General features: G+C 29.8%; 3 protein-coding genes across 4 annotated transcripts; 1 reads left to right on the top strand and 2 right to left on the bottom strand.

Moving 5' to 3' along the window:
* The first annotated feature begins 3,678 nt into the window (after nucleotides 1-3,678).
* Nucleotides 3,679-16,648, top strand: LOC129968504 (uncharacterized protein DDB_G0271670-like). Of its 2 annotated transcripts, none has more exons than XM_056082450.1 (2): nucleotides 3,679-4,188; nucleotides 11,461-16,648. In XM_056082450.1, exons 1-2 carry the CDS (start codon nucleotides 3,978-3,980, stop codon nucleotides 12,660-12,662), a joined length of 1,413 nt encoding a protein of 470 aa, XP_055938425.1. In that variant the 5' UTR covers nucleotides 3,679-3,977; the 3' UTR covers nucleotides 12,663-16,648. The 2 variants fall into 2 exon arrangements, with proteins under 2 accessions (XP_055938425.1, XP_055938426.1); XM_056082451.1 differs by lacking the exon at nucleotides 3,679-4,188 and adding an exon at nucleotides 5,897-6,248.
* A 25,672-nt stretch (nucleotides 16,649-42,320) lies between these two features.
* On the bottom strand, nucleotides 42,321-54,370 carry LOC129969350 (uncharacterized). The gene is made up of 2 exons (XM_056083890.1): nucleotides 54,314-54,370; nucleotides 42,321-47,109 (listed from the first exon to the last, which is right to left on the bottom strand). Exon 2 carries the CDS (start codon nucleotides 46,816-46,818, stop codon nucleotides 45,952-45,954), a length of 867 nt encoding a protein of 288 aa, XP_055939865.1. The 5' UTR covers nucleotides 46,819-47,109; nucleotides 54,314-54,370; the 3' UTR covers nucleotides 42,321-45,951.
* A 4,686-nt stretch (nucleotides 54,371-59,056) lies between these two features.
* Nucleotides 59,057-70,195, bottom strand: LOC129969615 (uncharacterized). Its single transcript, XM_056084261.1, has 2 exons — nucleotides 70,090-70,195; nucleotides 59,057-63,056 (listed from the first exon to the last, which is right to left on the bottom strand). The coding sequence occupies exon 2, from the start codon at nucleotides 63,052-63,054 to the stop codon at nucleotides 62,407-62,409; it is 648 nt and encodes a 215-aa protein (XP_055940236.1). The 5' UTR covers nucleotides 63,055-63,056; nucleotides 70,090-70,195; the 3' UTR covers nucleotides 59,057-62,406.
* Between the last annotated feature and the right edge of the window lie 1,894 nt (nucleotides 70,196-72,089).

Raw genomic sequence — 72,089 nt, 5'->3', positions numbered from 1 at the left:
AAAAAAAAACACTTTTGGCTTTTTACTGATAAATTTTTATTTTCTCATATACATAATATAGATTGAACGCGTGATTTTGACGAATCACCACGTTTTAGAGCTCCTTGAGTTCGTAAAATACATTTTTGGAAAATGTCCGCCTGTCTGCCTGTGACAGATAACTTAGTAACGCGAACTAGACTGTTGAAATTTGGTATTCGGTCTTTATACCAAATTTCTATCAAATTTCGAATAAAATTTGTTCAGAAGTCTGTCTGCCCGGCTGTTCGAGTATAAGTTAATACGATAATTACAAAACGAAGAGAGCTAGATGGATAAAATTCGGTACATAAATTTAATATCTATAGCGTATACACCTATCAAATTTTAAGTGAAATCTAACAAGAAATTAACCGTCTGTCGGTCAGTACTTTCAAAAACATGTAAACAAGATAATTCAATGATTTAAATATATTAGATTTGGTATGGAATTTTGTATCTTTAAGTGAAAATCTGTGTCAAATTTTTGTTTCAATCGATTTTGAAAGACGATTCTAAAAATCAAGTTCGACTTTTGGATACTATTGACCGTTTGCCTGGGATTAATCGCCAAATAACTTGTCAAGGAAGACACTATCAATTCAGTAAAAATGCTAAATTCACGCCGAAAGTTAATATTTCGTACCTATTGTACGCGAATGCCATGCAAGGCGTTGCCTGGGATTAATCGCCAAATAACTCGCCAAGGAAGACACTATCAATTCAGTAAGAATGCTAAATTCACGCCGAAAGTTAATATTTCGTACCTATTGTACGCGAATGCCATGCAAGGCGTTGCCTGGGATTAATCGCCAAATAACTCGCCAAGGAAGACACTATCAATTCAGTAAAAATGCTAAATTCACGCCGAAAGTTAATATTTCGTACCTATTGTACGCGAATGCCATGCAAGGCGTTGCCACAAGTATATTAGAGAATATATTAGAAAGTTTTAGGGAGACCACTCAGATTGGTTGTTATATATGTCTTTTTAATCCATTTTAAGTAAAAACAAATAAATGTACCAATATATGTGTTCCCTAACAATTTTCAAAAAATTCATTCCAAACGTGTATACATATATTTTGCTCTGAACATTTGATGAACAAATATCTACCTTTACTACAAATTTTTATTGATTACTTTTAAATAAAGAGACAATAAGATGTTTGCATGAATTTCGTTGTGATAAATTTCTTACAACTAATTGTTTCTCTTTGTATTAGCAAACTTTCTAGAAATACTGACTAACTGATATTTCATTAGAAGTTTTGTTCTCCACTTTTTTTTATCTATTTATGAATTAAACCATAGTTGTTCATTGATTTGTATTCTCGAATTAGTATTTGTTGTTCCTGCAGCTTTTTTTTAACTAGCATTATAAATCATTTGCCTTTCGAGGGATGATTTGAGTTAGTTTAATACGTTCGCCTATTTTTTTTCTGTCTGTTAATTTGTTTGGGACAAATTTTGTAATTGATTTTAAACTAACTTCTAACTGTGCTAGAAATCGGGGGCTTTAAATATAATTTAGAATTGGATGACAATGCAATATTAATTAGCATTTTTTTCCTGTTTGGAAAAAAAATGCTTATACGGAAATTAGTTGCGGAATTTTACATTCACGCGACTAAAAAGCAGAAAATAATTATTTAAATAAAAAAAATAATATGCTACGTTTTTAAAGCGGATATATAATAAAAATGTATATATTTTCTCCAACCTTATATAGACCTATAATTTCATACACATTCTTAATCTCATGCAAGTTGTCCTGAAAATTTGAGATTGTGAATTTTTTAGATGTTTGAATTAATAACTTGAAATGATGAGTATTATAACAGTTTTTCAAAACATTATTGAAGAAATGTTAAAAAAAATGCATTAAATAGTTATTTATTTATGTAAGCTATAACATATTTTAAAAAATTAGCTCTCGTTGTGTCAAGGTTTAGAAATAATTTTTGAGGAACGAATTTTTAATTCATCTGCATGCATTATTTGCTTGTTTCATATCAGACGTGCTAATTTTTTATTTTTATGAACTAAACGAAATAAATTTTCCGAATTCGAATAATCTATATGCTCTATGGTCTGTTATATTTATTTATATTATTATTATTATTTTATATTTGTTTAAAGTTTCATTCCGTGTTTTCTTTTTCTTTTCTTAAAACATATCAGTAATTTGAATTAATACGCGGCATCATTGCTCAGCTCTTGCTTTGTTGTATTTTATTTTGTAGTCACAATTTGTGCTATATAAACAACTCTCTTTCTAATGCTTTACTTTTAGCATATCGAATCTGATCTGCTATTCTGAACATTGCATTGTTGTTTTTTTTTGTTCCTCTTTTTTTTAGATGTTGGTTATGTGAGTTACGTTGTATCAAAAATTTTCTAATTAATTTATAGGTATTAAACCGTTTAAATAATTATTTTCTTCAACTTCATCAGCACTAAATGTATCATTTTACTCATATGCGTGTTGTTTTGCATTTTAGTACTTTTCTGAATGCAATGATATAACAGTATTCTCTTTTTTTAAATCATAAAATACTGAAGATTTTATATAAGTAGGGAAGGATTAAATCCTGTAGTGGCATATAAAGGAAGTAAACTACGTCTCCCCTTCCCCATCAACAAAAGTATTTTTTTAAAAAATATTAATTTGATTTTTCTGTAAACAGAATTTAAGTAACATTGTTATGACCCTCTGAATTTATGATCTCAGGATTTAATTTTGGATCGTCTTTAATAAAGTCGGTTTCAATATGTCGAGCATTAAAATTCCAGCTTCATTTCTTAACAAAATGGGAGAGAATTACAAAACTTTTTAACACCTTAACATCCTAATACAAATTTTGAAAGGGCTATAGTCCAGTCGATCAGTTGCAAAATATATTGGACTACAGTAACCAGTAAACGAAATCGAAAATATGAAAAAAAAATTATAATTATATAAACACAAAAATTATATTATCGTAAAAACAATGCAAAACATTCTCGATTCTCCCCCCACCCCCCACACAAAGTTTCAACACCTAGCCAACTGCCTACTTAATAGTCCGTCCTTAGGAACAGGTAAAAATAATATTCATTTTCGAATTCCCTTCCCCATTTCAAATCCCTTTAGCAAATACTGGCATCTTTGTATCCGATTTCCATGAAAACTGTGAAACATGTCCATTATTTCCAGATACAATCATATAACAACATGATAATAACTGCATTTAAGAAGCGATTTCGAATACACCATGCCATTCTCTTTCCCTGTTCATCGCGATTTGAAATTGCCATGAAGAGTACGAAAATGTGACAGCAATGATTTCCTTTCCTGGTGCAAAGCCAACAGTGGCAATAAAGTATCCGGTGAAAAAAAAATACCCTTTTGAAATTGCTTTGATATATTTGTTCAAAATCAGCGATCGAACTGATAGAAAAAGAAAAAAAGCCGCGAAAACCGACAGCAACATATTTTTATAAACAAAACCTAGTTCGCTAATACGCATTGCAAATCCAAATAAATATTCTTAAGGACTTCCCATAATTATCCACACAATTCCAGCAACCTGTAGTATCGTGACTTGTCCGCTGGAGGGCGCTACTTCCAGTAGCTTGCGCACGCTCCTACGCAAGTAATTGTAGTCGACCAGCTGCTAGTGCGACTGCGGGGAAACCAGCAGTCGTCAGTTTGGTCGGTGACGTAGCTGCGATCGGTTTGGTTGTCGCAAGTGTGCGTGCAGTTCGAGAAGAAAGCTGTTTTTTCCGTTTCCTGTTTTCGGGCTGTGCGCATTGGATTAATCTCCAGATTCCCGTGCAGGAAATCAGTGCATTGTGTACAGTGTGGATTTAATATTTATTTTCTAGTTCCGGACCTTTGGATTTTATTAAAGTGTTAAGTGTATTTTTTTTGCAATTTATCTTGCAAATGTTGATGCATTGTTGGCTGCTCGAAGATGACCCTAGTATTGCCATTCGGCGTTGATCAAATAGCCAACAACTCTTTGTATTCGGTTTCTGGCAGCAATCAAAATTCCACGATGCCTTGTGTGTTTGATAATGATTCCTTTGATCGAGACTTCGAAAGTGCACTCATGAGAGATTGGACATCGGAAATCGGCGATTATGATGTGCCAGCGGAAGATTCCCCAATCAAAACGCCATCTGGTGAGTTCGATCGCAACTATTAAACACCATCCTGTAATTAAGTCTTGTTTACATTTCTACCGGTAGAAGTTTTCAACTTTTAAGGCATTCAAATATATACTTAAAATTTAAAATAATTTTCATTTAATAAGTAGAAGATTTAAATTAGCATTAATGTTCGAATTAAACTACTTTTATCATTCTTTTTTGGGCTATTTTTTCTTTCAATTGTATTCTGCTCTTAAAATTAAAAATATTCTAACGTGCAATAATTTATAACTTATTGCAAAGCTTGCATCACGCTAAAAATCTTTTTTTTTTTTTTCATCTTCTGATCAGTTCATATTTGAAGATTTTCTCATTTTTACTTAGCTATAATGGCAATGTTGACCTTGTTTGCGCTTAACGTTAATTAAATATTCTAACAATTGATAATCAATATTGTTACCTTTATCGTAATATACATCTTGCTGCAACCGTGTTTCAGTGCACATGATAAAGTTTAAAGATATGCCATATCCTTTTCGATTTTATCGTACTCTTTAACATGTGCATGGAACCTTGGCATGATTTTCCCAGCTTTGGCGAGAAATGTCAACCTTTTTTTCTCAACTAAGTAGGTTTGCCGATTAGTGCTTCGGGTTTAGATTTTTCCATTCCCCCTCGAGTTCCTTTTTTTATATTTTGTTACTTGGCACGTGCGCATTTGGGGAATTTTTTTTTTTTGAGATAAGACTCCTTATCTTTGCTTACAAGTAATAGGTCTCGGATATAAAATTGAAAAGCAATTCTTTTGTTGGATCATGGTTTTTCTTTATACATCGTATATTATTATGCTATTTAGATATTTAAGAAGGAAAAATTATATTCATTGTACAATAATGAATTATATTGTATTTTAAGAAATTTAAATATTGTATTGATAATAGTTATATGTTTTACAACATTGTATTTTTATTTAATTGTATGTAAAAAAAATCCCATCGATTTTTTAAATAGACATGGTTTTTGAGCTAACCAAATATAATTACTGTATTTCTTTTAAATCTATTTATTTTATATAATTTAATTTGCTTAATGAAGCTATATCAGCAACAATATTACAAATTATGTTGGAGATAACATTTATAAAAAAATGTAAATTTGTATTTCTTTTTACCTTTAAAAATTATGAATGGAATTGCTTTGTTTTTCACCTTGAATATTTACGTTTCACTACTTATTTTATATACTTTTTATTAAGTGACCGTTTTAAAAAAATCTCAATTTTTTAGCATAAAAATAATTGTAACTATATTTGATTAAAATCATATCAAAATTTAAAGTTGATTGATTACAGGAAATAATTCATTTCATGATTTTCTAATGAATGAATGATGAAGCTCTGAGTAAATGTAATTAAAACTGTAATTAAATTCTTTAAATTATTTTAAGTTTATGTAAAGAATAAGAATTAGAAATTTTTGTTTAGATTTATATTAAAGTTATTCTTCAATAACTTTTAACTTCGACAACTATTCTACTTTTAATTATTTGTGAAGATTTATTTTTAGCGATTTGTACTGCTTAAAAAAAACAAAAAAAAAAACCGAAAGTATTTTTATTTACTATAGTTAAATCATGGGTGGTTTTTTTTGCTAATAAAATAGAAAAAAAATTAGCTTTCTTTTGTTCAATTTATGATAAATGTTGCTTGAAAAGAAAAAGCAATGAATTTGGGATGGACAGCTTACGTCGCGAAGTGTATTAAATTGGCCGATAGGTGGCGATACCTGTCAAGCGATGAGGGAAGTAGGAAGTGCTTCATGTCAAACGGCAGGTAAGCGGAAATAGTTTACATTCTAGACCCAGTTAGGCCGTTTTGCACGCTTGCCTCGGAAGCATCGTCTGTCAAAAGAAGAAGCATAGCGGGAAACATATTAGGCGTTCTTTACCATTTAGTATTTCCGGCTGTAGTTCCTTGAAAGATTATTCATGATTTTCTTTCTCGAACGTTAAAAGATGCGAGACTTCTAAAAAAGTTTTCCAAGTTCATTTCAACATTTTGATACGCATAATGGTGTACTTGATGCCTAAAAGAAGTAATTATCTCACTTAATACTTTTTAATAAATTTAAGCAGAATATGATTGTTTGATTATGGCAATTAATTGCAGTTGTATATCAGAATTATATTAAATAATTATTCCTTATTTAGCCATTTTATGTGAGAGAAGAGCATGATTAATTCCAAGAATTTTCTTTTATGATAAGTTTCTACTCCACTATTATTATAGTAATTATGCTTTTGTAGTATGGAATGTAATCTAATATTATTTTTATTTTATTATTTGGTTCAAATAATTGTTATGTGACCGCTAAAATTGTTGAAATCTTTCTTATTAAAAAAAAATCAAAGGGTACCATTTATGTTTTGTGTAGCACTGAAATTGTGGTAGATTGAAATAATTTTAAATGGAGACTTTTTGAGTATTTTAAAGATCATTTAATGCGTATTAACTATTTATAGCAATTTTATTTGATCTGAGATCTTGATCATAAATAAAATTCATACGTTGGTTAGAAGTTAGCGGGTACTTAAATTCTCAAAAATTAATTTTGTTTATTTGCATTTTATTATTTTGCGTATTTATTGATAAATGAATAACTTAATAAATTTTTCAAATCATTTGAGTGAAAGAAAACACGATTCCTGTGTCAAGTTCAAGTTTGTACTTAATAAAAGATTAGGGTAGATTGTTTATAAGACAACCTTTCAACTTATATACTTTCACTGTGTCAAGTTTCCCGAACGGAAAGGGAAACCTAGTTTTGCTTTCTGCTGAGGGGGAGGAAAAGGGGGGGACACTATTGCAAAAAGGAATAAGGTCGCACAACAAGTATCTGAATGTAGGTTATGTCAGTGGAGGAAAAATGGACTGTTGAATCACGAAATGACTGGAACGATCACTTCGCGAATGCTTTTGTTTCAGAATTGAAATGATTGGTAATTTTTTTTTATATGTTTTCAAATTTGGATTCGGATTGCTTTAGTTACTTTGTCCATCGGATAACATTGAAACGTATATAGATGTTTGGAATAGTAATTATGAATTTAAATTAACATACCAATTGTTGCGTTTAGTTATTTTTTTGATGTGATAATGGTTCAATCGAAATCCATGAATCTAAAGATGATTCATAATTCAGGCGAATGTTACTTTTACAGTTCTTGGAAATCTTACGTACCTCATGGCGTGGTATAAAATGTGCCGGTGAACTATTTTAAACTGCTCCGTGGCCTTGCACTTAATCGCAGTTAATCGATTTCCGAGTTCTTAAAGTAGATGTCAAGAGGAGGGGATATCGCAGATTATTTCCAGGTTCTCCTGAAGAATTTCTAAATTTAGATCCCTTATATAAGATACACCTCTTAATTTCATTTGTGTGAAAATCATAGTGTTTGTTAACTTTAATTTATAGTTCCTGTACAAGTGCGTTTTTGAATATATTTCAGTAATAAATTGCCTGATTCTTTCTTTGAAATATTATTTTTTTATTGATTATTTAGCGATACTTTTATAGTTCTTATATTGGTTGAAAAGTCAGATTTATTTAGCGCATGTTTCAAAAAATCGCGGATAATTTTTTTTATTGACCATTTCTTGCTTCTGTAATTTTATTTCCCGTTTTATTAATGCAAAAAGAAAAAAAAAAGTATTTAAACTGCTTTTCATTGGCTTATCCGGCTTCTTACAGATATTTTTCTGGCAAGAAAAAAACAACAAAAAACTAATCTCATTGGCGTTCTTATAAATTGTTTCTGTTCTTGTGACACGTTTAACCTTGGGAACTCACGCTTTCTGTATTGCCACTTTAAAAGTACTATATACTAGTGATTACAGTGTTGATATTAGAAGCAGGTGTTGAGAATCTTTTAGATGCGACTAGAAATTTCCAGTTTATGTTTTGTTTACTGATGAAATGTCTAACGGAGTGATGGTTGAATAGTCGAAGATTAGTAAACAAGTCTAAATTAGTAACAATCTTTTTATTAACTTCCTTTTTTATCTTATCTTTCTTTTTATAGTGTTGCTTAGATTTCTTATCGTTATTTATTTATTTTGCTAAACTAATACTTATAAAATTCTTAATAATAATGTTTTACATTTTGATTTTCTTCTAAATTAGTAATGTTATGTTTGTTTTAAAAGAAACTTGCTAATCTATGCAAGTTTGAGAAAATATTGTAGTTAAATCGTTTGTTGTTATTATTATTATACAAAGAACTATGATTTAAATTTTCTTGTTTATGAATGTTGTATTATTTATTGGTCATTCAGATTGAACTTCTTACTTTACTAAATATTATATATATTCATTATAAAATTTAAAGCATTCATATAAAACATGCTATTTTTGGAATGAAATATATAAAATTTGATTTCTATTTACTCGAGCAATTTTGAATTTCTTTTATGAAATTTGTTATTGTTAATTATTTGAATTTAACATTGTCAAAAGTGTACATTTAAGATTCATATTATGGTTAAATGTAAATGTGAAATAATTTATATGGCGAAATGCTAAAAAGTAAGGAACAATATTATGTTCATGTAATTAAATGGGTCATCAACAGCTTTGTTACCAATTTTTATAAGAAGTCATAGCCTTTAAATAATCATAAACATTAGAGCCTTTTATTTATTGGTATATACATATTTAGATTTAATTATTTCAATAAATAATTTAAATTACGTAAGTGAAATCCATGATATATAATTTAAAAGTCGGCAACGATTTTTTTGAAGATAAAGAAGAAGGGGGAGGGAATCGTCTTTTGTATGTTTCATTTGGAATTTAAAAAAAAATTCTTCATTTATTAACTGAACATTCCGCTAAGTTTCCATGACAGAAATTAGTTTTATTAATTTGTATTTTATTATCTAATATTAAAAGACTGACCTTGTGAATAATTTAATTAAATTTATTATGAGTAACTTTAAAAATTAATAATTCAAAGTGAATACCAGTATTTTTTTTAATCTTGAAGTGTCTTTTATTCTGTACAATCGTATTTAGTTAACGGTTAGGAATTAACTTTGAGTTAAGATCCGGTTAGGTTAACAACCGATTAACTTTCCTTGCCATAAATGGAGCGGTAGGACGTATTATAAGAACGTAAAAGACACAATGCAGTTCCATACGTCATGGAACGTGATGAGAGATGTTGACAGTTCCCGTCAACTGGTCTGACGTCATCACGCGTGTCGAAACTAACAGAATGGCGCGGAAACTTCCATCTCCGTGTGTAGGTAGTAATTCCCTTGTTCTTCCAATGCCTTGCGACGTAAATATTTTCCCGTTTTCTGTGTTATGGAATAGTAATTCCAAGAACACGTCTTCTTTCTTCTTATTTAATCTGTACGTTTTTGTTTTCAATTTTCTTTCTGTTGTGCTGTTGGAAATGAAGTGGATATTACTATTACATGATATAATAGAATGGCAATTGGCAGAAAGAAAAGCCTTTCGCAAAAAATGAATAAGATAAAAAATTACGATATAAAAAGTACTGTTAACTTTTTATAATTTATGAAAATATATGATGATGATGATAATAACTATAGTTGATAATCATAATTTTTCTGAAATTGTTTAAGTAAAAAAAAAAAAAAAATTATCAAAGTTTATTAGATGCATAAAAATGTTTTAGGAGTTGGTAATTTTTAAATACATTAAATTCATGTCAACAGAATATAATGTGTGTTTCTAAACTATAACTGGTGTTAATTGCTTTTTAGTGACATTTAGATGTAATCCATATCGGATAACAGTCGAATGTTGTTTTTAACTGAATATGTTAAACGGGAAAATTAAAGATATAAATAAATTGTTCTAATTAATTGGAACTTATTTTTCATTCTTTCATATTAAATTTTCAGAATTTCCGATTTCCTTTTTTCTAAAAACAATCAGTTCATTAAAATTTGTTGTTATTGATTTTGTAAATCCGAATGGAATGCAATTCTAGTCTTTGTTCTTTAAAATGTTAGTAGTACATAATACATTTATATGCAATTTTGAGTATACAAATTATTATTATTTTATGTAAGTTTTTGTAACTGGTTGTATGCCTATTGCAAAATATTTTATCTTTTGTTTACTGTTTATAAAAATAAAAATCTAAATCTAATATAAAAAAAATCTAACACGATATTTTGTTGTGTTATTATTTCCATACTAGTAAATAAATGTTATGTGTTTACTATATTTAAAAGTTTTTTTGTTTCTAAAATATCTGCAATACTATCAGTAGTTTATATGTTTATTTAATACGGAATTGAAAGAATGGATTCTAAAATTGTGATGATTTGACATCTGTAGATTTTTCATATTCAAAAAGAACACTGAAAAATATTTCTTATTCTTATACAAAAATACTATCTATTCTTTATTTGTGAATATAACATTCGTAGTTTAATGGAACATTCTAAATTCTCAATTTCTCTGTTAAGCCTAACTTCTATTCCTGATTGTTCAGTGTAAACATTTAGCCATTTTAGTCTTTTGTAATCAGAAGTTGATTCATCAAAAAGCTGCTGCGGCGTGTTTCGAATTCCCCGTAAAACCTCTGAGAAACTGTTGAAGGGTTTAGAAAAGGGGAAAAAAAAAAAAAAAAAAAAAAAAAAAAAACGTGAGTTGTCTGTAGCGTAACAGTGATGGTTCACCTTCTCTTGCGACCTCGTTAAAACGCTTGACACCGTGCCCCGATTCCGTTTCTACCTTCAACTGATGACATTGTCCCAATTTCGGAATGATTTTGCCATCGGCCTACGTGCTCTATGCCTCACTTTGTTATATTGATCGCTCGGCAGGTACTGGAAGATTTAAAAAAAAAGTTAAAAAAGAGAGAAAATATTTCAAGTCATCTCGAATTTCTAGGTCACAAGTGAACTCGTTTTTATGTTGACACTGTCGAAAGATCAAATTGTTTCGGATTTTGTGGCATTATATATTAGATTCTCTATAATATTTAATGTTGATTATAAAAGAAAATGAAATCCGTAATTATGTGGCGAATATGAACAGATAACTGAGGCATTTTTTTTATTTGGAAATTTCTTTTGAAGTAATCATTGTATTGAAACAGTTGTTGAATAATTTTTTCTTGATTTTTTTTTAATTTGCAAGTTTTTAAGAATTTTTCAAAACAATTCAAGAAAATATATTAATGTGGCATTTCTTTATTCTTTGATAAAAAAAAAGCTTATTTAGTTGAACCTGTCAAAAACTTGTATCTCTTTTTATCTTGTAGATACGAATGCCCTCAAGAGAAAAGCTGAGGCTGAAGCTGAAGAGCCTGTGTCCAAAAAATCCAGAGCTGATAGTGTAGTTCCTCCCATATCATCGAATGTGGTATCATCCTCTTCCTCCAGTTCGGATGATCTCTGTACCAGCTCAAGCCCTTCCCTCTCCTGCTCATCGTTTCTCTCATCATCCCTCAGCAGCACTTCCACTTCTTCTTCATCCTCATCTTCCTCATCCTCATCATCTTCCTCTGAAGGGCAGGACGATGACGCGTCTGCAGAAATGGACGATGATGACTACATGCCCAGAAGGAGGCCGTATCAGATGTGGACCTCCCGCCAGAGGTGGAAGGATGAACGCAAAAAGGTCATGAAAATGTCTGTCACCAAACTTTCTGAGATTGATGACCCAGAACTTTGCCTGCTGAGATCGGTCCTCATCAACAATACTATCAAGAAACTGCATTCTGACATCCGAAGTGAACGACAGGCCAAGCTCAGGCACAGGCAGCAGAGAATGGACTTTTTCGTCGAAAGGTTCTCGCCTGTTTCCAGTAGTGCGGATAATTCTGAACAGTTTGCTGCTACAGACTTCAGCAGCAGCAGCAGCAACAGTAGCGAAACTACCAACAATGAAGTGCGCAAGCCAAGTTCGCCGGCTAATACTTCGGACTTCTATGACGATAGCTCTTGCGACGAGATCTTTGGTATCAGCGAAGATTTTCTGCGCGTTCCCGTTCCTGACAGGCGTGTCTCAAGTCCAATTCCAACGTCGAACAATAACCGCGATTCCAGGAACAATGACACGGTTGAATCTATGGACACTACCCCTGTTGTTACAACGGCCAACGTTACATGCTATGGCAACAATAACTCCTCGTTGTCTTGTGATACAACCAACGATTGCAACTCGTCTTTTTATCACCGTCGAACAACATCTCAAAACAATAACAATAACCACAGCAGTAACACCAGCAACAACAACAACCTTGCAGCCTTTCCCTCTGCCACACCATCACCACCCTGCTTGAAACAAATTCTGGCGTCAGTATCGTCTGCTGCCACTACCGGAGGAAGCCAGTGTGCGACGCAGTATAGAACTAACCGAGATGTTGGGGGTGGCAGTGGCGGAGAGTCCTTTCCCCCTAGGGTTCCTATCTTAGACGAAGTTGTTTATCACAGCCTTCTGGCGTCTTTGGAAACGTCCTGAAACATCAATCATTCCGCCCCCCTCTCTTCCCCACTTTTCTCCCTTTTCTGTTTATAAGGCGCTGAAATAGGAAGTGTTCTCTCACTGTATTTTTTCGCAGGGAATTTCTTCTGCTTCGTGCTGTCAATTCTTGGCCAAAACCGAGATAAGTTTTTACTTGCCACCAAATTTTGCTATGTGGCAGCAGCGTTTTAAAATTTATTTATTATTTTTAGAATTCTGATATTCTAAGAAATGTTTTTATGCCTTGTTTTAGAACATTCGGTTTTAGCCATAAAATCGCAATTTAGGGACCAAATCGAAGCATTTTGTGAATCTGAATGTTCTTTGCAACTGTTTAATGACTTTGTTGTTTTAAAAGCGCATTCATTTTTTGAAGAACCAGGGCTTTATTTATTTGAACATTTCTTATATCAGTGCTCTTATTACTGCAAAAAGGAGAAATTTGCCCTCATGACAAAGGTAAAGATTAACGGATTTCGGTTGTGCTCTTTTGTATATAGATATATTTGTAACTGTTATTCACATTTAAAAAAAATCCATTTAGTCATTTCTTCTCTCTTAAATTTTGGCTCACTAGTTTTAAGCAGATGAAAACAAAGAATTCATTGGAGAGAATTAGCCAGATGTGTTGCACAGCATTGAATTGCTCTATGGAATTCATTTTCCCTTGTTTCAGATGAATAACTTTCATTTAAATTATTTTGATAAAGCTGTAAATTTTTGATTTTATTTTCAGTACAGCCTTTTAACTTGGTATTATCACAGTGATGCATCTTCATCATTTACTGTTAAAAAATATTTAAAAGAACTTTAAGTATTTAAATAGTTTTTATTTTAAACATCTTTGATATTGCATTTCAAGCCATTTAGTATTCATTGCTGCGCTACATGAGAATGCCATAAATATCCAGTATTTCATAAATATTAATTTATATGCTATTTTATTGTTTTTATGTTTGTAACCCTGATTTTTTTTTTCCATCAAATATTATTTTTTTCTTAGCTCTTTTCCCCAACAGAATATTAGTAATTAATTATAATAAAAGACATTTTTTTTCCTTTCTCAACTTCATTAAAAAAGTACAGAAGAGCCATACAGAAGAAATTTCATACTTTTAAAAAATGTATACTGATTTAATTATTATGTAAGATATTTATGATATTTAAGTTTTTGCTGCATTATCAAATTGCTATGCATCTCTCAATGCTTTAAACATGTACATTTATAAATAACAAATGGACCAAAATATTGTTTCAAGGTCTTTGATTTTATAGGTTTTATATATATAAAAAAGTACATAAATTTAAGGCCAAAATATGTTGCACTTAAAAACCGACTGTATTCTTGTAAATGGTATGTGTTTGTTGTTGTTTTAAGATTGTATAAAGGAAAAATGAGAAAAATACAAAAAAATGGGGTTATCTGTATGCTATGCTTGAATTATTGTTTTCTTTTGTGTGAATGAAATATTTTATTTTAATGAAATGAATTTTGATTTATAAAATAAGCATTTCACTTGTTTTGAAGTATGTTGATCTGCTGTATGCTTACATATTCTGTTACTAAAATGTATATTATGTAAAAACAACAACAACATGCAGCTGTATTTTTGGTTTTGAGTACTTGTGTACTCATAAATTTCATATTTAAAGCTTTTTTTTTTTTGAAATTTAATACCTTTTTTTTTTTGTTTGATTTGCGAATAAATTACTGTCCCATCTCCAAATGCGCGACATTTTTGCATACTATAAGATCTTAATCGTGTTAAATCTGATTCCAGAAATTTGGCAAGCTATTGCTTGAAAAATTTTAAATTTTAGTGGCAATACCATGTTCTCAAGTTTAACCTGTTTTTGTATTGATGAAGTGTACATTTTTTTGTTGAAATATAATTATTAAAAGCAATTGTGAATATTATAGAATAATTTTGGAATTGAATTATTTGAAAGTTTTATTTTCTAATGAAATATGCAAGTTTCTTTGTAAAGATAATTACAATTATTTTAATTTATTGTAATAGAAAAACAAGCAAATATTTTATTAATTTATTTTTAAGAAGTCATACAACAATCTATTTACTCAAACTTAGTGCAATGTTGTGATTAATATATTCAAAATAATTTAAAGTAAATCTTATTTTAATTTATTTCTAGTCTAAATATAACTTAATTCAAATGCAAGGATGTACTTTTTATTATGAAAAATTTCTTATTTCTACATCAAAGATAGCTTGTACAACTGAATTGATTGCTCAGTATAATGTATATTGTGTTCTTTATGTATAGTTTTGAAATTATGCATTATATTTCAGTGTTACTGAGTATAATAACTGTTTTAGTTGAATGTGTATGTTGCTAAACTGGTTTCATTTAAAAGGGAGTCAGTTGAATTTTGAATTATTTTATTGCGAAGAAGTTGTGAATATGTAAATTATTCTTGTGAGATAATTTTTATCCTCATGTATTTTTTAAAAAAAATTATGAGCCGCTCAAGTATTGTTTCAAATATTCTGCTTTTCAGATGTATATTTTTATGATTCAATATTTAATATTTTAATGGCATCTTATTAAGAAAAGTTGTTTTTCACAGTGTTATTTCATTTTAAACATCTGCATGTTGGATTACTTTTTTTTTTTTTTGCAAATTTTCGCAAATACAGGTGACTGCATTAGAAGCAGTACTTGTTACTGATACATTTTGTTAAATATTATCAAAAGTTATAAACAGCTGTTAACCATTTAGAAAAAATTATATTTCTTCAAAGAATCTAAAATTGTACTTTTTCCGTTATTCCGACAGAAAAAAAAAAAAAAAAAAAAATGCGCGCCAGATTTACATAGAATTTCTATACACAGCGGAAGTGGCAAAAGTAGTACATTTTGCCATCACGCCTAAGGTGCTTGGCGAACTTTTGTACTTTTAGCGAAGTCATGTTAAATGAAAAGCTATGTTTCCCGCCAATATTTGTGTTTGGCGAACATTTCTGTCGAGTTAACGGAAAATTATCATTAAAACTTCTTCAGGCAATGGCAGTTTTATAAAAAAGCAAAAATTTTATAAAAGAAGATATATGTTCGACAATCGAAGTATTAAGAACAGCACATGGATGTTTTTTGCGTAGAAATATTTTAGTAATTTATTTATTAATAGAAAGATTTTTTGAATTAAATATGTTATAAAGAAGAAAAAAAAAAAAAAAGAAAGAATAACTATTTTCACCTTAAGAAAACTGTGATATTTGTTGCCTGGAGTGGTTGTTCACTGCTTAGACTAGTGGTTGGCCTTATTATTCAGTTAATGCTATTGTGGACCTTTGTTGCATTCTTTTAGTTTATTTTTTATTTAAATGCAAGACAGTAAAGAAAAATGGCAAAAAATATCAACATAATTTTTTATTTATATTATACTATTTGCTTTGTTTTAATTGTACAGATTTCTTGTAAAATTTTGTTCAAACACCTTTCCATAAGTGCCTGATTGACAGATTAAGAACTGTTTTTCAATGAATTTTTAAAAAGAAAATTGTAAAAATGTGTATATAATAGAAGTTGATAAAAAAATATTTGAAGCGGTTGCCATACAGAAGATAGAAAAACTGTCATATAAGTATTTTGTGAAATTATTTCGGTTCAATGTTCTACTTTTTTTCCTCTCAAGATTCCATTGAATTTTTAAATTATTTAGTTTGAAAGCGGGAAATGAAAAAAAATATCGTTCAGTCTTTTATTTGAAAAGATTGAATGTGCTATTCTTTACTGTCTTGTATTAATGCAATGTTGTGTGTGGACTGAGGTTTTTCTTTGGTGTTATAAAAAAGATTTTTATGCGTATATTGTGATTGTAGTGTCGGGATCTGGTGTAGCTGAATATCGCTCATGATTATAGTTGAAGTTGATGCCAAATAATGTCATGCAGTCTTTTTTCAATACGCTGTACATTGAGCTGCAAATACTAAAATAAATGCAGATTATAAAAAAGCAAATGTTGTGTTTATTATTCTGATAGTGTTTTTAATTTCTTTATTTCTATTTCATAATCTCTTTCTACACATAGGCAAAAGAATGGAAATACGAATATCAATAAAAAATCTGAATAGTTAAAAATGAAATTTTGAAATTTCATATAGTAGGTTGTTCCAGAAAATTAAAAAAAAATTAATATTTTCTGATTTTTAGTTTTGTTTTTAATGAACATTGAATAAACATTATCGAATACTTAACTAATCTGATCTCAGAAAATTAAAAAAATTCCTTTCCGCAAGCTGGAAAACAAAACTAAATTCCTTTAGATGTGGGTTATTATCTGGCAACATAAATTGTTGATGTTAGAAACAGTCAAAATTAGGGTTTAAAATCTCTTTTCAGCCCCTAACTTCTAAGATATTGCAGTTATCGAAAGACTAAATACAAAAGTTGTTAATCTTAATGAGGCGCTAATTGGATTTATTTTTCTATCGTCACTATTAAAAAAGTTATAAGAAAATGAAAATTTCCACTACCACACCCAACATTTCCATTCTTTTTGAGCTGGATGGGCCATTTACGAACTCGTCCGAGATTTTTACATTTTGAACAACATATTCCAAACCAGTTAACCCTTTCTCAGGCCGTGGGAAGTATGCTTCCCACCAAATTTATCAATCTTTGTATGAAATTATGTAGTTTGGCATAAGTTTTGACACATTTTTTTAGAAAGACAGAAACTTAGATGCTTCAGTTCTTTATCTCACACAAAATGATGTGTCCTGGTTTGTCACTTAATTATTAATTAACCAAAGTAATTAATGAATCAAATTAAATTTATCTAATAAGCTAAATGAATCCCTCTTCTTATTCTAATTTCAAGCCTAAAGATATTTTAATATAATATAACTAGAAAAAAAAATGGCCCTTTAAAGGGTTAAAATCCATACAAAATTTACTCTAGTATCCTTTCTGTTCAGAAGATAGCATCGGCAAAGCGTTATACGCATATATATATAAACTTTTGAAGTAAGGATGGTTTTGGTTTTAAGACCATGATCAATGAAGAACTGAAGAAATTTGCTCGAAGTCTTTTCATGAGAACCATTGCAATAGATATTCTTCCTATAGGAATCTATCTAAAAAAAAAAATGTGAACAATTAAAAGTAGCGATGTTTCATTGTATACGTTGGATGTCCAGCTGGAGGCATAAATTTCACAAATTCCTCAATTCTGTTGCATTTATATTTAAAAGACCTAACTGAAACTATTTTTCAACTCATTTCCATTTTACATAAAACGGTAATTTTAACTAAAGACTACCCTTTTCATATTATTATTTACGAAATATCCAACATTATTAAATACTACAAACTTTCTAACTTCTTGCATTCTGATTTCGTTTTCATTAGAACAAGTTTTTCTACAGCAAGTTTCATTAGAACAAGAATACATCCAGTTATATATTTCTAAATTATAGTTGTTATAATTTTTGAAGTTATTAGATTTTTACTTTTTATCTGGATTTTATTGGAGCAGTTATCAAATTCAGGAGGGCATTCTGGTTGTTTACTGTTAAACGCTTAACAGTATATATGATGAAAGTTTTTTAATGTTCCATGGAAGTACAATAACAAACTATCATTATGTTAAAAATAATTGCAGTTTTGAACTTATATTATTCACTACAATAATTTGACCATATTATAATAGAAGTTGCTCACAGTATTAATATAAAATGTTTCGAAGAATTTTTATCAAATTTGGAAAAATTTCGGAATATTTTTTTAAGAATTGTTAACTTTTAAGTAAAACTCGGGAAAATCTGGGATGATTTTATAAGAGAAATCTGGCAACCTAGTTCAAAATCGCAAGGTAAAAGAAAAGCAAATTTGTATCTATTAACATATCGTTCTAACATAATATTTAAGAAAGTATATTTGATTGAAAAAAAGGATCTATTTTATATTATTCAGCAAAATGTAAAAAGATCTAATTGTGTCGCTCATATTCTATTTAACTGTGTCTACTTATTTTTAATATGCAGAGTTAGATTTCTCACAAAAATTGTACAAAGATATTATTGAGAAGTAATTTTAATGATAGAAAGTTATGGTTGATAACAGACACTTTATTGTAAACTAGCCGCCTTTGGCGACCAGCTGGATCGCCAATCTTAATGTTCATTTAAATTTTAATAATTAAATATTTTACGCAATTCCTACTTTAATAGATTCTTCATCAAAATATTTTAAAACTTCAAATTTTGATAGTCATATAATTCACTCATAATATTATAAAGGCCTTCAGTCATAACATAATATGTATCTCTCTAATTTTCTGTTACCCCTCGTAGAATTTATGCTTTAAATTAAAGTGGAAAGAATTAATCTGCAATTAATATAATAATATTTTTTACTGAAACAAAGCATTTTTTTATAATATGATTACTGATAACAGAGTCACAGAGCGTTTAAACTTTATGGTCACTAAAGAATATCTTTCTTAATTTATGTAATATCTCAAGAATTTGGCAACAAAATTTTCTCAGATTCATCATGAACAGATCGATTAATTAACAATGTTTAATTTTAAATGCATCAAACACTAAGAATATAAACAGAATCGTTTAAAATAATCGGTCGAAAACCGGTTTAAAAAAACTACAGTACACTCCCGATTATCCGCGGAATTGGGTGGCGCGGCCGCCGCGCATAACAAAAATCGCGGATAATCCGAAAAAAGCTAAAAACGGGTATAGCAAAAGAGAAAACAGTCATTCCAACTTTGAAAAATCGTTTTATGTACAATAAAACGTAAAATAAACAGCAGGAAATGTTTAACTAACGCTTAATATTTTAGTATATCACTCAAAACTAACCTAAAATGCATTTTGCTAATGAAAACAGAAAAGTACTTTGTACTTACGAGAGGCGTCAAGGATACACAAAAAAATTAATACATATGTACTGTTTTAATACTGTAATGTATTATGTAATTACAAAAGCATAACTGTAAAACTACACCTTTTTGAAGAAATCAGTTATTTGTGTTTGCTTCTTGCTTTGGAAGCATTTTTTCTTTGCTTGGAAGCTAAAAAAAATAATAAAAAAAAAAAACTTAGTGCGGCAGGCGCGGATAATCCGCTCCGTGGATAACCCGCCCGCGGATAATCGGGAGTCTACTGTACTTAAAAAACGATGTACTTAAGACTATAAGCATATATAAAAAATATATAACTAACAGAAATACAATTTAATTACAAAAGTATGCAACTAACCGAAAAATAATTTAAATCAAGAATCATCCGTTGATAACATTGTCAACAATCAGAACACAATGCGCATGCATGAATTTTCAACGCCAGTTACGGTAACGCAAATGCGTGAATTTTTCTAGGTCAGTTGGAGTAACGCTATACAGATTAGACATTTTTAATTTCCTTTATTCTGTGTTATTTTAATTCAAAAGTACTTCAGAATGAATCTGAAAGATCGATTCATTTACAATGTTTAATTTCAAATGCATAAAACATTAAGAAAATAAACAGAATTGTTTGAAATAATCGGCCGAAAAATGTTAACCCTAGCCTCATTACTGCTGGAAAAAAACAAACACTGAAGTCTTACTCATTTGGCGGTGGGGAAAATGGAAGATTTTTTGACGGGAAAGTTAGTTTTTAATTAATAATTAAAATTCTAATGCACATTCTCGACATCTAAGGTATGCATGTACCAAATTTGGTAGTTGTAGGTCAAATGACCTGGCCTGTAAAGCGCCAACACACACACACACACACATTGAGTTTTATATAAGTATAGATATTATGATCACAACAGTAAAAAAAATGTACTTGTAGTATTTATCTAATTATATAATGAAATTAAAATTTTAATTAGAAACAGAATTAAATAGCTGCATTTAAAAAAAATTATCTAACTTAATTTTGAACTTCTAACAGAATCTAAGCAATAGATCTTAAAATGCTGAAAGACATTATACTAAAAATTGGCAGTTTTTTAACATCCATTGAAAAGTTTAAAAGTGTTTGACACTATTTTGTTGTGGAATGCACATTTGGAGGGATATAGAGAATTTTGAGGAGATTTTCTTAAAATAGTCTGCTGCTCCTAAAAAATGTTTATAAGTGTAATGAAAAATGAGGTGGAAGGTCAGAGATTGACCACTTTGTTGCCGGGGTGCCAACGACCTCGAAGAGATTGCCAGTTTTGTGAAACTGGCCAGTGATATGGATAGATTATGATAAAGGCAGCAATCGGTCACAAACATTTGCCATCAATACTGCTCCGTTGAGTGGTGGCGGAGTGGTCGGCTGTACACGAGAAGAATCTAGGCAATATAAGTTAACCCAATATATATCTAATATTTTTAGGTTATTGCCGGAAAAAGTGACGAAATATGACTATGAGATTTAATTTCAAATTTAGAAATAGTTTGCTTGTTGAGATAACCCTCGTAATGGAATCAACTCACAAGGGCCATCTCAATGAGTATTTTAATTCTCACAATCACCACTCTCCAAGTCCATTGCTCATTTTGCAAAAGATTGACAAACTAGCATAGGACTGTTAGATGATGGTTGTAGAACATTACATAAATTAAGTAACTAGATATTTCATGGATGTACCGTGTTTAAATGGTAACAGATGCTTAATTAGAAACAGGACTGGTAAAAGCAGATTTCCCATTTTACAAAAGTAGTAAAGTAATATCTTTCTATAAAATTAAATGGAACTCACTCATGTGTCGTCATAATCACGCGACTGAAGATAGCCAAAGCAGCTGCTTGGAGTTTTGGGAAGTTTTTCACATATGTTTCTGTTATATCGTGTTCAATTTTTGATACGCCGTTACTTTTTTTTAGAGGAATTTTCAAAAATATTTCTTAATATATGTTGCAAATTGACAATTTGAATAAAGATAAACGAGCATCTTCATGCTTAAAAAGCAGCATTGCTAAAATGAAAATGCGGAAACATTTTCGTATTGAACAGTTCGAACAGTTTCATCGGTGAATTCTAGGATAGAAATCGAAATGGAACATAGATTGGGTTAACAGTATTCCTGAAAGTGAAGTATAAAAACTTTCTTAAAACGTGGAAATTTCTATCAAGCTAAGCAGTAATGAAGTAAGTAAAATTTTTATTTTATCATTTGTATTTTTAATTTTGTAATATTTATTGCTATTAATTAAACTTGCTAAAATAACTAGCGTAATTAGGCTTATATACATTTGCACTTTCTGAATGGATATGTTTATACTTTTATATACAAGTAGATAAATAAATCCTAAATAAATTAATTATATAGCTTTTGTTCAAACTGAATATGGATATAATAACAGTACAAATTAATTCTGTAACATGAAATGTAGAGAAAAATGCATTCATAATAAATAATATAACTTGAGCGAAAGAGCAAACAGAAGTTCATAATAACCGAAATCGTTTGAGTTTATATTTTTCTTATTTATCTGATACTGAAAATTATTATATGTGCGTAGTTAAAATATATAGATTACGAGATCTCAAATAGCTGCAAAAATCAATGCAAAGCAAAAATTCTGTATTGCAAGAAATAACAATAAATAAGGATACATATTATTTTGAAATAATAACAAATAGCAGTGACAGAGCTATTTAAAATATATATTCAATTATTATATTGTTCAGATAAATCATGATACAGTAAGAGATAAAAAAAAATTCTTAGATAGTAATTTATTTAATGCACGATGCGAAAAGTTAATAAAGCAGCAAATAACAAATCGAAGGACTCCTTTAAAGATTGAAGTTTAGTCAAATGATCAAAAAGATTTGCAGATGAAATGAAAACGAAATGAGTTATAAAAATAAGTTATTTTATTTACTATAAAAAGGGTGATTTTGTATTCCAAGACAACTTCACTATCACAAGAAGAATTCAAATCTGAATGACAATTCCATCAGAATACATTTGCATTTTTATAAACAATCGTTTGCATTCTGATAGGGCAAAAAATATTTTCCTCTTTGGAGTTGGAATGTAAAAATAAAAAAAAATATTAGTTTATGCCACGAATAAAATACGAAGATAGAATAAAATACTTTTTAAAATGCTAAACATATATCAAACTACAACTTACAAGCGTGCATCGTTACGAGCAAACCAGTGTAGTATTTCTACACAGATAAAGATTCTAATAATTGTTTTGAATCGATGATTCAGAGAAAAAATAAGTTCATATACTGAAATATTTTATTAAAATAATTGAACAAAAAGATTGCAAGCGATATTTCTGTAGCCAATAAAATGATGAGCATACGATTGTTCTGTATAAAAATTAATTTTCTTTGTTCTTTATCTTCATTATTTACTTTTATAGGTTATAATCATCATAAAACAATCTGATAAAAATTATCATAAAAAAGTTTTTTTTTACTTTTCAAGAAAACAGCATAATTTATATCTCTAATTTTACATGTGAAAGAATACATGTTCACTTTATTAACATTCCAAAAATTATTTTTTGTATACTCTCTAATCCGCGCTGTGCAGAAGCTTCATTGATGATAAGACGTTTGTGTGAATTAATTTGTGCAATAGTATTAACCTTTGCACTCAGAAAAGTAATTGGATGCATAATTATTTTTAATTTTTTAATTATTTTTTTTTGAAACGTCACACTGTCTTTTTCTTACAACACTGTATATATTATATACAGTGGCTCAAAACATTGAGAGTACACCTTACTTTTACTTGATAAATCTGACTTTCAATATAAATAACACATTACCGGGAAGTGTAAACATGTTTTTACTTTTACACATAACAAATGGTTTAATTTAGAGTAAAAATAAAGAAAAGTGAACGAAAAACTTCTAAATTGAAAAAATTCAGAAGCATTTTAAATAAACATACGCAGAATTTTGCCTAAAAAAATTGAGGATACACCAATGAAATTTTTGCAATATCACGCATAGAAATAAAGTATCACTATTAAGTTGCATGTCTTTTGGCTCTTATAATGGACTCTAAACGTCATGGTACCGATTCGACCCATTTTCGGTGGTATCTGAAAATATTTTAACCCATTCTTCTTGCACCACTTGGGTTTTGTTTCTAATTTTGTGATTTTGAACCACTGCTTCAAGTGTGGCCCACAGATATTCAATGGTATTGATGTTGGGGTACTGTGGTGGTGTGTGTAACTGCTGTTTACAATGAAAAATACACCATATTTTGACGTTATGTGCATTCTGTTTGGGGTCGTTGTCCTACTGGAAAATGAAATTTCCATTTAAACCCAAATTTTTAGTACTTTCGTTTAAATTGCTGCGAAGTATATCCAAATAAACCATATCGTTTATAATGCCATCTATAAAAATTAAATTCCCTACCCCGGAAATTTAATTTTTGAAGCCATGTACCCTGAAATCATGACGGAGTCTCTATCATGTTTAACTGTAGGGCATAAATTTTTTTGGATCCAAACCAGCATTAGGCTTTCTTCATACAGTATGTCACTGCCAAAAATATTGAGTTTTCTTTCATTACTAAATATAGCTTTCTTCCAAAGGTTATTGGTCTTCAATTGATGAGTTTTTGCAAACTTCAAATGCTTTTTCTGAATTTGTAAGCTGATGAAAGGTTTCTCTCTAACAATGCGTCTTTTATATCCAGCTTGTCCAATGGCATCTCTCACAGTTTCAACACTTTCACTTCTGTCTATGATTTGAAAAGCTTCTGTAACAAGTTGGATGAAACATATGGTCGCAGCAATTTAAAGGAAAGTGTTAAAAATTTGGATTTAGATGGAAATTCCATTTTCCAGCAGGACAACGACCCCATATAAAATGCAGGTAACTTCAAAATGTGGTGTCTTTTACATTGTAAACAGCAGTTACACACACCACCACAGTACCTCGACATCAATGCCATTGAATATTCGCAGGCCATATTCGAGAAAGTGGTTCAAAAGAACAAAATTAGAAACAAAACCCATTTAAAACAAGTGGTGCAAGAAGAATGGGTAAAATATCTTCAGATACCACCAAAAATGGGCCGAATCGATATACCATGACGTTTAGAGACCATTATAAGAGCCAAAAGACATGCAACATAATATTGACAGTTTGTTTCTATGCGTGATATTACAAAATTTTCATTGGTGTATTCTCAATTTTTTGAGGCAAAATTCTGCGTATGTTTATTTAAAATGCTTCTGAAATTTTTCAATTTACTAGTTTGTTGTTAATTTTTCTTTATTTTTACTCTAAATTAAACCATTTGTTATGAAAAAAATAAAAAGATGTTTGCTCTTCTCGGTAATGTATTATTTATATTGAAAGACAGATTTATCAAGTAAAAGTAAGGTGTACTCTCAATTTTTTGAGTCACTGTATATTATTTGTGTTATATTTTTGTTACAACTCTTCCAGTGCTAAATTTATTAAATACCTTGAAATTAAACCGTAGATTAAAAGTTTTCATGAAAACATAAGGAAAATTTATAGGATTCTCCCCCCCCCTTTCCCCACTAACAACAGAATTTCAAATGTCAAATCCCAAACATTGCAGCATGATATTTTGTTAAAAAGCATAATTTATTTTATCGTCTGGGTTTTTATAATGCTTTTTATCCATTATTTCTAACCGAGTTAAATTTCTAAATTCATAAATTATAACAAAGCATTACAAAATCCAGAAGAATTTGAAGCAAAAGTGCACAAGCAAATCTTGAAAATTATATATTTTTTTATATCTAAACTTATTAATTTCTATTTCAAAATGAACCTAAATCAATAATTGTGAATAGTTGAATCAGTAGTTGCAAAACCTAAATCAATAATTAAAGAATGTTAAGCGTTTCAATCATGAGTCAGATGCATAATAAATCTTGTAACATTTGCTAAAATTATGGGAGAAAAAATAAAACAACTAAAATTATATTTTAAATTTTTTATTATAATTAACCTTTTGGAGCATATTGTTAATATGCTCTTAATTTATAAAAAGTTAAAATTCTAAGCAGTTTTTAATAAATTAAAAATTAAAATTTTGAAAAACTTTTGTTATTACCTGCTATCTAGTAAGAAGTAACTACATATTAAATATTGAAGCTTTAGCGCAAACGATTTTCTAAACGATTTTAAACGATTTTTGGATGGTCAAATTAACCTAAAAACAGTACAAGTAAAAAAATCTTTCTTCGATTTTTTTCATAGATTTAAAGATGGAATGGTTGACCAAATAAAAACTGTTCACTAAACTTAAATATGAACAATTTTATTTAATCAGACAGATCTCAGCTCCATTTTTTTCCCTCGTATACGAAATATAGTGAAAGCATTGTAATCGTCAAAAATTCGAACTCGTGATGTTGACGGATCTCCGCGTTTAGACCCCCCTGAGTAAAAAAAACAACACAATTTTTGAAAAATGTCTGTCTAATTGTAACAAAGATAACTCAAAATCGCTTGTAAACTAGACTTATGAAATTTAGTATACGGTCTTGTAATGTCCTGATCTAGACTGATCAAATGAGGAAGCAGAATTTCCAGACAATTCTTTATTTTACAGCCCTATATATACAAAGAATAACTTGTTCTACTCTTGGTTAAATAAATAGTTATTTACACCTGTGGTAGGAGATAAAACATTCAAAGTCGAAGGGTTTCTTGAAACTCAGTTGGTTCACGGACTCCGAACTCGTGGGCGTAGTCCAACAGTCTCCTGCAATTCGTTTCTCCTCTCCCCCCCAAAAAAAAATCTCCGCACTTTATTTTCGGCGACAATCTCCGCCTCTTAATTTACATTGGTCATTTGAGCTCTCTTTCGGCCAATTGGGGTTCAGCAATATGCTCTCTCATCGGCGCCAGTGTGTCGTGGGAAGGTCCTTTCACAAAGAGAAACATCTAGCATCCAGATGTTTGGATGCTCCTTTCTCCTTGAAGGTACTATCAATACCTCTTGGACGAGGAATTCCACATGTGGTCTTTCATTGTAGTCGTTAATGAACAGATGCGAGACCACCCAGGTGAAAAGATCCACCATCTGGCTATCTCGAGGAATTTAGTAAGTAACAGCGACGACACAGCTGGCTGTAAATGTCTTATCAGTATTGGGAAACAGGGAATGTTACAGTCTTTACACCAAATTGGTAGATTTCTAAAAAATTCCGTTCTATCTATCCTACTGTTCGAATGCAAGTTAACACTATAACTGTAAAAAGGAGAGATCTAGAAAGATAAAATTCGTTATGCTGAATTAAGATCTATAGGCTAGACACCTTTCAAATTTGGAACCACATCCAACAAGGGATTGAACTATCTGTCGGTCTGTACTTTCAGAAACATTTAAACGCAATAACTCAAAAAAGGAATGACTTAAATATATCACTTCTAGTAAGGGATTTTATGACTTCAAGCGTAGCTTTCTTTCAAAAGATTAGGAAGAATATGCCTTGTAATGTCCTGATCTAGACTGATCAAATGAGGAAGCAGAATTTCCAAACAACTCTTTATTTTACAGCCCTATATATACAAAGAACAACTTGTTCTAATCTTGATTAAATAAATAGTTATTTTCACCTGTAGTAGGAGATACAACAGTCAAAGTTGAAGGTTTTTCTTGAAACTCAGTTTTCCATCACGTCAACACGACCACTCCAGGGGTAGTTTCTCAGACTCCGAACTCGTGGGCGTCGTCCAACCGTCTACTGCAATTCGTTTCTTCTCTCCTCTGAAAAAAAATCTCCGCACTTTATTTCGGCGACAATCTCCGCCTCTTAATTTACATTGGTCATTTGAGCTCTCCTTCGACCAATCGGAGTTCAACCATATGCTCTCTCAGCGGCGCCAGTGGGTCGTGGGAAGGTCCTTTCACAAAGAGAAACATCTAGCCTCCAGATGTTTGGACACCCCTTTCTCCTTGAAGGTAGTATCAATACTTCTGGGACGAGGAATTCCATATGTGGTCTTTCATTGTAGTCGTAAATGAACAGATGCGAGACCACCCAGGTGAAAAGATCCTCCATCTGGCTATCTCGAGGAGTTTAGTAAATAACAGCGACGGCACAATGAATCAGTACAACACAATGTCTTATCAGTACTTGGAAACGGGGAATGTTACAGTCTAAAATCGAAATTCGAGTTTTGGATGATTTAAACAGCATGCGAGAGATTAATTGCAGAATAACTCGCCAATGATCACATGATAGATTTAGTAAAAGTGATGAATTCCCATCAAAGGTTAAAATTTCGTAACTATTGCACGCTAATGGATTCTAAGGCATTCTTTGGAATAATACTTTTATTAGAAAGTATGCGCGTAAGTTTTGGCGGGACACTGTCGTTTGATTTTTTTTCCTGATTTTTTACAATTTTATTTGAAAGATGTGATCAAAAGTTTCAGCTGTTGCCATGCAAGGAAACAAAGTTCTTTTAAAAGAAATATCTTCCGATATAAACAGTTTCCACTGCTGTTTTAAAGCTTTGTCTTTGGATAAGAGTGTATTTAAATTTTTCTGGTGTTCGAAACATAAATTGATTATCGTTATAGACAAACCTAATTTATATAACATCAATGGAAAAAATTCTGAGGAATTAAATTTGCTATAAATTTAATGAATTATTAACACAATATTTATATTATTTGGGTCCCCCTGCTTAAAATGCATGCTTTTCAAAAATATTTTGTTAGCGTATTTTGAAGCTTTTACCATTGTATATCAGTTATGAATCCTACAATAGCATAAGGAATAAGTTAACTCAATTCCATTAATAAAAATTTATTTGATTTCAAAATTCGTCGCCACAGAAGTCAACAAATTATTAATTTTGAGTATACTTGTACGGATTTTTGAGAAATGAACGAGAGGAGTCTTCCTAAATTTTCTCGCATATTCTCTAATAAAAGCATTATTTTTCTCTCAGAAAAATGTGATTCTTGAGCAAAATAGGGAAAGCTACGAGTTCCTAGATTTTTTTCAGATTTCCGCAAATGAGTTTCGCACTTTGTAGTACAGTAAAAATATTCGAATTTGTGTTTTGAATTCATTTTGGACGCTTTTTCCATCGTTTGGAACCAAAATATCACAAAGAACTGTAAATTTTAAATATAGGATTTCATATCAAATTTTATTTAAATAATTGCAATTTTTTTTTTAAATTTATCGCTTTTATATTGGTGCGAAATGACAGAAAGACAGCCGGCCAACTCGTTAACTGAATGGATTCAAAATTTGATAAAAGTCTATACTTTAGAAACTAATATTATACACGGGATTTCATTTATTCAAGTCGTATCGTTTTTGTGTTATCGTGTTACACGTATGCAATTGACGAAGGTTTGTATCAAACTCTGATACAATTCTACACTTTAGATGCTGAAACTGTTTTCCGAATTTTTTCCATCTATGTCTTTAGCTCTGTATTTATAATGGTCATTTATACTCAAATAGCCACATACACAAACTTCCTTCCTATAAAATTGGCACAACGAACACATACTAAAATTCAACTGTTAGAATAAAGTTTTTTCGAGTTATGACTAGACAGACAGATAGATAAAATACCGACCAGCGGGAGTGGTCTGGTCAAAGCCTTCCCCCATACGCTTTAACCACTTACCTGCCGAGGATAACTTGCGAGATTCGGTCCCCCGTGCCACGTATATATATATAGTTTAAATTTTATAATTTATGTTTTCATTGATTTTTTTCATTCGATTCTTTCATCAACTCCATTAAGAGCGATATGAATGAAACCCGGCTTAGGATACTTTGAGCTACAATCTTCACAAGCAAACCTGCAATTTTTCTTCCTTTTCTAATAATCGATAATTCAATGATTAAAGCCCTGCATTAATGCAATAAATGAATTATTCTAAAGTCTCTGTATGTGCGCCGACTGTATTCGTTGCCAGTTTCTGGGTTATGTTTGGCCCAATTTACCTGGAAAAGCTTTTACGTAAATTGTATCGCTTTGAAAAGGTTTATTCTCTGTTTTGATAAATATTTGCCGTCATATACTTGTCCTTGGGAAAGATGGCCGATATAGGGCTCTATCTATAGATCCATTTCTATCTGGTTTTTAAGGGTTTAATTTTTCGATTGCGAATTAAGATTATTAATCATTGAGCCTCGTATTGCAAGTGCTTTATAGCTGAGAAACATCCGGCGTTGAATTTACTTATTTTTGTTCCACTTTTTTACTTTTACATATACGTAGTGTAAAGAAAGCATTGCAATCGTCAAAAAAATTCAAACCCCAGATTTTGATAAATCTCTACGTTTTAGACCTCCTTGAGTTCGAAAAATAAATTTAAAAAAAATGTCCGTATGTCTGTCAATCTGTATATGCCAAAGATAACTCAAAAATGGTTTGAGTTAACCCTTTCTAGGGCCGTGGGAAGTATGCTTCCCATAAATTTATCAATCTTTCTATGAATTTATGTAGGTTGGCATCAGTTCTGACACATTTTTTTAGAAAGACCGAAACTTAGATACTTTAGTTCTTTATTTCACACAAAATGATGTGTCTTGATTCGTTACTTAATTATTAATTAACCAAATTAATTAGTTAATCAAATTAAATTTATCTAATAAGCTAAACGAATTCCTTTTCTCATTCTAATTTCAAGCCTAAAAATATTTTAACATAATATGACTAGAAAAAAAAATGGCCCTTTAAAGGGTTAAACGGATGAAATTTGGAAGACGGTCTTTACACCAAATTGGTAGATTTCTATCGAATTGTAAGTAAAATCCATTCAGAGGAGGTCTGTCTGTCCGACTGTACGAATATAAGTTAAATCGATAACTACTAAATGAAGATAGTTTGATAAATAAACATCTGTATTTAACATCCGTAAACGCGATAGCTAGAAAACGCAATAATTTAAATATATCAAATTTGTTATGAGATATCTGTAATTACAAGTGTAATTTTGCGTCAAATTTTCGTTCCAATCGGTTGGGATAAACACGTCTAAAACATAAATTCGATTTTCGGATATTATTAAGAGCATGTCAGGGATTAATCGCCAAATAACTCGCCAAGAATCACGTGACAGATTCTTTAAAAATGTTAAATTCGCGCCAAAGGTTAACATTTCATAGCTATTGTCCGCCAATTCCATGGGAGGCCTTTTCTGGAATAACACCTTTATTAGAGAATAGGCGAGAAATTTTGAGGAAGCCACTTCCGCTGGTCTAGTAAGGTGACCATCGTTTCTAATGAATTAATTTCTATCAGTTTCTAATTTTTGCTCAGTTTTGTCACGTTTGTGATTTATTTTAAGTTAACCTTTCTGCTTTAGCGTACCTAAAAAGAAAGTATTGTAATCGTTAAAAGATTCGAACTCAAGAATTTCCACGCTTCAGATGGCCCTCAAAACTGCTTGAGCCAGATGTATGAAATTTGGTCCTTTGGTATGGACTCTGCACCAATTTTGTAGATTTCTATTAAATTGGAGCGAAATTCATTTAGAGGAAAGTTTATCTGTATGGCTGTCAGATTACAAACATTCAATAGTTACTACAAAAAAGCGTAGACAGATAAAACTTGATATTCATATTTAGCATTTAAAATGTAGATCATCAGTACCAAATTCGAATTGAAATTCGTCAAGCGTTTGTCTCTTTATCGGTTTGTATTTTTGCATATGTGTAAACGCCAGAATTAAAACCGTAGCATTTTCAGGTAAATGAAATCTAATTCGCAGTTCAGTGCAGATTCATATTGTTACAAATCTGTAATTTTGCTATCCAGCACGAATAGTGTCATCCTGGAAAAACCGTTAAAACCTTTGTAAGATCTGTACTGTGCGTGCTGAGCTTGGCGACTATTTGGCGACTTGGCGATGAATTTGACGAGTTTGGCGACTAAATGGATAATACCGGAAAGTTCGAGAAGTTTCACGATCCATCCAGTAATAACCGAGATACACCCAGGTACGCCCCAATTGGTCTGAAGATTCTAGCCCCACCTCCCGGAACTATAAAAGACGAGCACTCTGAAGCTGGGAAGAAGTTGTGTGTATCGTCAGAAGTGGTGTGTGAGAGTAGTCGGAGTCGCCGACACATAGAGAAACTGGAGGATTAGACAGCAAGAAAGCTGCTGAACTATAGCGATTAAATGCGTTACGTTATTATGATTGATTAGCGATTTTTGTAGAAGAAAAAGTTTTGCAACAATATTATATTCAACAATTTCTCAAAGAGTGACCGCCTGTTGGTCCGCACTTTAGCTTGCATGTAAACACGATATCTCAAAAATGCAACGACAAAATTTGGTACGTGATATTGAGATTACAACTATAACTTTACGCCAAATTTTTTTTCGAAATGGTAGGGAAAAAGACATCCAAAATACATATTCGATATTCTAGTACTTGTGTATCAACTGCATGCCAGCGATGAATCGCAATTCCTCCCTCCCACCACCAAACTATTGTCCGTCAATGAGATGCAATTCAAGTACCGATTTTTCTTACTACATTATGATTCAGACAATTCTCAAGTGAGGGACTCTGAAAATAAAAATCTGAGCACTCCTGACATTCATGGGTTTGCCTCAAATCCAGATCTTTATGCGTGGAGGGGGGAGGGAGAGGGAATATCATCTTTATAAGAAGAATATGAGACAAAATTTTGGGAACACTCCTTCCACTGGTTTCTGAATAAATTACGAAACTAAAAAGGTTATTTCGAATTTCAATAATTTTCTTATTTTAGTTGCATTGTCTCGGAACGTGTTAAGCAGCGAATTTGTTGAAGATGCCTTTCACATTATGCTTTTCAATCAATGGATCATCTATTTTATATGCAAAATATCTAGGTTCTAGAAGGAAAGCCATTGAAATAATCTCCTTTAATCATAAATGTGAACGTGTATGTGTTGGCGCCCGGGCCACTTGATCTCTAGCTACCAAATTTGGCACATTTAGGCTTTGGAAGGGGAAAATGGGCACCGTAGAGTGATTTTTTAAAACGTTCATTAGTATTTTATTCAAAATAATAATTAAGTTTTTGTCGTTTTTCAACGAATAACTCGAAGACCAAACTTCGCTGGACACTTTTTTGTAAAATCGTGTTTTTTCGGAGAAATATTTAGATACGAATCACATACTGATTATATATGAATATTTTTCAATCTTACCAACATGTAAACTGGTCATTTAAATTTTAAAAAAGTCATGAATTCTCTTAGTTTAATATGTTATTCGAAACAATCTGCTATATTACAGTATTCATTTTACAGTTTATGCATCATTACTTGTATTTCTGAACTTACACTCAGTTTTTCTATGATGAAATTGGATCCTAGAGGGTGTTACATGACAATGTCAGCATAACAGCAGATAGAAAAAGTCTCATAGTTGTAAAAGAAATGTCTTTTTAGAATCGTGTTTTCTCAGAAATAGATCTATGTAGATAAACTTACAACGCAAAACCTAATCTAAATATAAAATTTGATCCAAATTGTTAGAGTCGTTTCCGAGATACACGATTAAATATAAACAAAAATTGCTCGTTTGAAGTTATGAGATAATTGCACAAAAACCAATTATATACCTTTTCAAAATTCAAAAAAATGTTTTTAACGATATCCATTTAATAATTACTAGCCGCTTTTGGCGACCATCCGGTTCGCCAATCTTAATGCTCGTTAAAATTTTAATAATTAAATATTTTATGTAACTCTTTTTTTAGTAGCTTCTTCATCAAAATGTTTTAAAGCTTCAAATTTTGAGAGTCATATAATTCATTCATGATATTATAAAGGACTTCAATCAAAACGTAATATGTATATCTCTGATTTTGTGTTAGCTCCCGTAGAATTTATGCTTTAAATTAAAGTCGAAATGGTTAATCTGCAATTAATATAATAATACTTTTTACTGAAACAAGGTTTTTTTTTTTAATAATATGATTACTGAAAACAGAAACTGAGCATTTAATCCTTATGGGCACTAAAGAATATATTTCTTAATTTATGTAATATCTCAAGAATTTGCCACCAAAATTTTCTTAGATCATCATAAGCAGATCAATTCATTAACAATATTTAATTTTAAATGCATCAAACACTAAGAAAATAAACAGAATCGTTTAAAATAATCGGCCGAAAATATGTTAAGCCTGTCCTTGTTAGCGTGGGGAAAAAAAAACTGAAGCCTTACTCATTTGGCGTTGGAGAAATGAAAATATTTTTTGGCGGGAAAGTTAATTAGAATTTTAGTTATTAATTAAAAACTAAAAATTCAAAAAAGGGGACCTCAGGTGCACATTCCCGACATCCAAGGTATGCATGTGCCAAATTTGATAACTGTAGGTCGAACAATCTGGCCTGATTAGCGCCAACACACACACACACACACACACACACACACACACACACACACACACACACACACACACATTGAGCTTTATATAAGTATAGATTAGTAACGCCTTTTAATTTGGAAGTAATTTATGTTCGAGTAATTCCATCAAATCCATGAATTTTCATTCTTCTAAAATAACGAATGCTTTAAAAAAAATTAAATTGCTTTAAAAAAAAATGCATTTTATATATATTAATAATTAAACAATCAGAAGAGACAATATTCCGGGCTACGGATAGCACAATTAACTGATTGCCTCTGTTTATTCGCCCGAAATATTTTCTTTGTCCTGAATCTGGCAGTCGATCTAAGAACGTCCCATATCGATATATAATTTATCAGTAAGAATAAATGTGATTGTATAAAGAGCTTTGGAGAGCATTTTTTTTTCTGGCTCTATTTAGCGAGAAAAAGGACTTTATTGTCTGCCGGCGGAAAAGTTGACCACCGACCTCCGATTCGTTTACTTCCGGGTATAAAGAAGAGAAAGTTATCGTTCAACTTATCCTTTGATTTATTAAGCTATTATTCTGGCATTAGTTCGCATTCATATCAACAGGTTGGACAACTTTCCGTAAACAAAAGATTGTGGTCATTTATCTGAAGAAATTTAGCAATCAAAGCAGCAATGATTTAAAAATTTAATAAAAACTGGTTTTTTTTAAATCACTTCTATTTGCAACACTAAAAATGTTCAATTATTTCTTACTTTTTAATTTTTGTGTTATAATCATAATGATAACCATTATTGAATCTCAATTTACTACAATTTACTGTTCTTAAATTTGCTACAGTCAAACCTCACTTAACGAACACCTCACAAAAGCCAAACAAAATGTAAAAAAAACGACTCACTTACGAGCGATGTTTCGCAGAAAGAGCGGCGAGGAGTTACCTTGAAGACATACGCTAGTCTTATTCAACATGGATTCCCATGGCAAACATGGTTTCGTATTACGAGTAAGATCCAGGAGCGAATTATACTTTTTACACTGTAGGTTAAATCTTTGTGGAATAAAAATTAAATTAAATTATTCGACTCATTAATAATTTTCTATAAATGTCAGTATACAATTTCGTGAAAATTACTTTTCGAATTATTTTATTCCACAGAAGGGTGATACGCAGCATTTATAAAGCTTTCTGTGTTAGGTGTGTTTCATTTTATTCATTTTTCAATTTTGTTTTTAATTCGAACTTGTGTTATGTTTCTGTACAGTACTTATTGAAAAATAAACATATTTTCTTCCATTCCTCATCTCAACACTATTTGGGGGATATCATAAACATTTAGCGCATACTCAAAAGCATAGATTTTCATATCTATAAACGTATAAAATTTCAAAATTCTAGCACTTAGGATGTGAATATGAAATTGATTTGCAAGATTTCAACTTTACAAACAGAAAGCAAGTAAAATTGAATAAAAATTCGTATTAATGAATTTTTTAAGGCAGCTTTAACCTGCCATGACATTCAGTGAACATTGTGACAAAATAATCTTCTGTACTCTCCACACTGAACAGGGATGTCATATATTAATTAGTAAGAATTACAAGGGCAATGTCATATAATCCCTACTAATAATAAAGAGAAATGTGTGTGTCCTACAGCTACCAGTTTTGGCACATATATATTTTGGAGCATGCGTATATACAACTAGGAGAGTTTTTTGAAATCTTAGAATTTTAATTCATTAAGTACTATATATATATATAGTAACCAATCTAAAGTAAGAAATATTTTGAAAACGAAACCAAAATGAAAACGAAACCAAATAGTTTCGGAATCGCAACTAAAAATTATTTCTTATTCAAACTAAAACCAAAAAAGGAACAGGAAAAACTTCATAGTATTTAGAGAGCGCAAATGCAGCTACTTCTAAAACACAGATGAATTGATACAAAAGTAATAAAATCAAGTTATAAGGAAAATCAAATAAACCAAATAAAAGAAAGAATCCGGCCTGAAGACTTTTTCAAGGGTCACCCTCAGGCAGGGATTAAAAAAAAAAGGATTTTTTCTGTGAGGAAATGCAGACAAAAAGTCTAATAATGATTCCTCGTGACCCGAAAATCCCCTGAAATTAGGCCTAAGAGATATGTCATTTAAACAGAAAGGACAATACAAAACAAGAAGAAAATAACCACTAATAAGTAAAAATACAATAACAAAATAACAATAAACACTAAAGCACTTAAACCACTAAAGAAAAAACAAAAAGGAAAGAATATACCTACAGCAGGTGATATATAGTGGTATATTTAGTGGTTTAAGTGCTTTAGTGTTTATTGTTATTTTGTTATTGTATTTTTACTTATTAGTGGTTATTTTCTTCTAATTTGTTGTTTTGTATTGTCCTTTCTGTTTAAATGACATATCTCTTAGGCCTAATTTCAGGGGATTTTCGGATCACGAGGAATCATTATTAGACTTTTTGTCTGCATTCCCTCACAGAAAAAATCCTTTTTTTTTTTGAATCCCTGCCTGAGGGTGACCCTTGAATATGAGAATAAAATAATTAAATATAATTTAATAAACGGATGGTGGTATATTGATGACCTACTTTTGATTAACTTAGACAATACTAATATTGTTACCAATTGCTATCCAAAAGATTTAATTCTAACATAAACAAATAAAAATCAACTTGAGGCTACCTTTCTGGATTTAAAAATCGAAATTACTAATGATAAAACAATAGTTGGCATCTACGATAAAAGGGATGAATTCAACTTTAAAATTACAAAACTATGTAACTATCATTCCAATCTAAACTCTAAAATTTTCAAAAATCTAATTTTCTCACAAGTTAACTAGGATCAAAAGAGTTTGCAATAACAAAAATTCCTGTATTGATGCATCAAATAAACTCATTAAAAATTTAATTAAAAATGAATTTTCTAAAAATTACTGTAAGTTCAACTTTTTAATAAAAAAAAAAGTTATGGTTTGGGATTAATCCTTTACCTAAAATAAAAATAGAACTTTCCTTGCATATTAGATCACTCAATAGATGGCGCTGGGAGACTACAATTATTATTTACCTTTAATACGTTAGCTTGATGTTTCTAAAAAGCGGGAATCGCAATCGATAGCTTAAAATTTCCTTGCCTGCTGTTGGTATGTACTTTCCTTTTTGTTTTGCTTTAGTGGTTTAAGTGCTTTAGTGTTTATTGTTATTTTGTTATTGTATTTTTACTTACTAGTGGTTATTTTCTTCTAATTTGTTGTTTTGTATTGTTCTTTCTGTTTAAATGATATATCTCTTAGGCCTAATTTCAGGGAATTTTCGGGTCACGAGGAATCATTATTAGACTTTTTGTCTGCATTCCCTCACAGAAAAAAATCCCTTTTTTTTTAATCCCTGCCTGAGGGTGACCCTTGAAAAAGTCTTCAGACCGGATTCTTTTTTTATTTGGTTTATTTGATTTTCCTATTAACTTGATTTTATTACTTTTATATATATATATATATATATATATATATATATATATATATATATATATATATATATATATATATATTTATATATAATATTACAGTACAAAAATAATTTTGACATCACTTGAAAATTCCAAAAATTACATTTTCAATGATGCCAATTATTTTTCTATTTTAATTAATAAAAAATATTTAAAGTATATTTTACAGTACATTTCATTGTTGAAGTGAAATTGGATTCGTTTTCATTGTTGCTTCTAATGTTTCATCTTGGCTTTTTCTTCTGTGTTGTTGATCAAAGTATGAAGCTTTGGCTTGTATTCTTGTGTTGCATAAGTTTCAGTATAAAGCATCACTTCAATAATGTTTTTGAGATTTTTTATGTACTTGTAGTTCAAATTCAAACAACGTGAAATATTTTTAAAAAGCGGCCGTTTTTAACCACTAATGCTCTTTCCCGCAATATAACTCTATATATGACGATATGAACAGAAAATTAGCAGAATAAACAAAACGGCGTAAATTTACTAAAATAGTATGAGTTATGTCTAAGAAAATCCGAAGTTTAAAAATATTATTTAGAAGAAACCATAACACACAAATTATACAAAGTATTAAAATTTTTAAGAACCCTTAATTCCGATCTACAATGAGTCGCCAAAGGCGTCTAGTATTTAGTATTACATCATGAAAGAAATGAGTTCATTAAAACAATTGCACTGATTACGTGAATATAAATTCCTTGTAATACAACCATAGAAAGAAAATTATAAAAATAATTTTAAAGTTTTCTTCGAGCAGATGAGAAGTAAGAATTTCCTTATGCGATTTCGCTTGGAAATATAGTCAATAGCTACAGTTTGTTCCAGTATCCTGAGACGACGACTTTTCGACGATTCTGTTTCACTAAGGGGCGACACGCGGAAGGATGTGCGCACATCCGGAATTTATTTTATTTTTAAATGTAAATATCCCCTTCTTTCCTTTCACTCCTTTTTTTGCTGAATTAAACCTATCTTAAGTCATACGCAAAAGCGCGGAGGGTTTTAAAATCCGTTTGCAAACAATATATGACAATCCATTTCTCGCAAAATATTGTGCAGTGTATTCATGGTCATTTCCTGCACATGGTTATCTCTCTTACGAATTTAATTTTTACTTTCTCCCATATGAAGTATAGAGAAAATAATTGTAATTGTCAAAAAAATTCGAATTTCATATTTCGATGAATTTCCACGTTTTGAGTTCGAAAAATACTTTTTTGACATTATATCTGTCTCTTTCTGTGACAAAAGTCACTCAAAAATGCTTTCAGTTAGGTTCCAGCACTTCCAGTAGAATTGTCCGGATTGCAATTTCTAAAATTAGATCTTTCTCCTTCCTTTTATAAGTCTAAAAAAAAAAAAAAAAAAGGCTGTTCAGTCTTTTATAAATTAATAGTATTAATAGTCATTGCTTTTCAAGATTTCTGGCTGATTATAAGTTGTACTTTTTGTAATGACGTTGTAATTTTAAGTCCATACATTTGACATTGCAGTGTCGGGAACTTCTTGACATTGCAATGACTTCAGGAACTTGTTGACATTGCAATGTCAAGTTTTGTCTTTTTCCTCTAAAGACTTGAAATTTACTTTGGACACTCTGGTTAAGATATAAATGATTAAATATTTAAATAACTTCAATCTCATCTTCATGTTCTTCCTTTTATTAAAATAATTATTCTTATATGAAAAAGAACTAGAGCCGGAGATCGCTGAATTTCTTCAATCTCTTTTGATTTGTAAATATTTCAGCTCTCACTTCGTACTTTAATACAATTAACCCTTTCTAGGGCCGTGGGAAGTATGCTTCCCACCAAATTTATTGTTTGTTTGTTTGTTTGTTTCTTATGGCACTTGCCACTGACAAGCCCGCTGTTACGAAGACAGCGATTTAAGCCTGAGGAGGAACGTCTCTTATTTTTTATAGCAGCGCCAACTAGGGCCAAGAGTACGACTTTGCCACTCACGCATCATTCATTCGCTTGCACAACCCCTTTTTACAGGAGGGAACATTCACACATCTCACAGATAGAACAACAGAAGAACAACCATGCCCAAACCGGGACGCCCAGATCACGGGGAAGACGCGCTACCCCTATGCCAGGACGCCGGCACCAAATTTATCAATCTTTGTATGAAATTATGTAGGTTGACATAAGTTCTGATAAATTATTTAAAAAAAAAACAGAAGCTTATATGCTTCAGTTCTTTATCTCAGACAAAATGATGTGTCTTGATTTGTTACTTAATTATTAATTAACCAAATTAATGAATGAATCAAATTAAATTTATCTAATAAGCTAAATGAATCCCTTTTCTTATTCTAATTTCAAGCCTAAAAATATTTTAGCATAATATGACTAGAAAAATATGGCCCTTTAAAAGGTTAATTATACTAGGCACAACAATGCAAGCTCAGATGTTGTCCTCGTCATCTGACAGCGGTTCAAAATGACGAGGTCCGTCCCAAGATAGTCCTAGTGTTGCTTTAAAACGGGACGTTAATATAACTAAACTATAGCTGTGTAGCAAATTTCATTCATTCAAGTTGTTGCGTTTCCATGCGTATGAAATTATATAATGATAAATGGTCAAATATTTGATAATATAGTTGATATTGATGAGAATATACACTGTTGATGGTGAATCTCTTGAATGAATTATGATGAATGTTGATGCACTATATCACATTTATTCATCTAATCTGCTAAGTTTTTCAGTCATCACGGTTATACGCATGCGAAAGTAAAAGCTGGCTGACAACTCGGCAGATTTGGTTCCAAACTTGGTGCGGATGTACATTTTAGATGTTCAAATATTAAATCAAATTTTGTTTATTTAACTCCTTAATTGAAGTCTTTATTTGCTCTCAAAAGATAAACTTCTCGTGAATATATTTTGTTCAAAATTCGTTTGAAATCTTTAAATTTGGTGCAAAGATCACATACTAAATTTCATTTCTTTATCTCGTTCGTATAAACACGATGACTGTCAAGCGATTTTAGTTTATCTGTACTTATATAAAGCTCAATGTGTGTGGTGTGTTGGCGCTCTACAGGCCAGACCGTTTGACCTACAGCTACCAAATTTGGTACACGTATACCTTACAGGTCGGGAATGTGCACCTGATGTCCTTTATTAAAAATTTTTTAATTAGAATTTTAATTATTAATTAAAAACTAACTTTCACGCTAAAAAAATCTTCATTTTCCCCACCGCCAAATGAGTAGGGCTTCGGATTTTTTTCCCAACAGTAATGAGGCTAGGGTTAAGATTTTTCGGCCGATTATTTCAAACGATTCTGTTTATTTTCTTAATGTTTGATGCATTTAAAATGAAACATTGTTAATTAATCCATCTTTCAGATCCCTTCTGAAGTACTTTTGAATTAAAATAAAACAGAATAAAGGAAATTAAAAATTTCTAATCTGCATAGCGTTACCCCAACTGGCGTAGAAAAATTCACGCATTTGCGTCACCAACTGGCGTTGAAAATTCACGCATGCGCATTGTGTTCCGATTGTTGACAATATTATCAACGGATGCGGACTTGATTTAAATTATTTTTAGGTTAGTTGTATGCTTTGTATTATATTAATTGCAAATTAATCATTTCCACTTTAATTTAAAGCATAAATTCTACGGGAGCTAACAAAAAAAATTAGAGAAATACATATTACGTTATGACTGAAGACCTTTATAATAATATGAGTGAATTATATGACTATCAAAATTTGAAGTTTTAAAATATTTTGATGAAGCTATTAAAGTAGGAATTATATAAAATATTTAATTATTAAAATTTTAAAGAGCATTAAGATTGGCGAACCGGCTGGTCGCCAAATGCGGCTAGTCATAAATATAATTTCAAACATGTGTTTTGCCGATCAAGGAGGTCTGAAACATGGAGATTCGTTACAATGTCGAAATCGAATTTTTACTTTCTCGTATATGTAGTATACTGTTATCATCAAAAAAAAAAAAATAATAATAAATAAATAAACAAAATTTGAATTCGAGATTTTGACGAATCTCCGCGTTTTAGACTTCCCCGAGTTCGAAAAACACATTTTTGGAAAATGTCCGTATGTCTGTGTACAATAATAACTCAAAAATGCTTTGAACAAGACGTCTGAAATTTGGCATACGGTCTTTAAATCAAAAATGAAGATTTGTATTAAATTTTGAACAAAATCTCCTCAGGGAAAGTCCGTCTGTCCGAACATAATTTAATATAATTACAAAACGAAGAGAACTAGGCATATAAAATTCGGTACACAGTTTTAGCGTATATAGTGGAGACACCCGACACATTTTGAGCCAAATCTAATGACGGGTTGACCATTTGTCAGTCTGTACTTTCAGAAATATGTAAACGCTATAATTAAAAAACACAATGGTTTGAATATACTACTTTTGATATGGGATTTTGTCACTAGAAGTGTAGTTTCTTTCTTTCAAATCTTTTTTTCAATCGATTGAGAAAAATTGTTTAACGCACAAACTCGATTTTCGTATACTCTAAACTTCATGCTTCAAAACAATTTTTTAAAAAATTAAGAATCAATATTTTTTTGTTCGTTTATTGAAATCCATTCATGTTCATATGTAAGGTATCAAATATTTTGCGTCCATGTAATTCAGTAATCCATTGTGCGCATTGCATTTTTGGAAAAGTGTCTGACATAACAAAACAATCCAAATCAGTTAACAGATGTTGATTCGTATTCATAGTTACATCTGTCATTGCAGAATGTTTTTATTTAGTGTTGGCAATTAAAAAAAATCACACATTTCTTTTCAAGACATTAAGAAAGCTTTTATTACAACAAATAAAGCTGTACACAAATTGCAGATGCTTTGGCTTCACATACACTAGTCATAATTTTTCGACACACAGTGAATCCTCGATTATCTGCGGGTAGCTTTACGTGGTAACCATATTCTTCATCTCTAAATTATAATGGTAAAAAAAAAAAAAAAGTAACATCACTAATAATAAAGAATACGCATATCTGTGTTGGTTGTTAAACCTATAAATAAAAAATATGGCACAGGTGTACTTAGGTGAATAGAAATGTTCTTCCAGCAGCAATTTTTAAAAACTTAAAACAGAATTTTAAATGATTAAAAATTAAGAAAAATGGACGCATTTTGCTTACACCTTTTTACTTGCTTAGATTTATACTATTTTTTTCAAAAATTATATAATATATAATTTTATATATTATATATTATATTCATTTCAAATATCGACATTCTATTGCTAATTTGGATGATGTGGTGCGGAGAGGGGGGTGCCAGCTCAGGTGTCCTCGTCATCTGACCGAAGTTCAAAATGACGAGGTACGTCCCAAAATAGTCCTAGTGTTGCTTTAAACAGGACATTAATATAACTAACTAACTATCTATTGCTAATTTTATGATGTGATGGGTCAGTTTCGATTAGAAGAATTCATGTACACATTAAAGACAATTAAGATAAAAATGTTTTAATATCGGACAATTTGATGGAATCATGAACATAAGTTATATATAAGCGTTTTATATGAAAATAAATATAATTAACATTCTTGGCGAACCAAATGCCAATTCAAGCGAATAATTTAACAATATTAAAAATTTTTTTTAATTTATTTTACAATAATCTATTTCACTTTACATAAAATTTTTAATTGAAAACTTTAGCAACCATTAATCTCGACGAACCAACTAGTCGCCAAAGGCGGTTAGTCCCAGATAAAATAAAACGGCGCTTTTAACACAAAACCAACTGACTTTTTTTTTTTTGTAAAAAAAGTAAAAAAATTTGTTACTTTAAAAATTGTTAAAAAATTGTAAAAAAAAATTTGTTAAAAAAATCTTTTACATATAAAATTATGAATAAATAAATAAGCTCTCTAAGTAAATAAAAACTGTTAAAAAAATTCGTTTTGATGTGTCCTTTTTCAGTCCTTTATTGGATTATATTCGGTTGCGCCACTGACAACTTCGCAAATAATCGGGGATTTACTGTACTTCAAACACCATTCGTTTTAAAAATTTTTAATTCATATAAAAATTCTGAATAATTTTTTTTTTGAATTTTTGTAACTAAAAATAATTTTTTAATAAATAAACTTGATTTCATTTGGCACCGTATGAGAGACTGATTTAAATATATTCTGTATTTGATCTCATGGAATTAAAAAAAAATATTTTATAATACAAATCGATGCAACTATGAGCTAGGCATGAATTATCATTTCATGGACTTGTGATTCATTATTTAAAACTACGAAATGAATTTAGTCTACCAAACCAAAGCGAATCAATTGCAATTCATTGGAGAATAGAGCACACATAATGTAATAATAAATTTGGAATGAAACAATCTCAGAATTTTTTTCATTTGAATCAAACAACAATGGAATTTCAAAATCAAAATTTTCTCTGCTTTTGTCAAAATATCATTACTTTAAAATCTGCATTTTGGAATTGGTTCCTAGTAGCTTAGCTATGAAATATATACATATATCACGAGAACATTACAGCTAAATAAAGATACATACAAAATAACAGTTATCAAGAATTCAAAATAAATGCATAACAATGATATATTAAATATAATAAATAATGTAATGTTTATTTTAAAAGATAAAAAATAATATTGTGCTTAAGAAAAAAAAAAAAACTCATCCTTTAATCATAAAAATGTAATTAAATTTTAATAAGCTCTAAGCTGCCAAATACCCAAATAATTCATTGTTTATTCGTGAGTTTTTGTTTTATCACAATGGTGCTTGCTTCCATTAAAAAATTTAATGGAATGTTTTTTTTTAATTCTGAATTACTTAATATGAATAGTAATTCTCAAAAAAGGATAATTTATTTGGCAACAAATACATTCATTTTAAAATTAATACTGTAGTCATAAAATAGGAAGTATTTTAGACTATATCCTTTCCTCCTAGTTCTAAGGTAAGAAATATTTGAGGTATTTTCTTTTGTTCAATTTAGATTTCACCTTTTATTTCTTTAAAATCAATCAAACTTATCGTATTTCAAATGGTTTTTGTGATTGAACTTTTAAAACACTTTGAATTTGGTTAGGTATTTATAAAAAATAACTTTTTTTATAAATAAATATATTATTTTGGTATTTGGCATGTTGTTTTTAAATGATCTCATAAAATATCAGTCAATTTTTAAGGCTTGAAGCCTTAAATGTAAAATAAATAACGTGAGATACAATATCTATCTCAATTTAGCACTTAATCCTTGAATATCTAATCAAAATCACGTAAAAAATAATGCCGAAGAAACTGCAGACAATAGAATATAAATGCCACGAACATCGAATTTAGTGGCTGCCAGAAAAAACAATAATAGTCCTTTTCTTACATTTTTAAATGTCAAATAAGACTAGGAGATCATATACCCTGAACATTCCGGTCAGCAAATATAATGATACCGGTGACAATTACCCTTGCTATGCCACTGAATTTTTCAGCAAACCAGTGAGGATAATATGTTCTTCTATATCACTTTTAAATACTAAGTATAATTAAGGAAACGAATAGAAATAAACATTACGGCTCGTAAGAACAAACCATTTTTTGTTGTTGTTGTTGTGCCTTTATAACAAGCAGTTGCCAATTCTGTGGATAAAAACTAGCTTCAAAAGTGCCACTGTTATTAAATCCGGAGGAGGTGTTACTGACTTTTTTCCCCCCTTTAACCACTCTTGGAAAACGATTAAGCTGTCACTAACGGTAGCTGTTATAGTCTTCTGTCTTTATATGCCAAATAAGACTAGGAGATCATATATCCTGAATATTCTGGACAGCAAAGATAATGATCTGGATGACGATTACCCTTGCTATGCCACTGAAATTTTCATCAATTCCAGTAAGGACAAAATGTCCTTTCATATTGCATTTAAACAATAAGTTTCATTAAGGAAATGATTAGCCATAAGCATTACGGCACATAAGAGCAAGCTATTTACGTTAGATAGGCCAATGATAACATGCAGTAGCCAATTCTAAGGATAGTCTAGCTTCACTTGAAAGGAGCCATAGTCATTTAATCTGGAAGAGGTGTTACTGACTTTTTTTTTCTTTTTCCTTTAACCACTCTTGAAAAACGATTTAAGCTACTAACGCTAGTTGTCATAGTCTTATTACTGCTACTAACGCTAGTTGTCATAGTCTTTCGTCTTTACATGCCATATAATACTAGGAGGTTCCTTGTTACACCATTTATAGAACCTCTTGACAATTATTCTTGTCACGCCATTGATAGAATTCACAAATCCAGTGAGGACCATAAGGACAAAATGTTGCTTTATATCACTTTTAAATACAAAGTGTCATTTAAGGAAATGATTAGCCATAAGCATTACGGTGCGTAAAAGCAAGCCATTTACGTTAGCTAGGTCCCTGATTTTAAGCTGTCGTCAATTCTATGGACTGAGCTTCCCTTGACATAATACTGTCAAATAATCTGGAGGAGGTTTTTTCGCCTTTAATCTAAAATATCGATTAAATTTGTTACCACTAACGTTCGCCGTCATAGTCTCTTGCTCTGTAACTGCTGGGTCGCTGAGAGGGACATCATGGCCATCAACAGTTGTTGGGAAGTTTTCCTGACGCACTGGAGGTGATGTGGGCAGTACAGGCCGAGAGGGATTCGTATCCACATTGCTCCATTGGCTTACAGACTGAGAAAGATACGGATTCACGTTGCTCGATTGCCCTGCAGGTTGAGAAGGATACGGATTCACGATGCTCGATTGCCCTGGAGGCTGAGAAAGATACGGATTCATGTTGCTCGATTGCCCTGCAGGCTGAGAAAGATACGGATTCACGTTGCTCGATTGTTCTGCAGGCTGAGAAAGATACGGATTCACGTTGCTCGATTGTTCTGCAGGCTCAGAAAGATATGGATTCACGTTGCTCGATTGTTCTGCAGGCTGAGAAAGATACGGATTCACGTTGCTCGATTGTTCTGCAGGCTCAGAAAGATACGGATTCACGTTGCTCGATTGTTCTGTAGGCTCAGAAAGATACGGATTCACGTTGCTCGATTGTTCTGCAGGCTCAGAAAGATACGGATTCACGTTGCTCGATTGTTCTGCAGGCTCAGAAAGATACGGATTCACGTTGCTCGATTGCCCTGCAGGCTGAGAAAGATACGGATTCACGTTGCTCGATTGCCCTGCAGGCTGAGAAAGATACGGATTCACGTTGCTCGATTGCCCTGCAGGCTGAGAAAGATACGGATTCACGTTGCTCGATTGCCCTGCAGGCTGAGAAGGATACGGATTCATGTTGCTCCAATGGACTCCAGGCCGAGAAGGATTCAAATTCACGTTACTCCACAGAAGTCTCAAATGTTGTCGATAGGCAAAAAAACATAGACAGCAAAATAATAAGATTGGGAAGATGGAAAGACCAATGCAAATAACAACCCATGTTTCAGTAGGGTTTTAGGTTACAATTTCTCCGATAATTGTCGCTTTCCATGTCGCCATATTCTCCGGATAACTCCTCCTTTCTTCCATTATATTAAAAGCGAATAAATTCGCTCTCATTACTAGGTCCAGTTCTTTTACCAATTCCTAAAAATAAAGAAAAAAATATTAGTTAACAACAAGAACTATTCATTCACATTGTATGTTTCAATCACATAAACAACATCTTGGCCGTACGATTTTTAACCCGACAGTCATATAAAACCAAATGTTAAATGGAATTATAAATTGTACTATAAATATTGTTAAGAATCTATGATATTTCTTTCCCATAATGTTAGTCTTTTTGCTGAAAAGAAAGATATAATGATGTTCTTAATGGATGCTAGGTTAAAAATTCCCAACATCTATACTACTATTATAAATGTGAAAGTTGGATGGATGGATGGATGGATGGATGTATGTTAGTCAATCACGTCAGAACGGAATTAGATGAAATTTAGCACAGAGGTAGATTTAAATCTGGAATAGGACATAGGCTACTATTTATTCCGTTTAATTGAGTGGTTAATTGTTTATTAATTAAAAACTAACTCTCCCGCCAAAAATCGCCAAATGAGTAAAGCATCAGGGTTTTTTCCCCCCACGCCAATGAGATTAGGCTTAACATGATTTTTACTATTATTTCAAACGATTCTGTTTATTTTCTTAGTGTTCGATACATTTAAAATTAAACATTGTTAATTAATTGATTGATCTTTCGGATTCATTCTCAAGAACTTTTGAATTAAAATAAAACAGAATAAAGAAAATTAACAATTTATAATCTATATTGCGTTACCCCAACTGGCGTAGAAAATTCATACACTTGTGTTGCTCTAATTGGCGTTAAAAATTCGCGCATGCGCAGGAGTAACAAAAGATAAAGCCATTGATGCTATAAATTCCAATCTATTTCCACGCGTACGAAGTCTCGGGTAAAAGCTAATTGGAATAAATTTGCCAGCGAATTTGGCGAAAGAAAAAGAAAGTTTCCAGAAAATGCACGAATTCTAGGGACCAAGATCTGATTATCCTTTTAGAAAATTTCATATGATGTCACGTCCTTTTAGAAAACCTTCATGAAGTCAGAAATTTATTTGCAATAATTCTGTCTCTAGTGTTGTGCTCGCGATGAGGATCTGCCTTGCGCCTGAACGATGGTTTTAATTTATTAATAAATATGTTAAACAGTAATTCGCAAGTTTTTTCCTTGTTTCTTTGAAAATGAACATTAAGAATTTTGTAAATTATACAAAACGAGATTACACACATTCCTGTGAAGTTCCCTACAATGATCTACATTTGACCGTCGAAAAGTTATTTAAATCCACTAAATTTTAGTAATTAACGTTCATATCGAGAACCTTATTTTTTCAGCTTTGATAAGAAGTTCTTTAAATTAACGAGTTTTACATGAATAGGATTTTGGTGATATCAAAGTAAACATACGAACAGCAGTAAAAAAGTTTATAAATAAAAAACATATTTTCATGCACTTACATTACAGTTTGTACACTGATGATAAGCGCATTGGTTGACATCGTTTACAATAAGCTAAAGCATAAAAAAAAAAAAAAAAAACTTTTCTATTAAAAATTCTTAAAAACTAAGGAATATATTCCCAGCTCGCTCCCACTCACCAACCCCCAAAATCACATTACAATTTTCTTTAGGGATCACTAGGTGTCGCTTCGCTCATTTGCCATTATATAAAGCATTTTTGCTGGCGAAAAGAAATTAAATACATTTATTACTATCTCCTTAAAACTTTCTCGCATTTACTTTAATAAAAGTTTTATCTCTGAGAAAGCCTTACATAGATACATTTATGCACAATAGATATGAAACACTAACCTTTGGCGTGAACTTAACATATTTATTGAATCTATCATGTCATCCTTGGCGAATTTTTTGGCGATGAATCCCTGGCATGCGGTTAATAGTATTCGAAAATCTAATTTGTGTTTTAGATGACTTTTTTTTCTCTCCAAACAATTGAAATACAAAATTTGACACAAAAATACACTTATAGTCATAAAATCACATACCAAATTTAATATATTTAAGTCATTGCATTTTTCAGTAATCGCATTTACATGTTTCTAAAAGTACAGAAAAACAGGCGATCAATCCCTTGTTGGATCTCACTCAGAATTTGACAGGTGTCTACAGCTTTAAGATTCTTCTACAGAGCTACAGATGTTAATTCTGTGTATCGAATTATATCTATTAAGTCCTCTTCGTTTTGCAGTTATGTTAAATTATATTCGAAGAACTGGACAGACAGACTTCCTCTGAACGGATTTTGTTCAAAATTTGATATAACGGCCTGTATACCTATTTGTAAGGAAATGGCCTACTTAAAAGTAGCTTCTTTAATATGTTCTTGATATTCTAAATTACTAGTACCGAGATTAAGCAGATAAAAAAAAATAGTATAGAAACAGACAGTGCCAGATCTTATTAAAAAGAGCAAAAAAAAAAAAAAGTAATTTAGGAGAACAAACATTATTAAATGAAATAACGAGTTACAAATGCTATTTCGCCATCCTTGGTTTTCAAAATAATCTTTTAACGATTTTACTGCATTTTACACTAAATCAATGTACATTCATTTCTTTTTAATTAAGGGAATGATAATCAAAGCTAGAACAATATAGAGATTGTTATATTATATCGAACTTTAGAATATAGTAGACCAAAATTGTGAAAGGCTCTCACCTAAAAGCTATCGCAATTCACAGAAATGTATTAAAGAAGAATTTTTACTAAAATGCCTGTAATAAATTCAATAAGAGCATGCATTTGCAGACTGTAAAATTTTTTTTCAATTCACATAAAAAAACATACATTACAGACGAAAAGAATCTTCATTAAACAATTGAAATAAAAATTAACATGAATAATAAATTAAGATTAGAAAAAAGGAAGGTTTTGAGGAATTAAATAAAGTTTTAGATAACTGTGCATATATGCTTATGGTTAAAAAAATAATAAATGACAGTAATATAATTTAGATTTAACAAAAATTGGAAATTTATACATATTTCCAATTATTTAAAAATTGCATGTAATATATCCTAAATGAGTATGTAAATTCACATAACAAAATTCAACATTGGAATGAATTCATTTGCTTCACAAACAAAAAACATATTGCATCAAATCAACAAGTTTAATTGATTTCTCGCAGCAAACTTTAAAGGATGGAGAAGGTATGGCTAATCATTTCCCATGAAAAACTAAATTTAGGTAAACAGGGTTATCAGCACTCATAGTATTAGAAATGTCAATAGAAGGTTTATCCACCAATCTGAGATAACTTCATTTTAAAAATCTCCCACATAATTCCCCAGGAAAGTTTATGCCAGTAGGGATAAAAATACAAAAACCTAATAAGAAAAGGGGGAAAATCAGGCTTTATTGTAAATAAAAATTTAAACTCGCATTCAGATAGTCATTGTCCTTGCTAAACTGGTAATTTTCAACCAAATAAACTCAAATAAGATCCTTCACCATATAAAATTCCATGTTTTTTCAAAAAGCTAATATGCCTTTTCAAAACAAATAGTTGCCTTCTTCTTGCCAGCTCAGCTAAAACAAAGGAATTCAAATTTCTTATTTTGGGGTAATACCTGCCCTTTTGTATCTGTAGCAAAATAAATTCTACTTAATATTGACTCGTGAAAAGATTAAAATATCAAATTGACAATTATCAAACACATTCTCATAAAAAAAATGGTATAAAAAAAGTAGATCTTTATTTTTAAAAAAAATCCCAAAAATATATGCCAGATCTAGCCTGACAATTTCTATCATTAATTTTGTGGGAGAACATCATCTCAAAATGAAAAATTCTCCATTTTCAGCAATGTATACTAAGCCTACAAAGTACATGCTCATTATACCTAAAATTAGGTCAACAAAAAGTGTGACTAATATTTTCTAAATCATGTTATCTTATACTATATCTATTATAGTTGCCAAAATATAATCTTACTATAGATTGCAATATTCAAATTATTTATCAAAATAAAATAAAAATCTAAACACGCTTGAAAATGATGAAGAAACAAACATATTCATTGCATGTTTCTGAAAATAAAAATATCCCCTCCCACTACTTACTGAGAGTAAAATTTTCTTACTTAAGATTTTTGAAAGAGAATAAATGAGAATTAAAGTAAGAGTTAAAAGGAAAAATATAAAAATGTGATAATATTTTTGCTAAGAATGAGTATTATGTATATAAACTCAAAGTAGTACTTGAAAAAAATAGTATCAGTTTTGATTTACCAGCCAAGGTTGAAAACTTAGCATACTTCTTCTACTGAAGAGCAAGAAATTAAAAACTAGGCTGTGAAATTATTGAAAGCTTGTTTGATAAAAGAAAGCAATAGTCCATATTCCATACCAATAACATTAGTTTAAATATTATTAAAATAAAAATTCTCGACTTGTGCAAAGATTTCAGAAAAATTGTTGCTCAATAAAAATCGGATACTAAATCATTATCTCTTTAAATTAAGCTTTTAACTATTAACATGTACTTATTCACTGTAAAAATATTTAAAAAAATTTCTGCACAATTTTTGGCTTATATGTGGGGTTCAGATTATCATATGATTTTAAAGTAGCTTTTGCTGTCTAACATAGGTTCATTCAAAGAATATTAACCAACTACAAAAAAAAATTATTATATTTATTTATTTATTTTCTAATTATGCTGATGATAATATTGTGCACTCTTTCCCTGAAAGTATCTAAAACTATCTTTGATTTCTTTTTTAAAATGAGATATTAAATTGAAACTATTTAAATGTGTTTGTGTAAATGTGTTTAAACAAAAATTAACTCCTAGGTTATGAAATTGAGTTAGGAAAAGTTATTAATATCAATGCTAACAAGGAAACTATTTTTTTAAAAATTGAAACTAGTCATTATTGTAAGAGAACTTCAAGATTTCATAAGTTAAGTATAAATATTTACAGTAAATTTAATCCTGATTATGCTCAACAAAGATATTCTATAAATTCTAATCTAATTCTATTTTAATTTCATTCAACTAATGAGTGTCTAAGTATATTCGAAAAATTAAAAGAAATATTAATAAAAAAATCAATTCTGAAACTGTGCAATTATAATGTAACATGTCAAATTCTTGTTGAAAAATTATAAAAGTGCTAGAACCAAACAGAAACAGCCTGATGCTTCCAATATCACACCCCTAACAGAGCATCATTACAGAATAAGATTATGAAAAAAAATTATGCAATAATAGAATACAATGTCTTGCCATAATTAGTGCATCCAATAAATTCTATTACCTTCACCAAAATAATTGCTATTTATATTAACCAAAAGACTTTGTTTGTTTTAAGAAAGGTGAAAATTTGAGACAGGCTATTCTGTTGATTTTCAAGATTAAGCAAGTTAAATTATGAAATTATCAAAAAGGTTTTGTAAATATTGTTGCAGATATGTTACTCAGATATCTGGTTTATTCTTATCTTCAAACATAAATAAAATAATTAATAAAACCAAATAAAAAATAAAACCAAATTCAATAAAACCAAATTCAATAAAACCAAATTCATAATAAAACCAAAATTCAATAAAAAAAATTATAATATTTGTAGACCTGGTTACCATGATACCATTACCAAAGATATTATAATAACTAATAAGAAAATTTTGCATCAAATATTAACATTATTTTTATTGAGCTTAAAATATTTAAATTCGAAAACATTTGGCCATTTAGGTGTTCAAAAAAATGATTTATCAAATTACTCCCCGATATAATTGGCATAGTATTACTTCAGATATTTTCAAATTTGTTAAACATTCTATGGTATATCAATTTCACGGAAAAGAAAAGAAAAAAATTAGATTTATTACATAACTTCCCACAAGTAAAACTTTAAAATGCACCCATTTTGATACTACTAAAGGCTTTAATTACTATAAGTTAAAAAATTTTTTGATCAATTTAAATGGCCATGAAACAAAGCATGTTTTGACTTTTCTATAAAATAACAAAAATTTTGTAACTTATATTAATATTTTAAAACTTTCCAAATTTAAAGCCTGGAAAAATTCCCAACAGATAGAAATGCTTTAGTTACTTTTTCTAAATTCACAAATTAAAATTGTAAATGACTATCAGACAAGGCATGCTTAGAGCTTTATGTTAAAATACAAAAAATCCCAATTATAAACTGAAAAATCTCATTGTCCTACTTAATTAAATTTTAGCTCATTATATCCAAACTAATGATAAAGTTTAATACCTTAATCAGCCATTAGCAAATGTGTTTGAATGTAATTCTTTTACAACTAGAATTCCATGAAAAAAATACTTTGTATTAATTGCAAGTCTTTGCCAATCTATAGGATTAATCACATATTATTGAAGAACATAGTCAATAGACTAATATGTTATCTTTGGCAATTAATTCTTGTTACAATAAAAATTACATCTTTGATAATTTTTTTTTTTTTTTTTGAGGATGAGCAGGCAATTTACTTAAGTATTGAAAATTTATTAAAATATAAGTAAAAATAATTCAAATTCTCCTGAATTGCCCTCAAGCATGCTAGTTGTTTAAAAATTTATCATATAGATCTACTACGACTCAAAATAATTATGAAACCATTAATGAAATTTATAATTTAATTTTACAAAGAACAACAGATTTTCATAACAAGCATAAAACAACTTATGATACTTGCATTGAGAAGAAAAATTCAATCCTAGTAATCTTGTTTAGGAACAGGAAGACTATATTTTATAGTATTCACATAATTACCTTTAATTCTATCAAATATAGTCTTCCTTCTTCTGACTCATTGAAATTATTAAATAATATCCAGTAGTAGCCTATAAAATTAGTATATCAAATTATTTGGCTATTAATCTCCTAAATTTCTAAATGTTTTAAAATTAGAATACTTTTCCTATCCTGTTGAAAAATTTGATTGATTGTGATTTCTCTCTCTTTTTTTTTATAAATCAGTTAATTGAAAATTATTTATCCATGGAAAGCCTTCTTCGTTTTTAGCAAAGTGAAAAAAAATTATGATTTGGAAAATTATTACTACTTTAATATGTTACACTACTGTGATTCTGTCTCATATATTGCTTCCTTTTGGAAGACTGTATGGGACAAAACACCACAACCACGTAATCCTCTGCCCAATCTGGTTGGCTATTATTATTCTATGAATAGTTTATCAATCACGGGAACTAAAGAAAAACTATAAAATAAAGATTAACATTAATATGGCAATAGAAAATGCATCTTACCTTCTCCTACACCGGTTTGTTATGATTCCATATGTTTGGTTATTGCGATGCTAAAAGTGAACAGCGGTTAGCAGTTAATACATATATCTCAAATTAAAGTGATTTAATTAAATTTTTGATGATAATTTCTGGAAATTTACTTATAAAAATTAAGAATTATTCTAAGAGATTTCAATTAAAACAATTTCTACAAATAATAATTGCATAATATACTATATATTTAAAATTATGTTAATTATCTAACAGCTCGAATTTATATATTTCAGAGCTCAAATGTAATCTTATTCAATAGGAACATAAAAACAATAAACATCGATTTCATAGCATGCTCTGATTGCTTTTTCAAAGCTGCAAAAATTAATAAATAAATAAAAATACAGAAAGGCTAAATTTCAGGTTGCTTTTAAAAAGTTCTTTTTTATTGTTGTTGTTAAAGATACTTAAACCAAATTATTGTTTCATTTTTGAGCTAACAAATGTTTCAAAATATATGAATTTCGAAAGTTTAAGCTATTATGGTGATAAGATGATTTTCCCAGTCCAATTTTTGGAAGGGAAAAAAAAAATAATCGATTTTCCAATTTTTACCATAAATCTGAAAAGGTTAAATATTAAAAACAAAACAAAAATGGCTAATGGTTATATATATATAATGGATAATTTTGGGATATATTATGAGCAATTATATTTATAAACCAGTTGTCATGTCCTATTATTGACAGCTAAAAAAATAATTATTTTCTGATGACTGATTATTTAAAAAATATTTTTAATGAAATAATATAATGATATAATATACATTTAATCTTGATAATATAATATACATTTATCTTGAAAAAAATACATATACATTTAATCTTGAAAGCAATGAGTATTATTCGAATTGCTTTTCTTTATAATAAAATAAAAGCATTTTTGTGGATTGCAAGTAAATGAATAAGTGCCTAAAGGTTACCAAATTAATATTTACATTCATTGAATTATACTTTAAAAATGTGAATGTTATACTTTAAACAGATGTTTAATGTTGATATACATAAAGGAAATGGAATGCCAATCTTTTTATTGTCTAAATTAGGATTAATAGGCATTTACTGATTATAAAAATTATTTTCTTAAAGCATACACTGCCTACAATATATTTAGTCATATTAAAAAAAAAAAAACTCGTATAACGTTAATAATGAAAATATATATATATATATATATATATATCATTCTTACATTTTTTTCACTTTTTCAAATAAGAAAAATACGTCACGAAATAAGTTCTGTAGTCTGAAAATAAGAATAATTTTTTACGTCACATGAATTGACCCCATTTGTCAATAACTTGAGCAAAGATATGAATATGGAGCCTATAACATTTTATCGCCGTATATATCGCAAGAAATCCTGTAAAGTTCTTGGGATGCTTAAATATTATGTTCTCTTTTTTGAATAGATCTTATAATGATCATGTATACTCCTCCCTCACACTAAAAAACCAATCTTTGAAAAATATCTTAGCTTTTCAGAGGTGGATTTTCGATTAATATGTTAAAAGTTCCTATTTGTTATTTTGTTTAGAGGAAGTGAGCTTGATTTCGTTTACAGGTGCTAAAAATGAGTATATATTTTTATGTTCTCCCACACTTTCCTGGAATTACTTTAAATTTTAAAAATGGGAAGAAGAAAAGACTTTTCTCCCAATTGCACCAAGCCGATTCCTCAATTTTGCGCCTTCTCATTAATGGCACCCAGGACATATGTCCTGCAGTTACACCGCTGCTAAGAAATGCCCTTGTGTTTTATTAGCTGTAAGCCAACGTTGAGCAATAGTTATGAAAGACTTAATAAAAATTTGAATATAAGTACTAAATTCTGTAAAGTCAAAGTATATTTCATCTGCTAAATATTTCTTATAACTAACATTTTGTATTGTCAGTTCCTGAAATAAAAAAAAAAAAAAACTAAACAATAAATTATTGTAAAAGTAAGAATTGTAGTAAAACAACATGAGAAAATATTAATACACTTTAAAATTTATGAGAGTTTTTCTAATTACCCTTAAAAGTTTCTATCAAAAAGTGATACAATCAGTCTATGAAAGGAATAATCCATACAAATGTTCATTTATCGTGTTGATTTCTTAGCCAACCAATCAAAAAATAGTCGGTAAAATGTGAACTGATTCTCTTATTATTATGCGAAATATAAGACAAATTAATTATTCTGAATGATCGACAATTGAATCAGATGTTGACACCCTTCATATTGATTTCCTAATGTACCGATTAAAAACAGTCGGCAAATATGCGATATCTGATTTACTCTTCGATTTGTTAATTATTCTGTCGTATAGAGAATAAAATACTGATTAAATGAAGGATAATTTAATCCGATATAAGGTATTCTGCCGATTTAATGTCTTCGGAATCCATTGATTTCTTCGCCGACCGGCTAAAATCAGTCAGCAAAATACATCAGATTAACTTGTCATTATGCCGATAATTCTGCCAAAGTAGTGCAAACTCTAAGTTGAATGAATAGCAACTGAATCAGATGTTCAGCAACCAGATGAGTTAAACCATTTTTAACTGGGTTTGTCAAATTAGTGAAAAATTTGCACATTTCGTGCGTTTATTATATAATAATTGAAGATAGAATTAAATTATCAGATTCTTTGATATGTAGTTCTCAACACTTCCTACTGAAATAATAAAGATTTTTACCGAAGAAGTTTTTAATTTCTTGCCAACGGAAGGGGGAGCGGTCGCCTAAAAAGGATGATTTCCCTTTCGCTGACCTCCTAGTGTCGTCGTCTCCGTTATTATGTGACTACATTATAGAGTCTCATTTTCAAAATCTGTCTTTCTACATAATGATGTTGTTCAATTCGAATTTAGTTTGAAATATTCTCTAAAAGAAAAACCTTCGACTATCATATTAATACGATAAAATGGTAAATTTGAAAAAATATAATGAAAAAAAAATCTAGTTGCTGTGGTGTCTCCGAAACCTTCTCGCATTTCTTTAAAAGAGATAACTGCCTAACCCTCTCCCGCACGGAAATAGCATTACCATTGTTATTTTCAGATGCAAACAGATGAGCGTTCCGTGCTTTGTAGTATAATGAAGATAATCGAGGAAGCAGTTTGGACGCCTTTTTTTTTCTCGATTGACTGAAACCAAAATTTGGCACACAATTATAATCTTAGTGAATTTTTTTTAATGTGATTTGTACGTTATTACGTTTATGAGTTACATGCCCGAGAACGTGCAGATCGACAGACTTTCTAGCCATTTACGAAAATGATTTAAAATTTAATATGGAAATACACTTCACATGTTTAAGCTGTTTATCAAATTTCATTTATCCAACTTGTTGTGATTATAGACACTTGGAATTCTATAAGACAGACGGTCCACCATTTCACAAATTTTGTTTAAAATTTATATGAATCTCTCCTTTAGATGCTAAAACTATGCGCCAAATTTCATTGATTTAAATCTTTGCGGTTTTTATTTATCGTATTTACATGCATGTAAATCATAGATAAACTGACTATGAATCCCTATACAGATTTGGTCCCAAATTTGATAATGATCAATAATTTAGATGCTGAAATTGTGGGTCATGTTTTGTTTATTCAATATTTATGTTTTGTAGTTATAACACTCGCCTTCTCTCAGACATAATTGTGAATATATTTTGCTTAAAATTTAATATAAATCAACAAATTTATTATAAAAACTATATATGAAATTTCATCGATATAACTTTTTTTTTTGCATGAAAAAGAATAATTGTAAGCGTTCTTAAGTTATACATACAGACAAAATTCCAAAAATGGATTTGGAATGGCTCAAAGAAATCTGAAATGTGGAAACTCGTCAAAATTTCGAATTTTTTGACCATTACTATACTTCTCTATACTATTTATACCAGAAAGTAAAAATGCAAGTCACAAACAATTTCTGCTACGCATTATTTAGTAAACATTGTTTAAAAATAAAATCAATGATTATTTGTCAATCTTCTATCAATTTCTCTACAGTTAAAAAAAAAAAAAAAAACTTACAGAGATAATTTCTTTACAGAGATTTCCGATGAATGTCAACACGTGGACTACTTTTCGTTTTCTTTCCTCAAATCCGGAAGAAGTAAAAGTCTGTTTCCTGTGCACATTCACACGAGTCGAAATCGTAGATTTTGATCGACAGGCTTGATTCTATGACAGACCTTAACAGTATTTTATTCTTTTTAAATTTTTATGCTTGAATATGTCTGGTCTTTCTTTGCCTTTTTCTTTTATTGTGAAATATACATATAAAAAAACCCTTGCAATTATCTAAGTCATTAAATATTTTTATACAACGGCTGTCACAATTTCTGTTTTTCTGTCTTTAAAATAATTAAAAAAAATTTTTGTGTATCAATATTTTTCATCTGTGCCCATAGTGATTAAACTTGGTTCATATTCACGTGTTAAATACTTTGCACCAGTTTAATTATAGAATTCACTAAGTGCAATGTATTTTAGAAAAAGTGTATGACATCAGAGAGCAATCTAACATCAGAGAACAGTTACAGTTAGACGTTAATCACATTCTTGGTTACATCTATCATTGTGGAGTGTTTTTGGTTGAATGCTGAAAGTAAAAAAAATTCTCACGCTTCTTTTAAAGTCAAAAACAAAGCTTTTATTGTAATAAATAATTTTATTTACAATATGCAAATATAAATATATAGACATCGCATTTTCCTATTAATGCACATATTCTCTCTTCTCAATAGCTCACAAACAATAACTTTTTGACACACTGTAAACTCTCGATTATCTGTAGATGGATATTTTGCTTCTTGTATAATCCATGATTCTTAACCCCCAAATTATATTGGGTAAAATTTCAATCTTCACCAATAATAAAGGAGAGAGTGCATGTCTGTGTTGGCGCTCTATAAGATTGATCATCAGACCTAGAGTTAACCAAATCTAGAACAGATGTAGTTTGGATGGCAAAAATGTGCTCCCTGGAGCATTTTATTTGAAATTTTAATGAAAATTTTAATCAATGCATAAATTTTTATTTCTTACAAAAAATATGTTTGAGTAACTACATATAATTTAAGAAAATTCTTTAAGTGTTTACATTTTTTTCCCCTTGAAATTAAAAAAAAAAAATAATTCAAATGTGGCAAATGGCTACATTAAGAACTATACAATATTCCAGTGACACAAATCACATCATAAATGGGTCGAAAAGGCAGCTTGACCCATATAAAAATGTTGTTGTAAGCCACGTTTGTGACACAAAAATAAATGACACATTTTTTTTATATAAAAAAATAAACCAACAAATTTGTAGGCACAGAAGTCTGTTATTCATTAATTCATAATTTTAGGAGTAAGCCCCCTATTTAAATAAAAATTGTTCAAACGCATTTTCGTTTTTATGTGTATTCTTTATTAGTCCTTTATCGGATTATTTTCGTTTGCCGCATTTCACGAATAATCGGAAATTTACTGTACTTCATATAGTAGCTGTCTTGCAAATTTTAATTTTTTGAATTTTTTTTTATTGAGATGTTTAAAATCAAAAAGATCAGACAAAAATTTTAAATAATTAAACATTAATTCATTTGGCATCGTATAAGAGATTTTGATTTAAATAAATTTTACATATGATATCATATAATTTAAAAAATAAAAATACATCCTAATAAATCAAGAATAAATACTATACAGCATATATATATATACATATATACGCAGTTATGAGCTAAGAACTAATTATAATTCATTATTTAAAAGTATTCCATAAAGCGTAGCCTGCCAAACAAAACTGAATCAAATATAATGCAAATTAATTTTGAAATAAAATCATCTTAACATTTTTTTTTCTATCAAAATCAATATGTTGGTATCCTATATAGCAAGTTCAGCTGCTCTTAAACGTAAGTGCATACAAACAACATAACAGCTTACAAACATATACAGAATAATAATCTCCAATTCAAATTAAATGCATCATTCATTTTAAAGGATGGGAAATAAAGTTATGTTTAAGAATAAAGATACTTCCTTCAATTTTAAAATTTTATGGAATTTTAATAAACTCTAAATTACTCTATACGAATAATGATTTTCAAAGAAATTTTATCTGAAAGTGTTTCGTATGTTTTTGTTTAATTAAACATTTGTTTACATTTTGTTTAATTACAGTTTGTAATAATTATTTTATTTAATTTGTGTATTCATGTGTTTTTGTTTAATTACAAAGATGCTTGCTTCTATATTTAAATTTAATAGAACTTTTCTCAATTTTAATAAAGTGAGGATAATTTTTTAAAACACTTAAATGGTTTGGAAATAAATGCATTTATTTCAAACTAGCCGCCTTTGGCGAGCAGCTGGTTCGCCAATCTTAATGCTCGTAAAAATTTTAATAATTAAATATTTAATGTATTTCCTACTTCAATAGCTTCTTCAATAAAATATTTTAAAACTTCAAATTTCAATTCACTCATAATATTATAAGAGCCTTCAGTCATAACTTAATCTGTATCTCTAATTTTCAGTTAGCTCGCGTAGAATTTATGCTTTAAATTAAAGTGAAAATGATTAATTTGCAATTAATATAATATTTTTTACTGAAACAATGCAATTTTTTTTGTAATATGATTACAGAAAACAGAATCACTGAGCATTTAAACCTTATGGGCACTAAAGAATATCTTTCTTAATTTATGTAATATCTCAAGAATTTGTCAACAAAATTTTTTCAGATTCATCATGAGCAGGTCTATTCATTAACAATGTTTCATTTTAAATGCATCAAACACTAAGAAAATAAACAGAATCGTTTAAAATAATCGGTCGAAAACAGGTAAAAAAATGCAATTTAATTACAAAAGCATACAACTAACTTAAAAATAATTTAAATCAAGTCCGCTTCCGTTGAAAATAGATGTAAACAATCAGAACACAATGCGCATGCGTGACGCCAGTTACGGTAACGCAAATGCGTTAATTTTTTTACGGCAGTTGGGGTAACGCTAGGCAGATTAGAAATGTTTAATTTCCTTTATTCTGTTTTATTTTAATTCAAAAGTACTTCAGAATGAATCTGAAAGATCGATTCATTAACAACGTTTAATTTTAAATGTATCAAACATTAAGAAAATAAACAGAATCATTTGAAATAATCGGCCGAAAAATGTTAAGCCTAAGCCTCATTAGCGTGGGAAAAAAATCCTGAAGCCGTATTCAGTTGGCGGCGGGGAAAATGAAGATTTTTTTAGCGTGAAAGTTAGTTTTTAATTAATAATTAAAATTTCAAAAAAAGGGAGGTGCACATTCCCGACCTCCAAGGTATACACGTACCAAATTTGGTAGCTGTAGGTCAAATGGTCTTTTCTGTAGAGCGCCACCATACACACACACACATTGAGCTTTTTATAAGTATAGATTAGTGCAGTAGTACTAAAGTAGGAAGTATTCTAGATTATATCCTTTTTTCCTAATCCTAGTCTAAGAAGTATTTGGATTATTTTTCTTTATCCGTTGAATTTAGGCCTCACTGTATTTCTTTAAAATCAATCAAACTTATCATATTTTAAATGATTTTTGTGATTGAATTCTTAAACACTTTGAATTTTATTAAGTACATATAAAAATAACTTTTCAAATATATATATAAATATATATAATATTACTTTGGCAATTTAAATAATCTCATGAATTATCACAGTCAATTTTTAAGACTTGAAAGTAAAATAAATAATAAGCGATACAATATCTATCTCAATTTAGGACTTAATCATTCTAATCAAAATCACAGTAAAAAACAGTTCCAACCAAATAAGACTAGGAGGTCGAATCCCCTGGATATTTTGGCCCACAAGGAATTTATCCTTGCTGCGCCAAAGAGAATATCAGAATCCAGTGAGAACCATGAGGACAAAATGTCCTTTCATATCACTTTTAAATACGAAATATCACTAAGGAAACGAACAGCCATAAAGCATTACGGCGCTTAAAAGCAAGCCATTGATATTAGCTAGGCCAATATCAAAAAGATTCGCCAATTCTATGGATGAACTTGCTTCACTTGAAAGGCGCCACTGTCATATAATCTGGAGGAGGTGTTTCCACCTTTTTTCCTCCAACCACCTTTGGATAACGATTTAAGTTATCACTAACGATAGCTGTCGTAGTCTTTTGTTCTGCAACTGCTGAATAGTCAGGGGGGACATCACTGTCACCAATAGGCGTTCGGTCATCAACAGGTGTTCGGAAGTTTTGCTGGAGCATTGGAGGTGCTGTGGGCTGTACAGGCGAAGGGAGAATCGGATCTATGTTATTCCACGGGGTTACGAGCAGAGAAGGATTCGAACTCACGTTGGTCAACAGGCCAGCAGGCGGAGGGGGATTCGCATTTACGATTCTCAACAGGCCTGCAGGCTGAGATGGATTCGCATTCACGTTGGTCAACAGGCCAGCAGGCCGCGAGGGATTCGTATTCACGTTTCTCTCAAGACGCCTCCAAATCAGCTGACGGGCAACACAGCAGCAACCACAGAGGAATAATAAGACAATAAGTGTAAAGATAATAGTAACAAATATTTGCGCAAGAACAAAGGGATCCAAAGAAGTGTTGTTCTCCTTGTCGTTATATCCTTTGATAACTCTTCCTGTGTTATGTGTAGAGTAAAAGTGAATGAACTCGCGACTCAGCCCCGGTCTTGTACTCATTCCTAAAATAAAAGAAAAAAAAATACAATAGTAAATGACAAGAATTGTCCCTTAACAAAGTTTGCCCTAACCAAGTAAACATGTGTCTGATCTATGCAGTGATTTAACTAACAATCTTGCAAAACACATGTGAATTGCAGTTATAAATCATATACAAAATATTGTGACGAATCTGTAACATTAAATTTCTTTAATTTTCGTTTTGTTGCTGAAATAGAGATTTAAAGATATTCTTAATGGATGCAAGGTTAGTGATTCCCGAACTTGGTAACAAACTTGGCGGGAAAAAAAAAATGGTTTTGGAAAATGCAAGATTTACGTAGAGATCTTTATTAGGTACCGACACCTGAAAATACTTCTATGAAATTTCATATTTCATGTTGTGTCAGAAAATCTATATGAATCTGCGAAGCTAACCAGTTCTGTCTTTGGAATTGTGCGACGCGATCTCTACAGCTCTGAACGATGGCGGCAACTTATTAGTATATAAACTATGCAGCAAATTTAAATTCTATTTCTTTGAAGGTTGCTTGGATATTGCATGCTATATTTTTAAAGAATAACCACTGTAAAGACATATTCCATTTAAATGCATGAATTTTAGGAATTATAAAAATCGGTATCGTTAAATTGAAAACGCTTTTACGGACAGAAAGTTTTTTCCATATACATATCAGGAGTCTTAATTTTGCAGTTTTAACAAAAAGTTTATTAAAATCCCAATTTTTACGTAAATACACTTTTTCTGATATTAACCCTTTGCAATCCTATGCCCAATTTGACTGTCTTTATGTAGTATGCATCGTTTTCACGTGCTTGTTAGATAATGATTATTATGCAAGCCGTATATTAGCAATGGAAATTTCACATTAATATTTAGTAATTATAACAAATCTACAACTATTTCTGAGATTTCTAAGTACTAAAAGGAATGTTTATATTCATACATGTATAATAATGCATCTCTTTAATTTTTGGAGTGTAGTGTTAATTTATATAATATATATATGTAATGAAATGTTAAACTCTTAATTTCAATTTAATTAATGTCCAAGCTTTTATCTTAATTTAGCCCATAGTAAGTTCATTCTCTTATTTCTTGATCCAATTCCACTGTCGCTACTTAATTAATTCAAGAGAAGCTATGTAAAATTGCGGAATCGGCTAAACGCCGACACATTCACACGCTCAGCGCGAAGGGATAGAAAATTGTCCAGTAAGCACATTCCTTTTAAAAAATCCCTATGTTTCCTTTACATGTGATTGACATGCGTCAGAAATCCCTATCAGAATCTTAATAACATATTGGCACTATGAAGAAATATTTTCCCTATCAAATCTCAGGTTATATAAGACGAGGGATATTTATCTCTTCTTCTTCCCCACTTCTGCTTTCGTGCCGCGTCTCTGCTTGTAAATAATTATGCTTTTCCATCATCCCTCTCTGTGTCATTCTGTGTGCTCATCGCTTGTACATATGCCTGCTTCTTCAAAATAAAATAAAACGATGTCACGAAATCAAAAGTATCTTCACTGTCTTCAAACTGCATTCTGCTTCACATAAAATAATGCTTATATATATATATATATATAATATAAACACAAAATTAATAAATTTAAAATGTATTTTAATGCAACAAAAGTACAATTTGCACTTTGATGATGAACATACAGGTTATTTTCGTTTATGCTATGCTGATACATAAAAAAAATCTCACTCTATCAAAAATTCTTAAAAACATGCAGATTTCTATATAGCTTTACAGGGAATAATAGATTTCTTTGCATATTTAATTCATTAATATTCCATTTTTCAGAAATACATTATGGATTTGGAAATCAGAGAAAAAGAAAAATAAACCAAACAGGAATCATGAATTAAAATTTTTACATCTGTTAATATTTGACCTTAAGTTTTTAGAGCTAGTCAAAACAGGGTATAGCATTCAACATTTTGAAAATATATACCGAAATGAACAGATTCTTGTACAGTTTACATATCCTAGACTCTTTTCGTCAAAAAAAAAAAAAAAAAAAAAAAATTACATAATACAAATGATGAATTCATTATTGATGCTTCTAAAAATTAAATGTATTTAATACAGCAATTTCATTTGCAAATTTAAATAAAAAAAATAATGTATATGAATTTCTTGATTATACTTGCTTATTTGTACTAAAAATTCTGACGCAAAAAAGTTCTGTCAAAATCAAACAGAGGACCCTAAATGAAATGCACATTCACAATTAAGATTAGAAATACATTACACATAACTTATTATTTTTTGACAGACTGATAATAATCAAAACTATATTCATAAAGACACAGCATTTAATATGTTGGAATTATTTTGAAAGAAATAAACAGCTTTACTTGAGCTATTTTTTTCCTACTTGTGGTAATGTTTTCAAGGGGGAAAATATATCGGCCTATATATAAAAAAATAATAGCAATGAAGAATTTAGCAATAATACTTAAAAAAAATATATAAATAAAATTCACTTAATATGATAACTTGAATGGTAAATTTAAATGAAACAAAAAAGTCAATAAACTAAAAACTAAACTATTTTTATTTATGCTTGTTGAAGATTGCCAAAAACAAGTTGTGCCAAAAGATTATAGCGAGCCCTAAATATAATCCAGATTTACAATTGAAGTTAAAAAACATACATAGCAAACAATTTTTTAAAATTCATGCTATACTTAAAATATTTTGTTATAACAAACTTAACTAATAATAATTATAAAAAGAAAGTATTTGAATGAAAAGTTAATTATTATTGCAATTTTTATGAATTCGAACTATACAATGCAAAGTTCTTTAAGGTTTGTGATATTATCTGCAAAAACTAAACTGTTACAAATTTACTCATTACGTAGTTTAACATATGAATCTTAAGAAAACAATATAAAAGTATATTGTAGACATATATATAATTTTATATCCCTAAATATCAAATATAATCTGCTTTGTGAATAACTTTTTCTGACTTCTTGATAAAATGAAAGAAATCTTGGCATTTAAAAGCTGAATTTAAGTCATCAGTTTAGATTCACGTGACAGACAATGACATATTGAAATTAAAATCTATAGAACATCAAATATTTAAAAGTGTTTCATATTTCTTCAATTCTAAATTATTAATATCAAGATTAAACAGATAGTGCCATCTTATTCAGAAGTGACAGAAATTAGTAATTCAGGAACATAGATTTTCTTAAATAAAATGTATTACAATCAATAATTAAGATTTTTTTTTCTTCACCTTCAGCTTTCAATTAAATTTTCTAATAATATTGTTACATTTGATTCTAAACCAACATTCAGTTGTTCCCATTTAGACAAGGGAGCTAAAATAAAAAAATCTAGCAATATAGGGAAGTAATAAATGTTAAATTATAACAAATAGTAGAAGAAAAGCACTCATAAAAAAGCTGTCTCAATTCAGATAAAATTCAAAGAAACACATTATAGATCAAAAGACTCTTCACTAAATAATTGAAATCAAAATTAACATGAATATTAAATTAAAATTAGAAAAAAGAAGAGTTTTGAGAAATTAAATAACAATATATAGATTTATGGATATAAGCTTCTTGTTAAAAGTATAATGACAATAATATAATTTGGATAAAAAAAAAAAAGATGGAAATTTATATATATATATATCCAGTTACTTAAAGAATAGTATGTGATATGTCCTAAATAAGTATGTAAATTCTTATAATAAAATTAAAAATTTGGATGTATATATTTGCTTCTATATAGAAAAAAAAAATTGCATCCAATCAACTAGCTTAATTGATTTCTCATTAAAAAAATTTCAGAGATGGAGAAAGTATGGCTAATCTTTTTTCATGAAAAACCACATTTAAGCAATCAGAGATATCAGCACCCAAGATATTAGAAATATTAACCAAAGACACATTTATTAATTTTAGATAAATTCTTTCTGTAAACCCTTTTCTTAATTCCACAGCAAGGTTTACAGCAGTAATAAAATTGATATAAGTACAAACACCTATGAAAATAGAGGGGGGAAAAAATCAGGTCCTATTGCAAATCCAGATTTAAATTCACACACAGAAATCATTGTCATTGGCAACCTGGTAATTTCAGGCAAAATAAACACAAATAAAATTTCACACCTCTTCACAAAGTGTTATGCATTTTCAAAATAAGTTGCTGTTTGCTTCTAGTAAGCTTTGACAAAACAAAGGAATTCAAACTCTTTATTGAATTCAGATTTGCTCTTCAACAATAAATTCTACCAAATCCCCCTCAATCTAAAGTTGACCTTCTCAAAGTAGGAAACATCAATTGACAAATTCTATTGTAGATTTTGTGGCAAAAAAATCATCTGAAAATTTCAAATGCCCAAAGTAGCCCATGCATAATTTTACAGCAAATACAATGTACAATAAACTTATGGGAAAAGAAAAGAGGCATATTCTTTATATGTTTCTTAAAATAAAAATGTCAACTCCCACTATTCTCAATTGGCTGAAGGCAAAATTTTCTTATTTCAGATTATTAAAGAGTATGAATATAAATTAAAATAACTTCTAACTCTTGCAATCTTCAACATATTAATTTGAAGAATATTAAATAAGTAAAAAATTAACTTTCTTTGCAACTATTTTGATATCATTGTATATTCTTCCTCTAAGAAAATCTAAATACCATCCTTGATATTTGTAAAAAACAAGATACTGAATTGAAACTATTTAAATGTGTTTTTACACAAATTAATATTAATATTAAGAGCAAAGTAAAGTTATAAATACCAATGATACAAAGAAATTTATTTAAAAAAAAACTGGAATCAGCCATAATTGTAAAATAACTTCACAAGTTCTTTTATGCTCAATATCAATGTTTATTTTAAGTTCATTCCTGAACATGCTTAACTTAAATATTCCTTAAGCCAATAGTTGAAAAAAGGACGTGGTATTTAATTGGGTTAATGAATGTCAATATGTATTAGAACAATTAAAAGAAATATTAATAACAAAACTTGTATGAAAACTGCATCATTCTGATGTATTATAACATGCTTTTGTTGAAAAATCACAAGAGTGTTGAAATTCTATTGAAAAAAACCTTGATGATTTGCAGGACTTTAAAATGATGACGAAAAAAATCATACAACAGAATACAATGCCATAACTGAAACATAAAAATATCATCTGATCACGATTCAAAATTATGTGGTCAATCATAAAATAGTCCTAGTGTTTCTTTAAAATGGTACGTTAAAATAATTAAACTTAACTAAAGATACATTAAATAAATTCTTATATTACCATCATGGATAAAAAAAATTGGTATTTATACTGGCCAAATGGTTTTTGTTTGTTTCTAAAAAGTTGAAAGTTTAAAAGATAGGTAATTAATTCTGTTGGCATTTTAAAATGAAGTTATCAAAAAGGTTCTGCAATATTGAAACTGGTATGTTATTCAGGAATCTGATTTTTCATTATCTTGAACAATCAGATAATGTGATATTAATGAAATGGAAATTCAATGAAAGAATGATAGTTTGTGCAGACCTGATAATCAGGACAATAACGAAACAGAAAAATCTGTATAAAGTAGTTCTCATTTTCATGAAGGTTTAAATAATTAAAACAAACTTGCAAACAATCTGGTCATTCTGGTGATAAAAAAAATTGTTTGAATTACTCTTCAGTACTATTGGTCTAATATTTATAATTTTCGATATTATTGTATTTGATACATATAGTATAATATACAAATTTAATAATAATAAAAAAAAAGCTTGAATTTATTACATCAAGTAAACTTCTTAAATGACGTTCTGTTGAAACTAATGAAAGTTCTATTAATTATATTTTAACAAAACATTTTGATTAATTGTGAATGACTATGAGATAAAGTATGTTTAGATTTTTTTCTATTAAATTACAAAAAAAAAAAAAAAAAAAAAAAACTAAAGTAATTTTGAAGTTATATATTTCAATATCCATTCTTTTAAATTACATTAACTTTTTATCTCAAAATTAATGGTAAAGTTGAATACTTTAATCAGTCTTAGTTACTAGGTGTGAAAGTAAATAAATTCTATTAGAAAAAGGATACTCGTGTATTTCGGATTTAATTGCATATCGCTTGTGAATAAGACAAACATGAGATCTGTGGTAATTAATTGCCTGGTTGTAATAAACATGACATCTTTAATCAGTTTTTGTAACAATTAATCAATGACATGCAGCTTACATAAATATTGAAAAATTGAGAGAACAATTAGTAAATGCAATTGAATCTCTTACTAAATATGTTCAAGCATGCTGGTTATTTAATACTTTATCTTATAGTTCTTCTATAAATGAAAATAATTATGAACCTTTTAATTAAACTAATAATTTGATCTTATTAAAACAAAAGACTTTCATAATTAAAATAAAACAGAATATGATGTTGCTTTTTTCAGACATACATTCAATCCGAATAATTTTTGTTTTGTAAAGAATGCAATTATTTCAACACTAAAAAAATAAAGTGTTTCCTTTCCTGTCCATTGAAATTATTAAATAATGATTAGCAATAAGCTAGGAAATTAATATTCCAAATTCATTAGTAAATAATCTATCACAATTATGTTTCAAAATTAAGTTATTTACACTTAATTTATGGAAAATTAATAAATGTGATGATTGTGGCAATTGCCTGAATCATATTATATAAAAAAAGAACATCTTCAAGAATTTGACACAGCAATCTTTTCTTTTTTCATAAGTGAATAAGTTCATTCGAAATTATTTCTGGATGAAAGACTGATTATTGGATTGTGGTCTTTTCATCGATTTTATTGGGGAAAAAAATGATGAGATTTGGAAATGTATTAATACTGTGATTCTGTACAATGTTTCTCTTTGACAGAATGCATGGGACAAAACAAAACTCCCATGCAATCTCGACGTCAAATATTGTTTTATCAAAAGTCTACAAACTACGGAAATTAAAGATAAATCGCATATTAAAATTAAAAAGTGCAGAGAAAACTCACCTGATTATCTCCGTTAGACCCACCCATACGGGTTTGCTGAAGTTAGAAAGCATTTTTACTGGCTTAAAAGGGTTTGTTATGATTTCTGCTGTGTTTGTTTTCGCGCTGTTGAAAGAGTGAAATGCGGTTAACAGTTAAGATTTGTCAGAAAATGTATTAAGTTAACAAAATTTTCAATGGCAGTTTCGAAAATTTTACATATTAAAACTAGGAATTATTCACGAGAGTCTTATTTGAATTGATTTTCCCAAAAGGTAATTACTCAATACAATGATCTTAATCAAATTATATTTACCAGATAATTGCTAGAATTTATATATTTCAAGGTTCAAATATCTTAAGCATCATGTTCAGAGGTAAGCGTCTACAATTTTTACGGCATTAAAAATGCCGTAAAAATTTTCTCAAACCGGTTTTGAATTTAAAAAAAAAAAAAAAAAAAAAAGCAGGGTTTTGCAATTTTTACTTAAAACTTAAGGAACAGCAATAGCTAAGTATTAAAAAAAGAAAAGGATTATTTTGGATGTATTGTGAGGAATTAAATTTTGTAAATCAAGTACCACGGCAGTTTCTGCCAGTAAATAAATCTTTTTTTATAGCTCATTATTTTAAAAAAGATTTTAATAATATGATGATATTGATATTTGAAATTGATGAGTATAAATCAAATTATTATTCTTTGTAATAATACAAAATCATATTTTGGGGATTGCAACTAAATAAATAAGCTGAAGTTTTAAAAGCTCACCTCTTTAAAATTATATATTCATTAAGTTATACTGCAAAATGTGAATGTATGTTTTAAATGGATATTTAACATTGGTATACATAAAGGAAATTGGGTCTTTTTATTGTCTGAGTTCGAGTTTATATGAACTATTTGATTAAAAAATCTTCTCAAAGCACGAGTAAAGATTTTCGGAACTTCTAAACGATCCATGCACTTCTATTATTTTTCAAACTTTCTGAAATTTTTTATAAGTAAATAAAGTGGTGGGAAGAAGAGTTTGAGGCATGCAAATAGTTGTATTATTTCTTTTGTATTATTTTTGATACGAATGCAAATATGCGATTTTTTTGTGGCCCCGGCGTTTATCGCCGAGATACACTGAGATGACAAAAATCATGCGATAACAATATGCAAATATACAGTTGGCAGTAGAATCGCGTACAAAATGTATAAATGGACAATGCTTTGCCAGGGTTTTTATTTGCATTGAAGTGATTCACATGAAAAGGTTTCTGACATGATTGCGGTCGTACGATAGGAATTAACAGACTTATGAGATAATAGTTGGAGCTATATGCATGGGACACTCTATTTCAGAATTTGATTGGAATCAATCAAATTCTCGAATTCAACATTTCAAGATTTACATTGTCAAGAGTGTTCTGAGAATATGTAATTTCTGGCTTAACCTCCCACCATGGATAATGCAGTGACCGACTGCCTGCACTTAATGACGAGGACCAGCGACGTGTGCGTCATGCTGTGTTTGGACAAAATCCTGCACCGGCAACATTTTTGCAATAGTGGCGTCTGCAGAGGCAACATGGTTCACTATTTCAGCAGGAGATTTCCATTGACTTCTTGAGTCCATGCCATGTAGAATTGCTGCAACAGGCGTCCAAAACTTTATCAAAAAGTATCCTATGACTTTTTTCACCCTAGTGCATATTGCCTAGAATGTTGCATTATATGTAGGAAGAGAATTTGCAGGAAAATTTTGGAATAATTAGAAAATCTCTAAATTTAAGGAGGCGATAAAAATGAACAAGTATTGCATTTCCCCTCACTCCAAATAAATAGTTTTACATTGGCATATGTGTTCATTTTGAAGCTTTCCTCTCAAACACAATGTAATCTAAACTTTTATCAAAGTGAATAGAGTAACTAATAAAAAATTAGAATGTTTTCAAGTTATTTTAGATAACATGGGATATTTATTATACACAGTGTATTAAACATTATTCAGTTATATATTTATACACAGTTCTGG

This window comes from Argiope bruennichi, chromosome 5 (genome assembly GCF_947563725.1).
Source record: "Argiope bruennichi chromosome 5, qqArgBrue1.1, whole genome shotgun sequence".
Taxonomy (NCBI): Eukaryota; Metazoa; Arthropoda; class Arachnida; order Araneae; family Araneidae; genus Argiope; species Argiope bruennichi.
Note: the sequence above shows the minus strand (reverse complement) of the source record. Positions and strands in the feature narration are given on the sequence as shown.

What these genes read in the sequence shown, in the direction of transcription:
- LOC129968504 (XM_056082450.1), top strand. Translation starts at nt 3,978, where the DNA reads ATGACCCTAGTATTGCCATTCGGCGTTGATCAAATAGCCAACAACTCT. An exon ending in CCCAATCAAAACGCCATCTG is followed by an intron (nt 4,189 to 11,460) that starts GTGAGTTCGATC and finishes TTTATCTTGTAG; the next exon opens with ATACGAATGCCCTCAAGAGA.
- LOC129969350 (XM_056083890.1), bottom strand. Translation starts at nt 46,818, where the DNA reads ATGAATCCGTATCCTTCTCAGCCTGCAGGGCAATCGAGCAACGTGAAT.
- LOC129969615 (XM_056084261.1), bottom strand. Translation starts at nt 63,054, where the DNA reads ATGAGTACAAGACCGGGGCTGAGTCGCGAGTTCATTCACTTTTACTCT.